The 72,089-nt window shown below is 35.2% G+C and overlaps 1 protein-coding gene across 1 annotated transcript; it reads left to right on the forward strand.

Moving 5' to 3' along the window:
- Nucleotides 1-6,842: 6,842 nt before the first annotated feature.
- On the forward strand, nt 6,843-15,486 carry LOC111893616 (palmitoyl-monogalactosyldiacylglycerol delta-7 desaturase, chloroplastic). Its single transcript, XM_052768045.1, has 5 exons — nt 6,843-7,238; nt 9,574-9,714; nt 9,848-9,988; nt 14,786-14,892; nt 15,010-15,486. Exons 1-5 carry the CDS (start codon nt 6,885-6,887, stop codon nt 15,239-15,241), a joined length of 975 nt encoding a protein of 324 aa, XP_052624005.1. The 5' UTR covers nt 6,843-6,884; the 3' UTR covers nt 15,242-15,486.
- Nucleotides 15,487-72,089: the final 56,603 nt, after the last annotated feature.

The following is a 72,089-nucleotide window of genomic DNA, read 5'->3' on the forward strand; positions in this document are numbered from 1 at the left end:
TCCTAATATTCCTAGTTTGCTAAAACAAATTCTCTGATACCAACTGTGACATCCTTATTTTCAAGGCCAGAAAAAACTGATTTGTTTATGCTTTATTTAAAAATCATAGTACCCTTTTTATAAAAATGTTGCAAAATTTATTCCTAGAAAAATATGATAGATGTGTTATCAAAGCCTTTCTGAAGAAATGTATTTCATTCCTTTTAATATTTTGGGATGTCATCATCAATATAGAAACATAAGCATAAACAGACCTTACATTCATTTACACTAATGATCTACATTTCCTTAATCTCTCAATGTAAAGTAGCTTCGTATCGACACATGTGATACAAATAAACTTGAGTGGGTCGGGTTGGGAAACCTGGTGAGTACATAGGGTTTCAAACCCACAATAATATAATTATGTTTACTCATTAAACAATCAACCCAATTATCTTCTTTATTTCTTAAGGATCTACCATAAGAATCATTTATCATCCACTCATTCATTCCTAAGGAATAGGCACGAAGTACATCGTTTTCCTAATGACACAGCTGTCAATGTGATCTATTAAGTACAACTGCTAATATTATCATTTAGGCGCAACTGCCAGAATTATGACATTCTTTATTAGGCGCAGCTGCCGATATTTTCCTTTAGGCGCAGCTGCCGATATTGACCTTTAGGCGCAGCTGCCATTATGTTGTTCTTTATTAGGAGCAACTGTCAATATTGTCCTTTGAGCACAGCTGCTAGGATGTTTAGAGTACATCATAGATCAAAATATCTACAGGTTGTGGTGTAGCTGCCAACACTCATCTATAGGGTACTAAGTCCATTGCTGCCAATGTTTACCTATAGGGCACTATGTCCATAACTGCCAATGTTCCTCTATATCATCTTTCATCCCTTGTTATTCATCTACCCATGTTTTACCCAACATATTTTGTAGATATAAAATACATATACAGTTTAAATCATTTAAAACATGTATAGGATCATTCATCTAGCATAGATATCAAATGAACAGATAATATGCACACTTAGCATGTATTTATATAAAATACTTTATATCTATGTGTAAGATAAAATTAACTATGCACTCACTTGTTAAGGTGGTGATTCCGAACTCAGACAACGCTTCGCTTCTATTAATTTAGTTTCCTCTGACGAAACCTAGTATCATTGCCACTAGATTTTAGTCTAATATTTATCGTGACTAATTATTAGTCTTACTATTATTATTATATAAGCGTTAAACAATACTTTCCAACCACTATGTACAGACAGGGGCCCGACATGAAACACCGAAGACATGACCATTTTAGCATTTAAGCCATTTTGAAATCCAACAACCCTATGCAACCCTTCAAACCAGATTCCCCTTACCGCGAATAGTTAAAAAGATATTATAACAATACTTATATAAGTCATAATACTAGCCCAAATATTTATTACAAGTTCATAATAACAATACTAATTTTAAATATATGTTATACTTAAAGTAGTGTAAGCATATCTTTCTTACAAGGGCGTTTGGATAGGAGCCGAGATCTGCAGGGGCAGAACTTCGTTGTTGAATCTTTCTAAAAACGATTCTTGCAGCGCTTCAACATTCACCTTACTATACGAAAACTACAGAACGAGCTGTCGAATCATGAGGGACTGAAATTCTCAAGAGATAAGAAGAGAAAGACTATTGAATCAAGAGAATGGTGCAAGAAATATGGGAGCCTAGAGGCTCTTATTTATAGTAATTGAATTTTCAAAAACTATCCTCCATAGTTACTTAATGACCTTGTAGTTATATAAACGACTAAACACCCCTTTATAATACTATTTTAAATAGATTTAACGATATTTGTACTAACTAATGTTGAAAGTACTCAACACTAGTCTTATAACGACCACATCATCGATACCTTTCCAATGGTATATACATATGTATATATACATATATACGTATATATGATTTATACTTTATTTTAATACGTAAATATGCTATTATAATTTGTAACTCGTTTATACGAACTCTATTTTTGTCATTCTTTATAACCACACGTAGCTATCAATGGGATCTACAAATTTCGTTTAGATTCCATCGGCTAATTTTGACTTTATATTTCGTCTATATTTTTAGACCCGAATTTAGGGATGAGAATTTGGCCCGAAAACCCGAACTGAACCGAGAACTGAACCGAACCGAACCGAACTGAACTGAATAAGACCCGAATAAGCAATTCGATTCGGTTTTCGGGTATCTATATAAGGCTTATTTGGTTTTCGGGTTATTCGGTCCGGGTTACCCGAATAAGGGCTTATTCGGTCCAAAGAATCGAACCGAATATGAAGAGTCGTTTTTTTCCCTTGCACAATTTATGTATTCGGTTCTGTGATCATCACAATCGATCCCAAAAAAACCAAATCGAAGATCATTACCCACTTAATACACCAAATCGAATATCCTATTACACCAAATCGAGTCGACTACTTCCATATTGATGATTGCGACAATTTTGTTTGATCGACAGTTGCTGATTGCGAATTGCTCCTTCCAACAATTTGTTTTGATCGACATTGCTCCTTGCAACATTAGTCTTTGATCGGCATTAGTTTTTGATCGACTTCCGTCCTTCAAACTTATGTGAATCATCTCCTCATATTGTTTTCTAGTTTCTACTCCATTCAATTCATGGAAAATTGGGTTCCAAATCAAGAAACACAAGTAAGAATTTGTATCTTAATCTACTACTCAATCTTTCAATGTGTTATTATGTATGTTACTCATTGAAAATTGGATGTGTTAATCTACTACTCAATCTTTAAATGTGTTATTATGTATGTTATCAATTGAAATTTAAATGTGTTATGTTAACAATTAACTTTTTTTTTCTATAAGTCCAAGCAATGGGAACTTTGACCTTGAATAATAGAATTTAATGAAAACAACCATATATATTCTTTTACTTGTTTCATTCCGTATTGATGAAGTTATTCGGTTTATATACTTATAGATAGATATTTTGGTGTTTTGGATGTTTAATTTTTAGTGTTTAATTTGTTTCTTTAAAAGATTTGTTATGAAATCATAAGCTACAAAAGTAATACAAAATATTCGGGTTACTCGGGTTATTCGGGTTATTCGGGTTATTCGACTCCTTAATCATCTTGTACATGTTATTTGAGTTATTTGGGCCGGAACCGAACCGAACCCGTATTGCTTATTTAGTTCGGTTTTCGGTTCATACAATTACCCTTATTCGGTTTTCGGTTTATTCGGGTCGGTTCGGTTCGATTCGGTTCCGGCCCGAATAACATCCCTATACGTATATATGATTTATACTTTATTTTAATACGTAAATATGCTATTATAATTTGTAACTTGTTCATACGAACTCTATTTTTGTCATTCTTTATAACCACACGTAGCTATCACTGGGATCTACAAATTTCGTTTAGATTCCATCGGCTAATTTTGACTTATATTTCGTCTATATTTTTATAAAATTCAATGATTTTGGTAAAATCATAACTCTCTCATACGGACTCCGTTTTTGTCATTCTTTTTCTCAAAATTCATAATTTCATATTTTAAGGACTACTACGATTTTTGGTTTGGTGACATTAGCTAAATGTCAACCATTCTCTTTGTAGCTTTTTACGTCATACATTCCTTGTGCGCGACTGACTTTTATATCTTATAAAAATAATATCTAATTCATACAGATTCGAATTAGGCGAAATTTATATTTTCGGAATTGGGACAACGTTATATATATATATATATATATATATATATATATATATATATATATATATATATATATATATATATATATATATATATATATATATATATATATATATTGGCGCACTTATATCATTATCCATTTTGATCCTTTGTATTTTTTAATATAACCAATCAATCGCTTATAAACAAATTTTACATGTGGTTCTTCATTTTACAAATAATTTTCTATTATAATCCTTTATATTATTTACATATTATATTCAATAAAATAAATGCGCCAAAACACATATAATTATATATTTAGAAACACCGAAGAACCAATCTTTTCACAACTTTTATAGCAAATTTTTCATAAAAAAACTAAAAATATAGATGTTCATAACTTTTTGTCCTCCATCCAATTTGATTAAAGAATTGATCTGTTCAGATTCACACTGTAAATTTGTTTAAATTCACATTGTGAATCTGTATAAATTCACCTTGTGAAATCTATACAGATTTACCCTATGAATTTGTGTAGATTCACACTGTAAATTTGTATAGATTCATACAGTAAAGTTATATAAAATTAATGATTTATAGTACAAATTCATTATGTGAATCTAAGCATATATATATATATATATATATATATATATATATATATATATATATATATATATATATATCAAATTAGATATCAATAGAAAGAAGATAAAAGGTTATAAATTTCTATACTTTTAGAATTTTTTCGATAAATAATAATATCTAAAACTTGAAAAAATAATTGTTTCTTGTTCTATATATATATATATATATATATATATATATATATATATATATATATATATATATATATATATATATATATAGAGAGAGAGAGAGAGAGAGGTTCAGGTTCATTTGAGACCATGCTAATTTTGTGAAAGCGTGAGACCAAATCTAAAAATAATTTTAAAATGCAAAATAAAAGGAAAAATCCAAATTTTTTTATTTTTTGTTATTTTCGGAAATTTATATACCTAAAAAATTTAAAAAATACAGCTTTTTTTTTTTAAATACGTGAAATATTCTAATATAATATTAAATTTTAAATATTGTAATTTGATTTTTAGAATGTTAGAATATTCTACTAGAGTTGTATAGAATATTCTAATATTCTACTAGAATATGTAAAAAAAAAAATTTAATTTTTTTTGTATTTTTTTATTTTCTTTTGGAAAATATGAATTCCGAAAACAATATTTGAAATTTTTTGATTATTTTGTATTTTAAAAATGTTTTTTTATCTACCAAATGAGTAGCTAGGATTGTGTCTAACGGTGTCACAAAATTAGGTCGTCTAACATGAAACTAACCTTTTATATATATATATATATATATATATATATATATATATATATATATATATATATATATATATATATATATTTAGTCATGAAAATAAAATAATTATATAATACTATTAAATAAAACCTACTCATTCTATATAGTATAACCTTTTTTTTTTATATGTGAACCAGATAAATCAAATATGTTGATAAAAATGATATGTTCATATATATTATATGTATAACCTTTTTATTTGCATGTTTTATGCTTTGGCATGTGATTTTTTTAAATAATACTTTAAATTTTATATTCAATTAATACTTATTCACAATTGGCATATTTCAGTTAACAATAATAATTTACAAATATATGATTTTTTTCAACTACTATAAAATTAGGAAGTGGTTCGCGAAGAAAAACGATCCATGGTGCGAAGCAGAAACAGCTACACATTGTACGTTAATAGATATTCATACCTAAATGTTTATACATAAACTTATAAATGTTAATAAATTGATTACGTTCGGTAATGTTCATAACTGAACATTCAAATTTATATATGTTTGTAGATGAATATTGATGAACATTTATAAAAAAAATAATGTTCATATTATTGGATATGTAGGTAGCAGACGGGATTTGTTTGTGGTCGAAGCATGTAGCATCGTTGGAGCATATCTGATGGTTATTTATTCCGGTGTTAGAAATGGTGGTTATTATTGCTTGTGGCCGTGGCAGATTCATTATAGGGCACGCAGTGGCTTGTGCAACCTCTGATTTTTCCGGACACAGTGTAAAATGTTCTGAAAATTTTTAATTTTTTTCTTATTATTGTGCAACCCCTGACTTTCTCGTGACACATCTACTATGAGATCTTGCATCCGCCCTTGGCATGAGCTTATGGTTTTCCGATGAACGAGACAAGGGAGATAAGAGGTAACACGTAAATCTTAAAAAGAAAGAGGTTGGGGTGTGATCTTAACTTTTTTATTAACATAAACAAGATATATGCAATACAAATTCAAAAAGGAAATAAAGAAAAAAAAACAAAATAGTCTTTTTAGGTCGGAAGGAGACTAAGTGCGTAACAAAAACATAGAAACGGACCGCTTGAGTTAAGAAAAAAGTTAGTAATAAACATACAAATTATCTCAAACTATAAGTGTTATTTTTGTAATTTATTCAATAATTTACATTGTTCTAAAACGCTATTAAAAGAACATCCAAATATATAAACATATATACTTAAGGAACCTATCTATAACTAATAAAATTAAACAATGATGGTTGAAAATATAAAAGAAGGATTAATTTATTAAAGAATTAAAACAAAAACATATTAATGACATTGAGTAGACGAATGTAAGGAAATATATGTATTTAAAGAGTTGATTAGTATCTTATGGTGCAATTAAAATCCCCTGTTGCACAACATAAAGAGTTGATTAGTATTTTATGGTGCAATTAAAATCCCCTGTTTGACAATGGATGGAAAAAAAATGAGGAGGTTGGTATAGGGTGTTGGATTGGTGGGACACACTAGATTAAACTTATTATAATAATAGAAAACAATAAAAACAAACGTTAAAATAAAATCAAAATGGATATGGCAAACGTTTTTCAATTGTTAAGGACGATAGTTGTAAGAAAATGATATCACTAGGAACAGCCGAGCTAAAAAAATAAGTAAACGACCAAATATGATGATTAGCAAAAACCATAGGACCATTTGTGTAATTTATTCTATTATAAATATACAACTGATCACACTTAGGTAGTCAACCCAAAAGAGTTTCTGTATCCATAAAAAAATACAAAAAGCTATTTGGCAGGATAGAAATGATGAGAAAGTTATTGGTGCTACTCTCTAACTCCAATGGTGGAAACCAGGATAACTATAAAATACCGTTTTCCAACGTGGTTGTGATAGGAACTAGGAACTACTTTTGGGGTAGAAAATGGCGAAATGTGGACATCCAAGTGGCATCCTGGTTTCTTTTTGTTCATATACTTGCCCTTTTTGCACCATTTACCTTCACATGGGATTCTTTTTTTATTGCATTTATTGGGTATTTGCTAACTGGAATTTTGGGCATCACTCTTTCCTATCATCGACTTCTATCCCACCATAGTCTCAAACTCCCCAAATGGCTTGAGTACACATTTGTTTATTTCGGAGTCCTAGCAGCTCAGGTTTGCCTTTACCTCCGTCGTTATATTAAACTAGATGAATCCTCGTGTATTGTCTAAGAAATGAAACTCTGAAATTAAAATAATGACTTTATATGTTATTTGGAATAAATTGAGGGTGTTTTGTTTTGTAGGATGATTTAAGTAGTAAGTAGAAATGAATCTATAAATTATTTTAATAGGTATCATTTTAACAATTCTATGGTTAATTAAAAAAAAAAATAGCTTATTAGACTAACTTTAAAACATAAGGAAACATGTTTTCATTAATAAGCCCAAAATCTAAAATGTAATAGAAAATAAATATAGTTACAATAATACTATGTTTAGTTATGTGAAACGTATTAAAAAGAACTAAAATATATGAATTTCATAAGGTATCCAGTATTCTTATATTAGAAAATATTATTCGTAAAGTTTTGTATCGAAGCTAATTGAACTCATATTTTAGCTAATATTGTATTGAATAACAAAAACAAAGTAAAACTTCAAAATATAAAATAAAAATAGAAATAGGAATAAAACTAAAAACTAAAATATATATAATGTCAAATATTGAGAAACTAGAACTAAATAATTCATTTATAGACATCATAATGGTTAATATAATAGGATGTGATGTCAAAATTATTTATTCTTTAAATGATAATTATAATTTTAAAAGATGTAAAACAATATGAAACATTGAAGGAAAATAAAAATAATGAAAATTAAACCCTAAATAGTTATAACTTGTTCATCTTCAAACAACTACAGTTGATTAAATAAGCATATAAATTATATTTGATCAACCAAAGAAAACACATTTCTAAAAACATAGGCTATCTATTTAAAAATAGCCAAAGAAAAACATATTTTTAGAAAGAAACACATTTATTTGGCAACTTTAAAATCACTACTACCATAGACTTTTTTTCTTCAAAAATCGTCTTGTACTTGTTATTGTGATTCTTTTTTATGAAAACATGTATTTATTGACCCTAACAATATGTAGACACACAATTCAAAGAACGATATATTTAGAATTATAATTATGCATCTATCAGCAATAACAAACAAAAAAACATAAACAAAAAAATATATCTTATCATCAACAAGTACCATCTCCAAGCCAATTATATTGTTTTTATAGTTATGATTCATCATTTCCCAGGTCCTACATAATCGTAACCGAATAACACAATCATCTTTCGATGTATTAAACTGAGTTATCTTAGTGAATGTCACCTCAAATCCTCAACAGAGAAACTTTTAGCAAAAAAGAAGTTTTTCGGGGTTCTTGTAGTTAAATTATTTATTTTTACATATTTAGTAAAAATGGGTTAATTTCATTGATTGCTTATCTAATTGCATGATTTTTTTTAAAACGACAAATCTACTCTACTCCTAATTCCACCTATGTCTCCAATAAGATTTAAACCCTCAACCTCTAAGAGTAAGGACAACATCCGATACCACTGAGCTAGAAGCTCTTTAGTGACATGACTCTTTTAACTTGAACTAAATATTACAAAAAACTTTAAATATGAAATGGTTTGATAACTTAAATGATTATCACAACATTAAACAAAAAAAAGTGATTGCATTTGTCTTATTCTCTCGGGGTTGATGAAAATTAACAAAAGAAAATATCAAATCAAATTGAAAATATTTAAATTAAGATTTAAATGCCATAGGTGAAAAAGGATTATAATATGACTAGTTAAAAAGAGAAATACATGTTTCTTGAACTAAAAAACATCTCAATTAATGAATTACATACCATGAGTTATAAAAACCTTTGAGCTGTGGCACTTAAAAGTCAAATAAATGTTGCTTTTAGGTAATGGTTTTAGTGGAACAATTATACAATAAACTATTATAAGAATGTCATAATATCAAAATATTGATTTTGTTAATTTGATTGGTTTGAAATTTAATTGGTTGTGTTTTTAATTGTTTTTTATATGTATAAATTTTATTTATACAGGAAATGATTTATAGGGATTTAATGTTATATGATTTTCCATTATGACAGATATATAAAAACAAAATATATATATATATATATATATATATATATATATATATATATATATATATATATATATATATATATATATATATTTTAAATCATATTTTATTCGAAAACATATATACAATAAATTACTATAAGTTGTATCATAATATAAAAATCAGTTATAATATTTCTTGATTTATTATTGCATATATTATTCAAAGGGTATTTAAAAGATCATTCAAGTTTAAAATGCATGTGGTTTGCATATTTTAACTTCTATTATAATAGACATATAGATGTAATTTTTCTTAATTTGATTAAATTATACTTTATATGCAGCGAGATCCAATAAGTTGGGTGAGTGCTCATAGATATCATCACCAATACGTTGATACGAATAAAGATGCACACTCACCCATCAACGGTTTCTGGTTCAGTCATATGGGATGGCTACTTGACAGTGGATACATGGTTGAAAAGGTCTCATAATGATATTCATATATCAAAAATCAAAATTTTAATTATGATTGAACAAATATTGTTGTTATATACTCTTATGTACTGAGTGTTTAAATTGTACTAAAATGATATTAAATTTATTATTTTGATGCAGTATGCAGATCGTAAAAATGCTGAAGATCTTAAAAAGCAAACGTTTTACATCATAATGCAAAAAACGTATATGTTGCATTTATATGGATGTGGGGCTATCTTATATGCTTGTGGTGGATTTCCATACCTTGTCTGGGGCATGGTATGGTAACTTTTTTTTTTTTTTTTCAATTTTATAATTTATGGCATATTATCACTAACATTTATATTTGATTTAAGAATGTTATATATATATATATATATATATATATATATATATATATATATATATATATATATATATATATATATATAGGATGAGGTTCAATAGAAAACCATAATTAACCAAAGAACCAAGGAACCAATCTTTTCTTAAATTTTAGAACTTATTTTTTATCAAAAAAAAAAAACCTAAAAATACTGAAATTCATAATTTTTTATCCTTTTTCCAATGATATCAAATTCGATTATTTTTTTTATTTTTTTATTTTTAAGTCAAATTCACAATGTGAACTTTTGAAAATTCACAACGTGAATCCGGATTCACACAGTGAATCCGAAAAGTATTTTTCACATTCACAATGTTAATATATGAATTTAGATATTTTTATATTTTTTTCCGATAAAGAATAAGCTCTAGAAATTGAAAAAAAAGATTTGGTTTCTTGAATAACCAATAATTATGGTTCTCTATTGAACTTTTGCATATATATATATATATATATATATATATATATATATATATATATATATATATATATATATATATATATATAAACCATGCTAATTTTGTAAAACATTGAGACGCAATTCTAACCACTAATCTTGCAGATAAAAAAATTAAAAAAATTATAAAGTGCAAAACAAAAGGAAAAATTAAAAAAATCTTTTTTTTTTAAATATTATTTTCGTTATTTAGTTTATCCAAAAAGAATTAAAAAAAATCACCGTTTTTTTCGAAATATAAGTGAAATATTCTAATAGAATATTACACTGTAAATAATCAAATCGAATTTTTTGAATGTTAGAATATTTTAATATTTTACTAAAAATTGGAAGATATGCTAAAATATTATAATATTCTACTTGAATTGTTAGATTTATTAGAATATTCTAATATTCTATTAGAATTTTTTTGAATATTTATAGTATAATATTCTAGTAAAATATTATAACATTCTAAAAATTTGATTTGAATAGTTACAGTATACTCCTTTCGTCTCAAAATTATTGTCCATGTTTGACTTTTGAAGTCTTTCCATGTCAACTTTGACCATAAATAACTTTATTTGTATTATATAATTATTAATGAAACTTATAACAATAAATAGATATTTAAAAAATAATCTATTTATTTATCTTGCATAAAAAATATATAACAAAAAATAATTATTTAAGGTCAAAGTTGAACACAATAGACTTAAAATGTCAAACATGGACAATAATTTTGGGACGGAGGGAGTAATAATTTATTAAAATATTTAACATATATTTTGAAAAAAAAAATGGTAACTTTTTTTTTATTTTTTGATAAAATAAATAACAAAAATAATATTAAAAAATTTTTTCGATAAATTTTCATTTATTTTGTATTTTAAAAATATTTTTTTGATATCCTAAATGAATGATTAAGATTGTGTCCCCATATCTCACAAAATATGATTGTCTCAGACCAACCTCAATGGATACACAAAAATAGTGTTTTGGTGTGAAATTGTGTTCCAATACACTACTAAACTTAACACAAAAACGGTGGAATTCAATAGTAACCTCTATATTTGGTGTAACACTATTCATTACACCAAAACATCTTTTGAGTTGTTTAATAAAATTTTGGTTAGTTTTATAAATTTATAACTTTAATAATTATTCTATTCTATATTATAATATGAAAATATGTTTTTAGTATAAATTTTTAGTGTGTGTTTGGAGTAGAAAAAAGTTTTGGTGTTAAAAAGACAACAATTTAGTGATATTTTTAGCGGAATGGTTGGAGATGCTCTCACATATCTCTCTCTCTCTCTCTCTCTCTCTCTCTCTCTTTCTCTCTCTCTCTCTCTCTCTCTCTCTCTCTCTCTATATATATATATATATATATATATATATATATATATATATATATATATATATATATATATGGGGCAATTAAACAATAAAAATAAAAACTGGGTCTTTAAAATGCTCACCATCACGAAGTAATTACTATAAGATTGTTAAGTTTACTAAATTCATATAAAATGCTTCATTCTGAACATTGATATAATGATATTAGATGTTATTGAGTTGATGTCGTTTGAGTTTTCTCAACTAAAAGTGGAGATTTTAAATATCATATAAGAATATAATTTTACATAATTATAAACGAATAAAAGGAAATTCAATATATTAGCTAATATTTATATAAATAAATATTCTTAATGTTAATGTTTATTCTAATACATTAAAGATTATAAAGAAAATTAACTATGAATATGTGAGTGAAATTTTTCTCATTAAATTTTGTTACCAATTTTGGTAAAATAAGGAAAGGTAACTGAATAATAATTAAGAAAACAATAAATAATCTTTATTATAATAAATGAATAGTTTTAATTTTTCTTTTGCCGAGTGTCATTTTAATACAACTCATCATTAATATTATGTCATATGTCATGTAGATATATTAACCAACTCATTCTAAAATTCATTATATATTTTTTAATTATATGTAAATTTGTTATAGTAACTTTAAAAATTTGATATATATCTTAATTAAGAAATTATTTAAAATGATTTATTTAAAACAATTGATTAATAATTATAACTTTTTATTATAAAAGTTTAATTAATTTATAATTGTGGTTCCTACGGGTTATAAACTAGTGTTATATATAATACTAGTTAAAATCTATTTTTTTGTGACAATAATTGAGTATGTATATATATATATATATATATATATATATATATATATATATATATATATATATATATATATATATATATATATATATATATTAGTAATGAGTAATTTAAATAAGCAAAATGATTTAATAGGTAAGATATTTTTTATTTTGTACATATTTTGTCACTGAATTTTTTTTTTGTCAATATTTGACCATATAAGTTTTTTTTTTTTTTTTTTTTTTTTTTTTTTTTTTTTTTTTTTGTATTATATTGTATATGTTTGATACTTATAAATAGCTACTTAAGGTTAAGTCGAAAAAAATAACTTAATAGGATAATACAATTTTCAGTTTGTATAACATTAGTCCTTAATGTTTTTGTATACGTTCAATCATTATGACAAATTTCAATATGTTTTGTTATGAGCATCCTACGTAGGACAATAACTAATGATGTATTGTCATATGTGGCTTGTCCCTCACGTATATCAGTAACATAATTTATTTATTTGTCAAATAGTGTTTATGTCCTAGTTTTCTATAAGAAGATGATGTCTTCGGCTTTGGTTTTATCTATGTCCATGGCAGACATTGAGATTCTTTTTTTTATTACTTCTTCCTAAATTTACACATCCATGACAAAAAATCAACCTCATAAAAAGTTTAAATTTTCACAAAGAATGTCGTTGTCTACAAAAAAGATACATGAAACCGAAGCCGAAAACATCTTTTGCTTTGAGAAAACTAGGACACTAATATTATTTGGTTGATTCGTGAATTGTGGTACTTATATAACTGAATGACGAGCCATATGTGAAAACACTTCATTAATGATTGTCTCACGTAGGATGTCATGAGAAAAACTAAAGAAACAGGTCATAAGGATCGACTATGTAAGAAAACATTAAGGACAATGTGAACGAACAATAAATTAGATAATCTTGCTATGTCATTTTCTCAGCTTAACTTGTAACCAGTTATAAGGACTGAATATGTACAAAAAAAGGAGAATACTCAAATATGGACAAAAAAATTCAATGATTAAATGTGTACGATGAAATGTATATTATCCTATTAAATCATTTTCTTGTTTAAATATTGTTTATTTAACAAGTAGAAGGTCATTTTGATTATATATATATATATATATATATATATATATATATATATATATATATACACACACACACACACACACATACATATATAATGCAGAGTCAGGGTCAAAGTAAAGGGTTATCCCAAACCGATAGTTTGGTCCTCGGTTTTTTTGTTTTCAAAACTTGGTTTCAGGTTTAAACTCAAACCCATTTGGACGTTTAACTTGTTGAGAATTACGAAACTTGTGCTGCTTATATAACCAATGTATAGAAGCTATGTTTCATGTTATGGCTGATGTAGGAAAAATTTTGAATTATAAGAAACAAACTGAAGAGATATAGGATAGAAACTGAAAAACAAAATAAAATCCACGCGTGTCAAGGTCGAGATTCGAAATAGGGGCATCCAAGTTAAAAGTACAATACTTTACCACTTAGATAACTCGGTATTTGTGTTTAATTTTCACAACATCATAATATAATAGGTATAAAATCCCTATAATGCTATATAAAATCCTTTTAAATAGTTGTGAAAATAAAAGAAAAGAATTGTTAGGAAGAAGACTTGAACTTGCAACCTTCCAAATAACACCCTATTGACATGACCACCTAAACCAACTAAAGCTTTTTTGTTATTTTGCTAAACAAATTTATATTAAGGTCTGCAACATAAACAAAACCTTCCTGAAGAACGTATACTACTGAAATTTTTTTGAGGAGCTTCCCGGGAAACCCCGAGATCCAATGTAGATCCATCCATGTGTGTTTGTTCGTGATTCTCTCTCTCTCTCTCTCTCTCTCTCTATATATATATATATATATATATATATATATATATATATATATATATATATATAAACTTTTACAAAAGTATAGATGTAAACCCTTTTAAATAAGTTTGAGGTATTTACATGTAATGAATATAAAACTTCGTATTTAATGATATTATTTATTATTTTTAATCTATCCATCCAGGGTGTTAGAATAGTATGGTTGTACCATGCCACATTTATGTTGAATTCTATTTGTCATATTTGGGGACACCAAGCTTGGAACACTGGCGATCTCTCCAAGAACAATTGGTATGTTTCAAATATATATATATATATATATATATATATATATATATATATATATATATATATGCGTTAAGTAAAATAATAGTTTCTGATAACCTATTGTTTATATATCTCATGAAGGTGGGTGGCATTGCTTGTTTTTGGAGAAGGATGGCATAATAATCATCATGCATTTGAATATTCAGCTCGACATGGATTAGAGTGGTGGCAAATTGATATTACATGGTACGTTATATGGTTTCTTGAAGCCATAGGGATAGCTACCAACGTCAAAGTACCGACTGATGTCCAGAAGCAGAAAAAATCAAATTCCATAAACACTCAAATGATTGATAAGTTTTTCCCTAAATAAATTTTATTAATAATAAAAGAGGTTTATAAATATGTATGTGTGTAAAATATGTAAAAGCTACATAAGGGAGGTCAATCATAATGTCCTAACTCCCATAGTAAGGAAAATGATGTATATGTTATTATGTGTGAGTCTAAGATTTCTATGTTCACCTGTTTACAACAAATGTCATTTATATAGAGACATATGAATGTGTGTATTTGGATTTTTTAGAGACATTATTCCCTAGTTTGAAAGGGTTTACTTTATGCTTCATTAAGTTTACTTGCAATTAAAATTATATGTTGAAATGTCAATGCATCTTCTATTTTATAATTTTGACAAAAAAAACTTATTTTGTTTGTGTGGTTTCTATAGGAGTGTGTATGGATATTTAATAATACTAGAAAACTAATTAGTGTTATACCTTCCGATGTCAGGTATTTTAAACGTGTTGAAATCGCAAACTAACATACTTTCTTTTAAGTGGACGATGCAAAAATAGGAAAGTTAGTTTTTTATTGCATTAAATAACAACATAAGGATTTAAGTTTATATACTTGTAAGTTTTATGGTTCTATATGCACAAGAATGATGATAATTAAAATGCTATTGCCAATAACATATTGTGTGGAAGTAATACAGATTAAACACGAAACTAAAAGCACAAAATACACATTATTTATGTGGTTCGATTAAGACGACCTACGCCCACGGGCTGGAGGGGAGTATTCTTAGTTTACGAGTTCTCAAAAAGAGTACAATTTAATAGAGATTCACCTATTCACTAGAATTCAAGACAAATACAAATGACTAGCAGGCATCCCTAATTATAGACTAAGGATAAGAGCTAGATCCCTAATAGGCCTAGCCCATTAATACATAGGCCCATGAATGGTGTTAGTTAATCATGATATTTCATGTAGTAGCTTTTGGAACCTTCATCCTTGAGATACATCGTATGTGTGTAACATCCCAAAAATACTGAGTAAAATTTTCATTTTTAATTAGGTCAAAACCATTAGTTTTCGTTCATTGATTGTATCAAAAACCATCATTCATTACAATATTCCAAAACATCAGACTACTAATACATCAAGTGCGGAAATCATGCGGGGAGGATGTTGTGTCATCACGTCAGGCCCTTCCTTTTTGAACTGGAAGTACCTGAACCCATAATTATAAATTGTAAACACAAAGCTTAGTGAGCTTCTCAAATTACCACATACATCATACATATAATATAACAAGATGTGGCTGTGTCAGGCCCATATGAATCCTTGGGTTCGTATTAACCCAAAATAACAGCATATAGTTGTGTCGGGTCCGTATCAACCCCGTGTCCATAATGACTCCGAGCCCATATAGCTTAATACATAAATCATGCAAGAACAGAAACATAATCACATGATAACATATAGTCCTAATCATACGATACAATGGGTCAGACTTGGTGCCTTCGACCTACTCAAGGTGGTAGGAAGACTCACCTCACAAACAGACGAAAAGCTGAACTGACCCGCTGCTCCAAAATCCTCATTACCGGTCACTTTTACAAACAACAGTAACCAAAACTAAGGCTACCATTCAAATACATAAAATACCTCTCGGTCAAACCCTAGTAAAAATCCAGGTCAAAGTCAAACGTGTCAATCGGGTTAACTAAGTCAGTACGTGAGGCGTACTCCTCTTGTATGTGGGGCGTACCCTGCAGTTGACCGAGGATCGGGGCGTTGACCTTGTATGCTTAGCATACCCTTCGGTACACCCTACGTACAAGGCTGCTTTCCAACCTCCTAATGAAGTGCTTAATCCCTTAAGCTCCTACGTCCAAACTTCATATCTAGGTCACATAATGTCACGCCCCCAAACCGAAACGGCGGGAACGTTCGGGGGCAGAGGACATCATGTTTTGTATCACAAAACATGTATCATAGTAATCATAGTAACAAACAACCATTGTATTAATATTTAATTGTTTACAAAGTAGTGATTCACAAAAGATTGAATCCATAAGTAAATAACAAAACAAGACATGAAGCTACTATACTTCATCTTCTGACTCCCAGAGCGCGTACATGTCTACTAGTTTCCTGAGAATACAAGTTATTTTGAAAGAGTAGATTAGCATTTAAGTCGGTGAGTTCATAAGTATTTTAGTGATCTAAAGTATGTTGTAAGTTCTTTTTAGAAAAGTTCGCCTATTCCTTCAGAAAATCCTATATCTTCTGATGTGATGAAAGATAAGTAAAAATGACTCTACAATTCCTTCTATTAGTACTAAATGGATACAAGTTATATACAATTTAGAGTGAACAGACAATCGATTGTGTGAATCAGCCCTAAGCCCACAACTAAACAAAAAATAGGGAATGAGGTGGAAGTCACACATCCCATTGTTTGTTAGATCTTCACTGTATATAACCCTGGCGTATTCATTTGGTACTTATGGAGTTAACTGTAATAGTTATTTATATTTGATGAAAACATTCTTTAAGAAAATCATATATTTCCTTTAGTAAAAATAGTAACCACTATAGTTCCTTCTATAATCACTTAATTTATACAAGCTATATATAATCTAATATCGAACGCACAGTTAAATGGGTGAATCTGCCCTAAGCCCACAACCAAACCAGGAACAGGAAGTAAGGTGGAAAGCACACATGTAACTCCCTATCGGATATTAATTATATATAACCCTGGTATATAAACTATGGTATTATAAAACTAAGGTGCAGGCAGTAAAATTCACTATGCTCCCTTCTGGGTACAGACATATTGCAAACACCGAATCTGTTTTCTCGAACCATCGCATCAGAGCAATGACTCCACCATTTCCATTACAGGATTTGGGTTTACAGTTCGTGAAGTCCTTGTATGAACACTCCAGTGGGTGTCCGTAGGTAACTCCGGGGTTGGTTAAGTAGGTACCGCTATCAGATCCGTTGGTACCACTTTCACTGAGATGGGCTAGAGCAACTGTTACTGCGGCATCTATCGCTTCTTGGAGAGCAGCAAGATTGAATTGTGGAGGAGGTAGAGGAGTTTGAGTTGGAGTTATCGGAGTAGTGCGTCTCGCTGATCGACGTGGAGACATCTTGCTAAAAAGAAAACACAAATGAGATGGGAATAAGTCTATAGCAATGGTTATAAGCCGAAAGCTGAATGACAATGTTATCCTAGTTCTGAGTGTATCTGGTTCTGGCATTCATAGGGTTATGGAAACAATTCATAAAGGGAGTCTATATAAAATAAGCTTTATGAATCAGAAGTGGCTATCCTCAAATGAATCTCTATGAATTGAACAACTGATACTGGCTGCATGAAAAGAAATAATTCTAACACATAATGTGAGTAGTGTATCAACTAGCTCACGAAGTCAATTAAGGTAATTATTTATTAGTGAGACGCATAAGACGTTTTAGTTACTCCGGCTGATCCCTTCTTGGAAATTTCTTTTTGTCTCTCCTTGACTCCTCTGCTAACTGCTATGATGGAGTGGTTACATCTATCAGGGTTTGTCGTACGAGAATGGAAGTGTCTAAAGAATCTATGAGATTAAGTGTAACATGATGGGGTGATCCTTACTGGGTCCTCCTATAATTGCGCAATGTATACAAGTTGTATATAATTTAAGATTAAATAGATCTTCAAATAAGCGATCCTACTCCAAAACCACAACCAAACAAGGAACAGGAAGTGAAGCATAGATCACAAATTCTAAGTCTATAAATTCTCAATTATATAAAACCTTGGAAGTATGCACTCCATAATCATAGACCTACCAGAAGGGTCTTTTAAGTTCTCACATATGTTATTTATAGTGCCTAAAATACTCCTATAGTATTTTAATGTAATGAACTTGGTATGTTTTTGTTGGATTAGGTGTCTAAGTTCATAACTATTTCTGGAATGTATTTGACCCGATTAGCATGGTCCATTTGGGTTGAATGACATCATCCATTTGGATAGACTAAAATGAGAGAAATAACACTTATGGTTTATTAATATATTATAAGTTCTATTAATAGTATTATTTAATTCGTATTGATCAAGAATTAATTAAGTGAACAAAAGAAGACTAATTAAACATATAGGTTGATTGTGTAGATCATCCATACTTATATAGTGGGCTAATGCTTCATGGATTATCAAGTTGGGCTAAGACCCATAGGATGCTCCATGGATGCTCTATAGCGTTTATAGAACCCATGGGTCATGGAAATGAAAAGTCATGACAATTACGGTTTACATTGTGTCACCCTAATTGTAACACACTATATAAGCATCATGTTATTCACCAAAATCGACTACTAAGTAAGACAAGTGAGGGCTAGCCGATTTCTAAGTGTTCATCATTTCTCTCTAAGTTATTCCAAGTGTATTTGGGGGTTGTGTGAGAGATTTGAGGCATCATACTTGAGGTGCTAGGCTCACAAGGTTTACAAGGAATCCAATATACTATAAGGTATGTTTTCTTGCTTAGTTTTATGATTAAAAGTTCCCCATGTATGCTAGATAGGATATAAACCTTGGAAAAACAAATTTTGCATGTATCATAGATCCAAGGTTTCTAGGGTTGCATGTACACCATAGGAGTGTTAGAATGCTCAAAATCCTTAAGGTTTAAATTTGTTGTTGTCTTGTAGTAACATAAAATACTCCCATAGTATTTTAACTTTATGTTCAGATCTAGAAATCCCATGAATAGAGTTAGGTAAGTTTAAAGACTATTGCAACACCACATCTATCACACCCCAAAACCAAGAACGGCGGAAACGTTCTGGGGTGGAGGACGTCATGTAACGTATCACAACACAATATAACGGTAAATAAGCAAACAACATCATCCATTGCATTAAGTATATAATTTTAATACAAGTGTGTTCCGTACAGTTATAGACACCAAAAAGTAAATCAAAATAATAAGATGAGTCTTGGATGCGCTCCATCTTCTCAAAAGCTGGCCTCGGTACCTGTCTACTGTCGACCTGAGAATACAAGTTATTTTGAAAGAGTTTATCAGCATTAAGCTGGTGATTTCATAAGTATTTTAGTGTCGGTGTTTGTATCAAAACGTTTGAACATGGTTTTAAGTATGAGTTTGTATACATTGGTGATAAAAGTATGTGAATGTTTGTAAGTGTTTGTAAAAGTTTGAATTTCTTAGAAAAACCTATATTTTCTATTAAAAGTAGCCTTCTACCAAGGCGTAACTGTTTGTATGTTCGTTTATTGTAAAAGTGAGTAATTCCCCAAGTGTAACTATCATTAACAAAATATAGTTTGTAGATTAATGTTTAAGTGAAATAATCACTAAATATATGTAAAGGGTAAATTATTGTAGTACTGTAGTGTTGTATTATAGGAACTACTGTTGTACTAACTACCTTAAACCGGATTTATATTAAGGTATCATGTGATTAATTGTACCATACTATCGACTGGGTAACAACGACAAATGTAGGTCGTAAAAACATATGACGTTTGGCACCCGCAGACCTGCAAGTCTGACTATAGCTAGCAGCAAGGTGTAGGATAGTCAATCCAGTATAGATCTATACGCAAACTCACGCTCTCCCTTCAAGAGACTCTGTCTACAACTCGGGCCATGACATTGAAGGCATGCTCCGATATAGTGGATCACAATTGTTAACGTATTCATGTATATGTAATGTATTGTTACTCGTTCTAGTACTGTTTGTATATGTTCTCTTCCTAGTATAATCGTATATGTTCTTCTTCTAGTATAGTTGTATATGTTCTCATAGTAATGTAATGTATATGTTCTCGTAGTAATAAGTACTGACTCATGAATGAACTGACTCATTGATCTAACAATAGTATAAGTATTAAACTGTGCTACCCCGATGGTAACTTACTAATGATGTAACTAGCATGCATGAATATGGAAGAACTTTTATGACTACATATGTAAGCATGATATATAATTAATATTGAAATGACCTTCCGATAGCTACCCGATATCCCACAAGACCACATCCAAATCAAAGAAAAGGAAATAGGGCGTGCGGCCTTCCTAAGCCTTTTAAACATTGCTTATATAACCATACATATACAGGCATGCAATTTATAATAAGTATAAAAGAGTTTAAGTAATAGTAATTGATAAGTAAAAGAGTTTGTAAAGTAGTTTGAAGTAAAACAGTTTGATAAACAGTTTGAACAGTAATAAAATCATTGGTTTTGTAGTTATTAATCACATGTGATTGATGTAATAACTATAAGTATTCAATTTGTATTCCCCCCATTAAAGCATTTAAAACATTTAAAATTATTTCAAATGTTAGTTAAGGGGTATGAACTCACTTGTGTTGAGTGGATTGGATTGAATTGTCGGATACTGTGCTAGGTGGCAAACGGAGACTTGTACACACGCACCAGCCTACTTATCATATAATGAACATATATATAACTAATTAGCCAAATTATAACTAATAAATTAAGTTGGGACACTCCAGAACATGAAAACACTTTGTATAAGTGTTATAAGTCCTAAGGGTTGCATCTAGGTTGTTGTGGGACAAGACTAATGGGTTTAGGGTTCCAAAAGACCCTATACATGAGTTTACTCTTCAATAAACCCCACACAAGGAGTTTATGGTCGTAAACCCTTGAGTTTACGGCCGTAAGCTCCCAAACTTAATGATATTATGTGTTTTGAAGTGTTACATGATCCCTAGAAGCAATTCTACTTTGTGGTTTAATCCTTGGAAGAGTTTAGGGTATTAAGACACTCCTTTGAGGAGTTTACAGCCCCAAGGCCAATTCTTTTGAGTTTATTGCCGTAAACTCATATGGAAGGGGGTGTTTTTATGCTTTCAAGTCCCAAGCTCATGTAGGATAGTTTCTAGACAATTATCTAAGGCTAATGAAGGCCTTAGGCACACATTGGTACCCTTCGTTGATGTTCACGACCCAAGAACCATAACAATTGGAGATTAGGGCCGTAATCTCTCTTTGGGAGGGGCTTTTGATGTTTTAAAGTCCTCAAATTAACTAGGAATAAATAGGGTCTATTGTCCAAGGCTTTAGGAGTGATTAAGGCACTCTTTGGCCTTTGATTTTGGAGTTCACGGTCCAAGAACTTCTTGGGCTGTGAACACTTAAACCTTGGTGTTCTTGGATGATTTTTAGTCTTAAATACACCTACATACAAGCCTAAGATCGTTACTTAACAAGTGGAAGGGACTAGGCATCATTTAAGCCTTATATAAGAGTTTACTCCGCAAGATGTTCTTGGGCGGTAAACTCTCGAATCTTCCAGTTTTGCTATGTAATCTATGTTATTAAACACATTATAAGCCATATAATACAACTAGAGAGAGGTACTCACAATTTGGGATGAAAAACCGAAGATCCGTGAGAGAGAAAATGCCTTTTCTCTAGTTGGAAATGTAACTATTGAAATAATTTGGTTAAGAATCATATATATAGTCCTGGGATTTTTGGCAGAAAATATTATTATTCCAGAAATGAACTTTAATATCATAAAGTTTTGAAATACTCGAGTTGCACAAACCCATGTGCATCCACTCTCCTTATATCTCCTTAAATGTAAACCATGAAATACTCAAACTTATTCGGAAAAGTCTGAAATTCACTGCAACTGGTCTAGCTTCTATTGACTTGATAATGTTCGTACATAATGGAAATTTCTGGTTGTCACAACATCATTCCCAAACACATGTCGGTCACATCTCAAATGAATATAGTTGATCAGGCTATATTGATCCCTGATATGATTACATAACTGTCCAGGTTTGACCGCAATGTTCAACCTTTAAATACTTATGTTCTATTCTTCTTGTGATACTTGTTCTAGTATTTATATATGTATAAGCATGTATGTATACTTTTTAAAGTATTGTTATATTCTTAAAATATATTATTATTCAGAGCACTATGGCCCCCATTGTATTTATAGTTTTATATCTTTTATAGGTTGATATACTTAGTTCACTATAAACAATGCTCTGATACCAATCTGTCACACGCCCAAACCGGAATGGCGGAAACGTTCGGGGGCGGAGGATGTCATGTTTAGTATCACAAAACATGTATCATAGTAATCATAGTAACAAAAAACCATTGTATTAATATTTAAGTGTTTACAAAGTAGTGATTTACAAATGATTGAAACCATAAGTAAATAACAAAACAAGACATGCAGCTACTATACTTCATCTTCTGACTCCCAGAGCGCGTACCTGTCTACTAGTTTCCTGAGAATACAAGTTATTTTGAAAGAGTAGATCAACATTTAAGCCGGTGAATTCATAAGTATTTTAGTGATGTAAAGTATGTTGTAAGTTCTTTTTAGAAAAGTTTGCTTGTTCCTTCAGAAAATCCTATAGCTTCTGATATGATGAAAGATAAGTAAAAATGACTCTACATTTCCTTCTATGAGTACTAAATGGAAACAAGTTATATACAATTTAGAGTAAACAGACAATCGATTGTGTGAATCTGCCCTAAGCCCACAACCAAACAAGGAACAGGGAATGAGGCGGAAGTCACACATCCCATTGTTTGTTAGATCTTCACTGTATATAACCCTGGCGTATTCATTTGGTACTTACGGAGTTAAGTGTAACCGTTCTTTATATTTAATGAAAACATTCTTTAAGAAAATCATATATTTCCTTTAGTAAAATTAGTAACCACTATAGTTCCTTCTATAATCACTTACTTTATACCAACGACTTCTCAATAACGAATCCAGACTCCAAGCTTACGAAATTAGCTTACAATCCTTCGTTATCAAACATTCAACAATCGACTGTGAGATATCGAATCCAATAACCATAATCTGTTAGCAGCCCTTCGCTTTTCATCGCATCGACATCAAATTCGATACCTGCCCTTCGCTTTTTCTTCACAGGTATCAAAATCCAATGCAATCGAACCATCTATCAACCATCGATCCTCCAATTCTTCCATCAACAAACGAAATCAAAAATCAATTCACCAATCAAGTTCCCAAAACGACTTCACAGTGTTCGTTCAATCGACTTCCAAATTCCTACTCAAGCTATCAATAACGAACCATCAACAATCAATTTCGATTCCAAGTCATCCTCAGTTACGAGTGATGACAAAAGCAAACTCCTCAAACATAAACATCTCATCTGCTTTCAGAATCAAATCTATTCTCAAGGTTCGATTCCCAAATCAATTTCCGAACTGATTCATTGAAATCGGCTTTGACTGGAAGACACGATTTTGACTTTTAGCGTTTTTGACTTCTCGAGTTCATTAGCGAACAAACACAAATCGACATTGCAATTTATTCAATTGTTCACTCAATCAATAAAATCAAATACAAAAATCAAAATTGTTTGGAATATTTATCCGATTCAAGAATTTTACTCAATATGAAGACAAGAACTCAACAACGATGAACACACACAAGAGTGTACAACTCGTTTATGCACATGATGAAGAACATTGAATAATCAAATCGTATATATGATTTGGATGAATCTTTGGGCTCGATTAACAGATATTGGATTAAAATGCATATGAATGGGCCGATTGTGAACAGTATTTCATTGATGTTTGGGCTTATGAATTGATTAACGAACAATAAATAAATTTATATTTCGATTTCGGCTTTTTAATGGAAATTAAACATCAAAATAGATCATGATCAGAAACAACTCGTAATTTTGGACTAGACCAATGAATGAACAGTAACAGAATTGAATTTTTTTTTGTTTGGGCTTGATCTAAACAAAAATTTATTGGATCATCAATGGGGTTGAAACGGATTTGATCCAATGAGGCAAATCGATCAAAATTGAAAAACGAAAAACACGAATCGAGATCCTGGACGTTTTGGAATCTATTTGAGAATTTGAGATACGTTTTTGACGAATCGAGTTCCATTTTCAACAAACGAATCGAATTTAGAAGATCTTGGTTCTTTTGTTGGAATGACAAAATCTCCAAATCGAACATTGTACCATCCACCATGCGAGATGTACAACTCGTTCTTTGTGTTCTTCAATGATCCAAGAATATCTTCAAAAGAACCACCAACACTTTTGGGTTTTGACTTCAAATTCAATGCAACATTTGGAGATTGTTGCTTTGGAACCGAAATTTGTTTAACGAATTTCAGTTTCACAACGTTTGACGGTTTTTGTGAGTAAACCCGCTTGTTTTTGCGATTGATCTTCTTCTTCTTTTTCTTTCTCATCTTTTTGCATTTTGAAGACTTGACTCCATGAACAAACCCACTTTCCACAACATGAACATTTTGAGTTTGAATCAAATCCTTTGGAGTTTGATATTTGTGAATTTCTTGAACCACCGGCTTCCGATAAGGAATCATTCTTTCAAACGAATCACAAGAACACAAAATATCATCGGTTTGAACTCCAATGAAGCAAAAAACCTTTTCGTATTGAAAATCAACTTGAACCTTCTTATCATGAACTTCAAGAACATCAAGAACATCACATTGAACTCTATTGTCAACAACTTCAACAACCTTAAGAGCACGAAGATCATTTGGGTCTTCAATAAGAGAAATATATTTCTTTCTGAACAAATATTTTTCTTCTCCAATCTTATCACTACTACTGATGATACGGACCATGTAATATCAGTCAACCATTTGATCTCACAAAGTGGTTGAAATATCAAGCTTCCATGATCATCCTTCAATCCTCCATTAGAAACCATAGTTTCCCAATATATCTTCTTGTTTAACACCAACCCATAATATTGATCTTTATTGAATTTGTATTTGATACCTTCAACGATCACAATCCAAGAATTGTAAGGCAAATTCACCATGATCACAAAAACTTGAAGATTTCTAGAGAGAGAAAGTGATTTTGAATGAGTTTTCTAGAGAGAGAAAGCAAAAATCACTTGAATTCAAGTGAAGAAAATCGAATTATGAATAGAATCAAAGATGAATTCGATTTCTAGAATCCAAAAACTCTCTAAAACACGAAGATCCAAGATCATAAAATGAATCACTAAATCAAAATCGCCATCAAGGATCAATTCTTGATGAAATCAAGAACACCCGCTCTGATACCAATTGTAGAGGTGTTGATTATGATGGCATGTGCGGAATTAGAAAGATCTAGTGAATCATCATGTAAAATAAAGAACACCAGGAGTAAATAAATCTATGTAAGCTCATAGTAGATCTAGAAAGAATATACAAATGGGTTTGTACAAAGTTTCTCTCTCTAGTCTAACACTCCAAATGGATTCACTTACATAATGGGAGTCACTCACTTCCTATTTATAGGAAAGACTCAACCCATTTACACATACAAGAGGGTAAGCCTAAAACACTACATCCAAAAGTGACTTTACACCCTAACATTCTCCCCCTTAATGTAGAGTCTAGAAATTGTAAAAGTCGAAGTGTCTGTTCTTAGTTTCACATGTTAATTATTTTACTAAGTCTTAATTTGTGCGAAGCGTATTGTTAAGGACTTAGTATATTTTTTGTACACTCATGTTTCCTATAAATAGGGACTGAGGTTAGAAGTAGAGTAACGATTGATTCAACGAGTGATTCATTAGTCATTCACATGTTTCTCTTCTTAGGTTTGTAATCAGTTTCTTCATCAATATAAGATCTGATTAATATTTACTCCTTGTGTTCATACTATTCATTCATATAATCATGATTGCTTTCTAAATCTCGATTACAATTCTCTTCAATTGGTATCAGAGCAGGATTCAAACCGCATTGATCCGATTTTCGTTTTAGAATCATTTGCTTCTTGAGTAGTGACTTTACTCAAAAAAATTTCCGCGCATTTTGGTTCTGAAAATCTCTCTTGATCTTCAGATTTGAATCGATTCTGCATTTGAATTGTTTTGGTCGAGTGATCGATTAGCAGTCGGTGATCAATTCATTTGATCAATTCACAAATTCATCAAGTTTTTCATGTTTTTCTGAAAAATTCTTGTGTTCATCATTGGCGAACTTCAACATGAATACCATGATTTCTTTCTCTCACTTGTTTGGTTCTTCAACCAAAATTCCAATGTTAATCCCTGAGTACTATGATCAGTGGGCTGATAGGATGGAGGATTACTTAAATAGAATTGATGAAGAGCTCTGGAATTGTATCAATGGAATAGTTCTACCTCCTGGAAATGTTCAATCAATTGGAGCATCTGCTTCTTCAAACGATGTTACTGAACAACAGAATCGCCTGAAGAAGAATGAGAAAAGGTGTATGAGGGATCTAAGAGGTGCACTGCCTCATGTGGTTTACAGTTACATTCATAGTTGTAAAATAGCCATGGAGATTTGGATCACTCTGAAAGAGAAGTATCAAGGAAGTGAGAAGACAAATATCAATTCCGTTAAGCAATGTCTTGTTAAGCTTAAGGAATTCAGACAAAAGGATGCTGAAACAATTGAAAACTACTATGATTGTCTTAATGAGCTTGTTTATCGTTGCAGCAGGTATGGAATCACAAGATCTCTCATGGAATTCAATCTGACATTCATCATGGGTCTTCGCAAGGAATGGCGTAGTGTGAGTATGATGATAAAGAACCAACAAAGTTTTGATACATCCACCTTGAATGATCTCTACAACCAACTGAAAACACATGAAAGTGAAGTTACAGAAATGTTTGAAGAATCGAAACAAAGTCTAGGAGGTCCATTGGCTTTAGTTTCGAAGGTTATTGAAATTGATGCTGGTGAGAAGGATGAATCTGACAATGAAGGTTTTTTAATGAATTCTGATGATGAAGCAGTTGCATTTTATTCGAACAGCAGAGTTAAGCAAATTTTCAAAAATCCTTTTAATCCAAAAGGAAAGCAAACTGATGCGAAGAGTGATTTCATAAAAGCTGGAAGTGAGGAGAAGAAGAAATTTGAGAAGGTTGAAGAAAAGAAGAAAGATGCGAAAGCAGAGAAGAAACTAAAAGGCGACTCTGGAATTGATTGTCATTACTGCAATGGTGCAAATCATTTCACAGCTGATTGCATGTTAAGGAAGAAAGAGGAGAAGAAGAGCAAAATCAAAGACGAAGCCTACTAATCAGAGAAGCTTGAGGAGGTGCGTGCGAAGGCAAAAGGATTGTATTTGGTTGCGAAAGGAGAGTCTGAAGGAGAAGAAAGTGGAACTTATCAGATCTGGTCTTCAGGATCTGATGATGAAGAGATGAGGCACCCAACTCATGGTGCAATGTTCGCAAGTTATTAAGAAAACTACGAAGAGAATGTTTCTGGACGATGCTTTGTGTCCAAGTCCACCGATAAATATCCAATGACCACTAAGGTACGTGCTATTCTTGAATCCTTTAATATTCCTTTATCTACTTATGATGCTGAAATAACTTCATTTGATGATACTGTTGCTTATTTTGATTATGTTATTGTGTCTGCTAGTATAGAAGCACAAAATCTAAAATCGCAACTAGTTGAGACAAGAAGACAATTAGAAATAAAACGAAGCAGAGTAGATAAACTTGAATTACAAATGAAAAATGTAAATTGTGATAGTGACAATCTTGATAAAGAAGTTAGGTTGTTACTAGCACAACGAAACATTTATTGTAACTCTGCTAAACGTTTATATGCGAAGTTAACAGCTTTACATCATTCATCTGAGATAAGCAAAGAACAACATAGGAAACTGCTACCTTTTCTTGAATTTGAACGCGAAAAAGTTGATGTTGTTTCTTATGACTGCGAGAATACTATTGCTAAATTTGAAAAAATACCTGATGATAGATTCGCATATGGTATTGTCAAAATTGATGAATTTTTTAATGCGAATGAATTGGTTAATATTGTTAATGAAAGTTTGACAATGAATGAACAAGTGAAAATCTTAAAGAAAACTGAAACTTCAACTCTTGATTCTCAACACAATTATGCTCATGTCGATGACAATTCAGATAATGTGAATGAAATCAGTGAGATCGAAGAGGAAGAAGAGGTTGATTGTTCTCAACTCTCTATCATTAATATAACATCTAAGGTCAAAGCTAAAGAAATTATAGTTGATTCGATACTGAAGGATGAAAATGATAAACCCTCTACTTCGCAAACTTGTGACTTTGACAATGTGGAAGTTGAAAGCTGTAAGTCAGATGACATGGATGAAGAGGAAGAATAAGTGAAAGATTTGCATGAATCACCTCAACGTGTTGTTGTTAATCAAGTGTTTGGTGATAGAAAAGAATTAGACAAAGTTCTTAATGAAAAAGGTGTACATTATTTGGAAACCAACACTGTGGTCTATCCGAATTTTATATGTACTGATAACATGGTTTTTCCAAATCAAATCTTCGTCACAACTGGAAATGTTGAGAAAATCAAGCCTGAATTCAACAAAATGGTTGAAAATGACAACAAAAGGTCAACTACTGAAGGTTTCTTTGCAAATCAAAATACGGTAGAAAACAATTTAACTCAAAACTCTTATGTTTTTCAATGCAAAAAATCATCACAAAAATGGATGGTTAAAAGTGAAAAAGAAAACAAAGTTTTTGAAAAAGATGAAAAACCAAAGATGGAAGTGAAATTGAATTCTCATGAATTTAAGTTGATGGTTGGAAAGTATTCAAATGAAAACAATGTTTCAAAAAGAAAAGCAATCTTTTGGCAAGTTGTGTCTAATGATAAACCTAAAGTTGGGAAAGCACACATTCCAACAACAAAACCATCAAAATTTCAGAGAACGAACAAACAAAAGAATACAAGTTTTCATAAACCAATATATTCCGTTGACAAAATTTCAATGAAAAATAAAGATGAATCTGTTTGAAAATTTGACAACATTAGAAAATTTGAGACTTCGCAATATTTTGTGAATGATCGTAAGTTTCAAAATGTTAGAAAATTAACGAATAATTCACCAACTTTGAATGTCAAAACTCAAAAAAACCCAGAATTTTCACCCAAACAACCAAATTTTCCAAATCCTTCGATCTCAAAAACGACCAAAGTTTCGTATACAAAAGGAAAATCTGATGTATATACGCTCAACAATTGGCTTGAAGGGCAAGGAAAACAATACCAAAATGGAAAGTTTTCAAAACAACAGATAAAGACTGTGTTTGACAAGTTTGTGACTGAGTCTTCTTCTGGTAGTTCATCATCTCATGGTTCGCAAGTTCCAGACAAAAATGGAAACCAGTTGTGAAAGTTGCGAAAGTTGTGAAGGATGAGATGAAAGTCAATGGAAATCCAAAACTATCGAACAACTATATTTCAATAGCTAGATCTGATGAGGTTCATTTAATCGATAGTGTCACAGACAAAGTGAAAATGTGGTTTTTAAATTCAAAAAAATTGTTCAATGCTACTAATGATGGACCCAACAAGTCTTGGGTTCCTAAATTCTTTCATTAAATGCAGGTGATATGTGACGAGCAATATGATGCGAAATGGTATATTGGTAGTGGTTGCTCTCGTCACATGACTGGAAGAAAGGAAAATTTGCGAGATTATAGAAGCTTGGAAAATGCTGGAGTAGTCAAATTTGGAAACAATCACAAGTGTCAAGTGAAAGGTTATGGAAAAGTCACAAATGGACAATTCACAGTTAATCGGGTTGCTTATGTCGAAGGTCTTCAACATAACTTGATTAGTGTTTCGCAACTTGTTGTGGGTATTGGAAATCAGGTTGTGTTCAATGAAGAAGGAAGTATCAGTTCGAAAGTAGAGACAAATGAAGTACTTCTCAAATCTAGAAGATATGGAGACGTGTTTACACTCGACATCAAACCGATTGTGGGCAAACCTGTAGTGTGTCTATTGTCGAAGGCCTCCACTGATGTTAGCTGGCTTTGGCATAGAAGATTGTCTCATTTGAACTTTCGCAATATTAACAAGCTTGTTACTGAGGATTTGGTTTGAGGTTTACCTGTACTAAAATTTGATAATGATACTTTGTGTGCAGCTTGTGAATAAGGAAAACAACATAGAAAAGGTCATCCAATTGTGATAGATTCAAAAATCGTGGAACCATTGGAACTTCTTCACATTGACTTATGTGGACCGTCGACTGTTGCTACAATCGATAAAAAGCGGTACATTTTAGTTATTGTTGATGATTTTTCTCGATTTACATGGGTATTCTTTCTCAGGTTAAAATCTGAAGTTGCTCAGACGATGATTGATTTTATCAAAAAGATTGAGATGAGGCTTAAAAAGAATGTTCGCAGAATTAAAAGTGACAATGGTTCTGAGTTTAAAAATCAAACACTGGATTCATATCTCACAGCCAAAGGCATTTCACATAATTTCTCATCACCATATACTCCACAACAAAATGGTGTTGTTGAAAGAAGAAATAGGTCTCTATGCGAAGCGGCAAGGACCATACTAACATATGCGAACTTACCTCAATATATTTGGGCTGAAGCTATGTCGACTGCATGTTTTTCTCAGAATCGTTCATTCATTCATCAAAGATTCAATATTACTCCATATGAAATACTCAACAATCGAAAACCTAATGTAAAATTTTTCCATATTTTAGGTTGCAGGTGTTTTATAATGAATCTAAAAGATAATTTGACCAAGTTCCAAGCGAAAGCTGATGAAGGCATATTCTTAGGATATTCGCAAAATTCAGTTGCATACAGCGTGTTAAACAAGAGAACAAGAAAAGTTGAAGAAACTTTCAACTTTACCTTCGATGACTACTATCTTAAACAAACGGATAGTAAATTTGAAAATAAATCAATTCTTGTTGATTCAGATACTCAAATTGAAAATTCAGATATCAAAGATTTTCATTATGACTTAATTTTCGGAATTCCTGACAGGGCAATTGATGCAGAAGTTCATGCTCCTGATAATCAAACATCAGAATCCTCAAAACATACTGATGATTCAACAATTACTACGACTTCAATATCTTGCGAAAGTGTTCCTAATGTTCGTATGGAGGGGGAGCATACGACCACAAATATACAGGGAAAGCAAACTTTCGAGAGGGAGAATGAGACTATGAATCATCAAGTTGAGGGGGAGCATTCGCAATTACCTTTAAATGATCAATATGAACATCATTTTGAGGGGGAGCATCAAGATGAACTTCATGTTGAAGGGGAGCATGATGAAACAGAGACAATTAATCTTGATGAAAATTATGAATTTCATGAATTAAATGATAATTTTTCTTTTGCAGGATCTGAAAATGAAGATATGTACGAAGATGCACCATTGGAATTCAATCCTGATTTTCCACCACTTTAGAAATGGACAAGGAATCATCCCAAAGAACAGGTGATTGGGAATTCACAAGATGGTGTGTTGACAAGAGCTCAAATTCGTGCGAAAAATGAGGTACTGAATGCGAACCAAGAATTACGTATGTTTAATGTTTTTATTTCGAAAATAGAGCCAAAGACAATAAAGAATGCTATGGAACACTTATATTGGGTTGTTGCTATGCAATCTGAACTGGCTGAGTTTGAACGAAACAAGGTTTGGAGATTAATTCCTAAACCTTCTGATGTTTCGATTGTCAGATTAAAATGGAATTTCAAAAATAAAATCGACAAAGATGGCAATATTATTCGAAATAAAGCTAGACTAGTTGTTAAAGGCTATTCGCAACAAGAAGGAATAGACTATGAAGAAAAATTTTCTCCTGTCGCAAGACTCGAAGCAGTTCGCATATTTTTAGGTTATGCAGCTCACAAAGACTTCGATGTTTTTCAAATGGACGTTAAGTGTGCATTCTTAAATGGAGAACTAGAAGAAACAGTTTATGTTGAACAACCACCAGGATTTATAAATGAGGAACATCCTGATCATGTTTACATACTAGACAAAGCAGTTTATGGGTTAAAACAAGCACCAAGAGCATGGTACGCAACACTTACAATTTTTTTGAAACAATCTAAATTTAAACAACAATCAGTTGACCCTACATTATTTCGCAAGAAAGTTGGGAATGATCTTATGCTTGTTCAATTTTTTGTTGATGATATTATTTTTGGCTCAACCGACCCAACATTGTTTACTGAATTTGAAAATCTCATGAAGAATCAATTTGAAATGAGCATGATGGGAAAAATTAATAATTTGCTTGGTTTAAATATAAGACAAAACAGGGATGGAATTTTAATCAACCAAGAAAAATATACAAAGAATCTGCTCGAAAAGTTTGGAATGACAAACAGCATGAAGCTTAGAGTACCATTGACAGTGGGAACAAGGCTAACTCCTTCGTTAGATACTCCTGATGTTGATTTAACACTTTATCGAAGCATGATTGGGTCTTTATTGTACTTAACTGCAAGCATACCTGATTTTATGTTTTCAGCATGTAATTGTGCTAGGTATCAAGCTAATCCCAGAGAACCTCACTTAACTGTAGTGAAAAATATTTTTCGCTATCTTAAGGGGACAATTTTGTTAGGACTTTGGTATCCTTCGAAATCGGGATTCTTCATTCAAGCTTTTTCAGATTCTGATCTAGGAGGATGTACTTTGGATAGAAAAAGTACAAGTGGTGGATGTCAACTATTGGATGGAAAATTGGTGAGTTGGCAGTCGAAGAAGCAAACTTGTGTTGCTATATCAACTGCTGAAGCTGAATATATTTCAGCTGCAGCTTGCACTTCGCAAATCATTTGGATTCTGAGTCAACTTCAAGATTATGCTATAAATATGAAAAAGATTCCCTTGTATTGTGATTCTCAAAGTGCAATTCGCATTTGTCATAATCCAGTACAACACTCAAAGATAAAACATATTGCTCTTCGATATCACTTTATCAAAGATCATGTGGAAGATGGGAATATCGAAGTACATTTTGTTAAAACCACTGAACAACTTGCTGATATTTTTACTAAACCTCTTGATAAAAAATCATTTATGAGAATTTTTAGCAGGTTTAGGGATGATCGATGTGAATTCAGTGCCAAAATCAATCACTCAAGAATGAAAGGTCCATTCAACAGCTCTGAATCAGAATCATTCAGAAGTTACTATGCGTTAAGCGGTTTCGCATTGCTTCGCATTCGCACATTTGGTAACTGAGGTTCAATTTAATTTTGTTCTTTTCTGCTTTGCGAAAAACACGAAAAACAAAAAGATTTTCTTTTATTTTGTCTTTCATTTTCGAAAAATATAAAACTCAAAAATATTTTCTTAAGATTGTTAAAATTAGATTTCATTTTTGTTCTTTTATATTTGAAAAATACAAAATCACAAAAAAAAAAAAAATTTAAATAACTTTGTTCTATAAGTTTTGTGTGTTTTCAGTATTTGTCAAGAGAAAAATGCGAAGAGGTCATGCTTATGTTTCTGTGGGTAGGTATCATTTCTTTCAACTATGTACTAGTTAGGATGTCCCTAGAAGCCTACTGCAGCATGTTGACCCAAGCCTCATATGACTCTATGTGTAAGAAACGAAAGCCTTAATGAAATTATCTTATGAAAATTTCTTCCCAACCAGGCTTATATTCGTATTAGTCAAAAGAGCTACCTTAGTCTTCTCAAATGAGTAAAGAGTTTTCTGTTTGGTCCACAAATAACAGAGGTACATTCGATCTTATAACCCATCTTTTTCATCACAATATTTCTTAACACGATACACACACAAAGACACATGTCCATGTGGTCACTTGATCAAACCAATCGTGATTTAGACATGTCATCATTCTGTGTTAATGATCTTGTTTCATGAGTCTGTTAAATAAGTGAAACCCACAAACTTAGCAAATTAAGGAATTGACAGGGAACTATGTTCCAGATTTTTACAAAACACTTGTTTCTGTATCTGATATTTCATATACTCCAAATTATATTCATTCTTATGAGTGATCCTGATCAATTTTTTAAAGCCCACAGAGTTTGTTTCCCAACAGGGTCCAACACTTAAATTTTTTTTGAATATAATTTCCGTGTGAGTATATATCTGAAATCCTTGTCACTTTTCAAAAATAATCCAAAGCAATCTTGTCCTTGAACACAATGTTCAAACAAGTAATTTCGGTTACAATTACTCACCTTATGTTTAGGATGATATGTAACGAAATTCGCACACCACCATATTAAGTGTATAAAAGAAGCCCTTCGATACTTCTCTATAAGTATTCGATTGTATGTCATGGGAAAATGTGAAAGCAGTTGATTAGCTCTCTTGGTAATTAATGAAGTAACCTTTGCCCGGGGTTTTACTACTTTGTGTTAATAAATTTTGACATCACAGAATTCCAAAAATTTTTTTAACTTGCTTCTTATCTCATTTCTTTGAATCACATGCACTCACGAAATACTTGAGGTTCTAAGTAATACTAACTTAGGCTGAAGATTTCGCAAGACTGGTAAATGACTTCGTTTAAAATCCCATAAACGAAAGAGCCCAAACTCAATACCGAAGAGTCTTCTTTCACATAGCTGTACTCATGAACAGTTTCCAGTAACCGTTGGCCCTAGTTTCAAGGCACTTTATGGGGTATGATCATTACAACGACTATTGATTGCACATTTCCAGGAACACGTAGCCTACTCTATTTTTGGAAACGGGTCATCTTTGGGATTAACATATAAAAGGGATAATCTTTTCTGAGAATCATTACGCGATTCAAAATTCTCAGATGAACAAAAAGCCCTAATCTTTCTTTAAAGAAATTTCTCAGATTAACAATGCCTACTACTCAATCAAACACAGAAGAAGTTATTTCACAGTCCCTCATGAAGATTCAAAGCACAAATTTCCAATTGATCCCAATGTCTCATCTTACCCAGAAGAATTGAAGATGTTGATCGTTGCACTGAAAAGATCATCATTGTTAACTGCTATTTTCAGTTCATTCCCAGTTCATATGACTTTGTTGTCAATGGCGGCATCAACTGCGTCATACAACTATGCAACAAATGTGATAACCTTCAACCTGGTGAATAACAAGAGGGTTCGTCTTATCAAGAAAATGTTCATCGACTTCTTGAACATTCCTCATAACCCACCGTTCTTTAAGCCAACCAACTCACAAATTATCTTTATGTTCAATGAGATGGGATATCAACCCACTCTTGAAAAGATAAGTGATTTCAGGAAATCAAGCTTACCATGTATTTGGAACTTCTTGTTTGGAATCTTTCTACGATGCTTGATCGGAAGGAGTGTCGGTCTAGATAGGGGAAGAATGGAGGTTTATGCAATGGTTATGGGACTTTACTACGATCTAAGTGTTGATTATGGAACTCAGCTTTGGAAGGAATTCAACAAAACCTTAGAAAACACCAGTGTTGATAAGGGGATTTCTTGTGCAAGGTACTGGAGTTTGATATTGGAAAAGGTATATGCGAAAGAAGGAATTCAAGTTCCTGAAGGAGGAGATGTCGCAAAATTTTCTTTGTACCAATTTCCCAAAGTTGTTAATGATGATGCGAATATCTTCACAAGTGTTGCAAGAATTCCTGATGCAATGCTTCGCAAAGTATCCTCTACTCACAAGGTGTTGGTTCGATACATGAAGACTTTTGATCCTAATGTGAGAACTGGAAGGCTACTTGAAGTCAGTGGTGATTCATCCAAGAAGAAGAAGAAGACTAAAAAGGAGGAAAAACACGAATCTCCAAAAGTATCAAAGGCTGAAGAGGTTGAGAAAGTTGAGTCTTCTACCAAATCTGCGAAGGAGATCATACCGACTAAGTCAGGGGTCTTAAAAAAAGTTTCACAAGTTGTCACATAAGAAGACTGCCTCTCCTACTATTCGCAAAACTGAAGTGAGTAGTAAGGGGGCTATGTTTAGAGAAATTTCGGCTCCTATTTCTCCTATGTCAAAAAAAAAGAGCTCAAGATGTTGCGAAGCATATCACTAAGAAGTTGTACAAGAAAAGGAAGATGATTATTCGCAATGAGTCATCAGATGATGAAGTGGTTCCTGAGACTCCACCTGTTTCAACTTAACCAATGGTAAACATATCTCTTCCCATTACTTCACAAATTTCCACTACAACAACCATTCCACTCATAGTCGTCACTACCAAATCAGTTCATGAGGAGGTACCTACTTCTGATATGGTTGTTAACGTATTTGATATGGGGGCACCTATCACGAGTGTCGAAACTACAATTCCAATCATTTTATCTACTTTATTACCCATCTCATCTGAGAATTTATCTACTTCATTACCACCATTCATTCTCCCGAATACAAATATAACCACATCATCAATCTTTGATCATCCTTTACAAAATCCCTTCACTACATTGTTTCCATCACAATCCCCTGAAACACCACAACCTATATCTTCACAAGCTCAGTCTGATGAAGAAACCGAAGGAGGAGGTTTTGGAGAAACATTTGAAGCTTTACACTTTGATTCAGAGGAGGAGGAAATCCTTGATCATATGCTTATGTCAGGTAAGCAATTTAAAATCCTGAATCAAAAGTTGAATGCAATCCTTCAATCACAAGTTGATTCTGGTACAAAGTCTTCTGTATCGGGTTTGGAGGTTGAAACAATGATCAAAGCTGCAGAGAAAAGAATAGCTGCGAAAGTTGATGACTTTGATAAGAATAATGAGCTTCGCATTCAAGCTCAAGGGAAATCTTTTGATGGTGTTGTAAAAGATCTGAAAATTGCTACAAAAGAATGACATGTCCTTTTTTGTACAAGATGTGAAGAAGGTCAGGGAAGAAGTCAACTTCAAGGTTGAGGAGTTAAAGAGTGGTGATGTTGTTGCTGAAGCACTTACCAAGATCTTAATTCACAAAACATGGAAGTGCAAAAACGCGTTGATGTTGTTGCTGAAGCACTTACCAAGATTGTTACTGATTCTCAATCACCTGCTCCAATTATCGAAGCCAAGCACCAAGAAGATAAGGAGCAGTTCGCAAAACTAATTCAGTTAGTGACTGAATTAAAAAGTTTTGTTTCGAAGCATTCTCAACAATAAATTCTTACTTTAGAATTCTTAATGCTTAAAGTCAATACTTTGGCGCAAGCTATTCAGAAGGCATTGGCCCCAATCACAAATTTTACTTCCGTTTTACCGAAGAATTCCCCACCTGCTTTCACAGGGGTGCAAGGGGGAGAAAGAAAAGAAAGTAAAGGGGATGATGCAAAAACTGTTGGAAAGCTACATTTGACTTAGCTTAAAACAACTTTGCATGTACTCACGAAACCAATTCCTTCAACAATAGTAACAACAAAGCCATTTTCAAAGCCAATTTCTAAGGGAATTATAATTGGTTCAACAGAAGGAGGGAGTTCGAGTGTGAAACCTCAAACAGTGTGACAACCCGATATTTCGAGGCAATGTAATGTAAAACCAATCAAATCTAGGTCAAAATATAACTTTCCTAAAATCTTATTTGGGTTAATTAAAGTAGTGGGAATCGTATCAAGATTTTCGTACATATAAAGAACCCTAAAATCTGACTTCGGATGAGGAAGTTATGAATTTTTGAAGAAATTCTTTAAACACGTCATTTTTATAAATAAATAAATAATAAAAATAATTTCGGAATTTGCCAACGGAATCTAAACGAAATTTGTAGATCTTGGTCTCACCTTCGCGTGGTTATAAAGAAGGTCAAAAACGGAGTTCGTATGAAGGAGATATGAATTTTAGAAGTTTATTTAAAATAAATATAAATTTAATTAAAAACACCCGGTATTATCCGAAGGGGAGTCATCGGATAGGACCGGAGTACGCCATGCGTACCTTCGTATGCCCCACGTACTCAGATCAAGGGCCTCGGATTGTCCACGTCCCCCTATGCGAAGCTTTCGACCCGCCCGTCCGACCCGCCGCCCCGTCCGACCCGCCGCCCCGTCCGACCCGCCGCCCCGTCCGACCCGCCGTCCATCCGAAGTGCGTAAGCGATGACGTCTCGTACGTGCTGCATACCCTCGTACGCCCAGCGTACCGAGGTGGTTCAGCACCCCTATAAAAGGGATGCGAGGCTTTCCGAAAATTTTGCTCACTTCTCTCTTTTCTCTCACGATCTTGCCTCGATTTCCGTGCCCGTTCGAACCCGAAGCTCTGGTCTTTTTGCTCAAGTCCCGAGGGTCGATTTTACTCCCAAGATTCCCGAGAATCCCGAGAAAAATCCGTTTTCCGAGACGAAACTCTGCCCGGTTTTCCATCTCGCTTTCTTCAATCAATCATGTGAGTTCATACACCTTAATTTACCTTTTAAATGTTCTGTAAATTCGTTTTTATGCTTTTAAGGGGGGGGGTACAAGTTAAATACTTATCGTTATTGCTTCAATCACATGTGATTGCATTAATCACATGTGATTAATAACTAGGGAAACCAATGATTTATCACTGTTCAAACTGTCTATCAAACTGTTTTTCTTCAAAATGTTTTACAAACCCATTTACTTTTCAAACTTATATTACAACTGTGATTCAAACAAATGTTCCTTATACTTAAACTGTTTTAATCAAATTTATGCCTTCAAATTGTTTTATAGATTGACATCAAGTCGATCTTTCTTTTAAATAATACTTATGTTTCAAATGTCTTATAAAAACTTATTTATGCTTTTATAATATAAATTGCATGCCCATATATGTATAGATGTATAAATAATGTTTAAAGGGCTTAGGAAGGCCATCCACCCTATTTCCTTTTTCTCGATTTGGATGTGGTCTGGTGGGATTTCGGGTGACCATCCGAAGGTCGTTTCCATATTAATTATATATCCAATATACATATATAGACATAAAAGTACTTCCATATTCATACGTACTAGCCACATCATTAGTGAGTTACCATCGGGGTAACACAGGATCATACTATTACATCTGTTAGATCAATGAGTCAGTTCATTCATGAGTCTATACATTACATTACTATGAGAACATATACAACTATACGAGAACGAGGAACATTACCCTCACATTAATACGTTAACAATTGTGATCCACTGTATCGGAGCATGCCTTAAATGTCATGGCCCGAGTTGTAGCTAGAATTCTCTTGGAGGGAGAGCGTTGAGTTTGCGGATAGATCTATACTGGATTGATTATCCTACACCTTGCTGCTAGCTACAGCCGGACCTGCAGGTCTGCGGGTGCCAAACGTCATTCCGTTATTACGACCGTTCTTATTGTCGTTGTTATCAGTCGATAGTATGGTGCAATTATCACATTATACCTTAGTATAAATCCGGTTTAAGGTAATTAGTACAGCAATAGTCACTATAAAACTAAGCTACAGTACTACAATGATTTACCCATTACATATTTTTAGTGATAACCTCACTTGAACTTTAATGTACAAACTATATTTTGTTAAAAGATAGTTGCACTTGGGAAATTACACACTTTTACAACAAACAAACATACAAAACAGTTAAAGCCTTGGTAGAAGGCTACTTTATTAGAAAATATAGGTTTTTCCGAGAGATTCAAACTTTTACAAACACTTACATACATTTCACGAACTTATACTTGAGACATGTTCAAACGTTTTTTTGATAACAGACACCGACATTAAAGTACTTATGAACTCACCAGCTTAATGCTGATAAACTCTTTCAAAATAACTTGTATTCTCAGGTCATCAGTAGACAGGTACCGATGCCAGCTTTTGAGATGATGGAGCGCACTCAAGACTCATCATATTATTATTTTGATTTACGTTATATTTTTGGTGTCTAAAACTGTACAGAACACGCTTGTATTAAAATTATATATTTAATGCAATGGATGATGTTGTTTGCTTATTTACATTTACTGTGTTGTGATTACTTTACATGACGTCCTCCGCCCCAGAACGTTTCCGCCGTTCTTGGTTTTGGGGTGTGACAGATTGGTATCAGAGCATTGTTTATAGTGAATCGAGTATATCAACCCATAAAAGATATACTAAACTATAACCCATTAGGGATTAAACTCTGACCAAGAGTCTATACTTTAAATATTAAAATATTTAATTAAGTATACTAGTCTGCATTCATACTAAAATCAGTGTCACAATGACAAGAACAAAAGTATTACGATTGTTAAATATCACAAGTGAGGTCGGGGATGTATGGTCAGTCCTGGGAATGGCATAGCCTGATCAACTATGCTGGTCCTAGGAGTGATTAGCACATGCCCTAAAATGGTTGTGATAGGTTAACAAGTCTAAAAACTTACCAACAATACCACAAGAAGATCAGTAAAACTTAAACTTAAAATACTATAGGTGTATTTTGTACTACTAGTTACACGTATACTATATTCTTATACCTCTCTTCTCGCGTAGATCTAATGGCTAGATTCCATCACGGAGACCCGTACTTTCCAAATGAAGGCAATGCCGGGTGGATGGATGAAGAGCCCGATGATGAGCATCCAATCCCTTTGGATGATCACCTCGCAGAAGGCTTTTCTGATGGATCCTACTCCGAGCCTGAAGTCAACAACCCTCGACCAGCTTTTCCGGGTCCTTCTCCCTTTTGGGCAAACAACTTTGAATCACTGGAGTGATGAACAGGGTCAACCCTTACCATACTTTGGGGACCGAAGCTTTTGCAACGTCAGCAATGGTGGCTCTGCTGACCGAGCTCTGCCTGTCATTATCCACAGAATAGCTCGTGAAGTCGAGCAAGGTCGAGCAGCCATCAACCGGGTCATAGAGTTTGATGCCAACTTAGGTGTCAACACAGTCCGCATCCGTCGTCTTGAAGAAGACATGGAACGGACCCGGAGGACAAATAAAACCCTGCAGTAGCAGTTGGCTGGCTCACGAGCTGAAATCTTGGAACTTCGAGCTCGTCAGAGGACTCAGGATCGACACCTTCAAGAGGTGTTTCGTCAAGTGTCCGACCGCAGTACTCGCCTAGGATTTTCCCATCGCCGTTGGTTGATGTCTAGTACATCTCTGTCTTTTGATTAAAGAATAGCCTTTAACATCTGTGCTCTAAGTAGCACTTGTCTGTAAAATATTTTTAACTTTCCGTACTCAAATTTGAAATCTAAGAACTGTCAAACTTTTCTATATGGTATGATGTAAGACCTACTGTTAGGTCGATTTTCCCTGAACTTATTACATCAGTAATACCAGTATTTTTGAGATCTATCTATCTGTGGGAAAAATTTATACACTTGTGCTTCCTACTAATATTTCTTATTGTGGTTTCAAACACTCTTTCAACTATTGGACTATGGTTAGTTAGTCCATGTGTCACTCTCACGTTGCTTACAAATTGATTCTTACCATTTTTCTTATCTTTATAAACTTATAGCTGAAAGATGCCTCCTCGGAAATCTCCCAGGAATAATCCTGCACCACCACCTCCTCCGCCTCCGGTCATCGATACTGTAGCCCTGAATGCTGCCGTAGCTGCAGCAGTGGCAACTGCCATGGCTAAGTATCACTCTTCTGATGCCAGCAGAGGTGGAACCCCTGTGGAATCAACCTCGGTTGAAACCCCTGTGCGCTCGAGAGAGTGCTCATATAAGGATTTCACAAATTGCAAACCGAAGCCTTTTTAAGGCACCGGCGGAGTCATTGCCCTCTCGCAATGGCTCGAGAAGACTGAATCAGTCTTCGAAATCTGTTCATGCCCTGCGACGAGTAAAGTCAAGTACGCCGCATGCACCTTTGAAGAAAAGGCCCTGACATGGTGGAACGGCCATGTTAAGGCACTAACTCTCGTCGTAGCCAACGACATAGGCTGGGAAACAATGAAAGACCTCATGTCTGAGGAATACTGCCCGAGGGGCAAAATCCAGAAACTGGAGCAGGAACTTTGGAACCTGACGATGAAGGGAACCAACGTGGTCGCTTATACTGCCCGATTCAGCGAGCTGGTGGCCCTCTGCCCCAATATGGTTCCCACAGAGGGGAAGAAGATCGAGAGGTACATATGGGGGCTGGTGCCTCCGTATCAAGGGAATGTTCTAGCATCAAACCCCGCTACCTTCGACAGTGCCAAACGATTGGCACAACGACTCATTGACCATGGAGTCAAAACCCCTGCAATCCCAACCACCCTAGCCATCCCGGAACCCTCCAAACCTGCTGATACTAAGCGGAAATTCTGGGATGAAAAGAAAAAGCAACAGGCTGCCAAAAAGCAGCAAATTGTGGCAATACATGTCGCAATAATCCCTGCTGCTGCTACTAACGCTCCGGTGAGTCGGTATGCTGGAAGTTCGCCCAAGTGCAACAAATGCAACTACCACCACAACGGCCCTTGCCGTGAAATGCAGTGCTCTAACTGCAACAGGAAAGGACACACCGTCCGATTCTGTAAGTTCCCGGCACAACCTATCAACCAAGTCCCTGGCTCTGGCGCGAGCCCAACCTGCTATGGATGTGGCGAAGCAGGCCACTTTAAGAGGGATTGCCCCAAAGCGAGGAATGCTGGAGGAGCAGGGAGGGTACTAGCTATAGGCCACGGGGAAGCAGTTGCTGACCCGACAGTGGTGACTGGTACGTTCCTCCTCGATAACTCCTATGCATGCATTCTGTTCGATAGTGGAGCGGAGCGAAGCTTCGTAAACCATAAATTTGCTAGCATGCTTAATCAACCACCGCACTCACTCAAAGAACTATTCATAGTAGAAATGGCTAATGGAAAAACTGAAAGTACGAGTAGCATATATACTTAGGTTGTACTCTAACTCTAGATAACCATTCATTTCCAATCGACCTCATGCCAGTCTCAATAAAAAGTTTCGACGTTATCATTGGCATGGATTGGTTAAGCCTTCATTGCGCCGACATCATGTGCTACGAGAAAGCAGTCCGTCTAAACCTCCCGTCTAACGAAACTCTTTTAGTCTATGGCAACAAACCCAGAGAAAGTCTTCGCATCATATCTGCGTAAGGAATACCATGCATTCCTTGCTCACGTCGTCGACACGAGCCTCGAAACGAAAGAACTAAAGAACATCCCTGTAGTGAGCGACTTCCCCGACATTTTCCCAGAAGAACTACCCGGGTTACCTCCGCAACGACATGTCGAGTTCAGAATCGACTTAGTCCCGGGAGCTACCCCAGTAGCCAAGTCGCCCTACCGCTTAGCACCAGCTGAGATGCAGGAACTCTCTGGTCAACTTAACGAATTTCTCAACAAGGGCTTTATAAGACCGAGTTTCTCACCTTGGGGAGCACCGGTCTTGTTCGTTAAGAAGAAAGACGGATCATTCTGTATGTGTATTGACTACAGAGAACTCAACAAACTGACGGTCAAGAATCGTTACCCTCTGCCTCGCATAGATGATCTATTCGACCAACTGCAAGGGGCAAACTATTTTTCTAACATTGATCTGAGATCCAGATATCACCAGTTGCGAGTGCTAGAGGAGGATGTGCCGAAGACAGCCTTCCGAACTCGTTACGGACATTACGAGTTCGTGGTGATGCCATTCGGATTGACCAATGCGCCCGCAGTCTTCATGGATCTAATGAATGGAGTATGCCGACCTTACTTGGATCAGTTCGTCATCGTTTTCATTGACGACATCCTGATCTACTCCCGAAGTAAGAAAGAGCATGGCGATCACCTGCGACAAGTTCTAGAGAAATTACGAAAAGAGAAGCTTTATGCGAAGTTCTCGAAATGTGAATTTTGGATCCGGAGAGTTGAATTCTTAGGACACGTAGTAAGCGAAGAGGGAATCCACGTGGACCCATCCAAAATTAAAGCCATTGAGAACTGGTCAGCACCGAAGACGCCTACAGAAATTCGTCAATTTCTAGGTCTCGCTGGGTACTACCGCAGATTTATTCAGAACTTCTCTCGAATAGCGAAACCCCTTACAACCCTAACCCAGAAAGGCGTGGCCTTTGACTGGGAAGAGAAACAAGAAAGAGCGTTCCAAACGCTCAAACGAGCCTTGTGCACCGCGCCAATACTATCCCTTCCCGAAGGAATAGAAGACTTCGTAGTCTATTGCGATGCATCGAATCAAGGGATCGGATGTGTCCTGATGCAGCGAGGTAGGGTCATCGCCTATGCCTCGAGACAGTTGAAGACACACGAGGTTAACTACACGGCCCACGATCTTGAACTAGGAGCAGTAGTGTTTGCTCTGAAGATCTGGAGACACTACTTGTATGGAACGAAGAGCACTATCTTTACCGACCACAAGAGTTTACAACACATTTTCAATCAAAAGGAGCTCAACATGAGACAACGACGGTGGGTCGAGCTACTCAGTGATTACGAATGCAATATTCGTTATCATCCGGGTAAAGCCAACGTAGTAGCAGACGCCCTAAGTCGGAAGGAATATTCTGGTCGCAAAGTCAAGTCATTATCGATAACCATCCATTCACACCTGACTAAGCAAATTTAGGCGGCTCAACTTGAGGCCATGAAACCTGAAAATGTGTCAAGTGAATCCCTTAGAGGAATGGACAAGAATTTAGAAGCCAAGGGTGACGGAGCTTTATATTTCATGAACCGGATCTGGACACCGAAACACGGGGGTTTCCGAGACTTGGTCATGACCGAGGCGCACAACACTCGGTATTCCGTCCACCCAGGTTCAGATAAGATGTATCTAGATCTTAAAAAGCTATACTGGTGGCCTAATATGAAAGCAGAGATTGCTACCTTCGTAAGTAAATGCCTTACTTGCGCAAAGGTTAAGGTCGAGTACCAGAAGCCCTCTGGTTTATTGCAACAACCAGAGATCCCGGAATGGAAGTGGGAGCGGATCACTATGGATTTCATAACCAAGTTGCCCAAGACAACGGGTGGACTTGACACCATATGGGACATCATTGATAGATTGACCAAGTCTGCACACTTCCTGCCTATCAAAGAAACCGACAAGATGGAGAAACTTACGAGAACATACATTAGGGAAATCGTACGGCTACATGGTGTACCTATTTCCATTATATCCGATAGATATAGTAGGTTCACCTCAAGATTTTAGCAATCACTACAACATTCCCTAGGAACGAGGCTGGACATGAGCACAGCCTACCATCCTCAGACCGACGTACAGAGTGAGAGGACCATCCAAACACTGGAAGATATGTTGCGAGCCTGCGTGATTGACTTTGGGAAGGCATGGGATGCTCATTTACCCCTTGTCGAGTTTTCCTATAATAACAGTTATCACACGAGCATCAAGGCTGCTCCATTTGAAGCTCTCTACGGCCGAAAGTGCAGATCCCCTCTGTGCTGGGCTGAGGTGGGTGATACCCAATTATCCGGGGGGCAAGCTTCTGACAGTAATCTCACCGGTCTGGAGATCATTCGGGAAACGACAGAGAAAATCATTCAGATCCGTGAACGATTGAAAGCCTCTAGAGACCGACAGAAGAGCTACGCTGATAAACGAAGGAAACTTTGGAATTTTAGATGGGAGACCGAGTCCTTCTCAAAGTCTCACCCTGGAAGGGCTTGATACGCTTCGGCAAGCGTGGGAAGCTTAATCCGAGGTACATAGGGCCTTTCGAGATTCTTGCAAGAGTCGGACCCGTAGCTTACAAACTCGAACTACCAGACGCACTTCGTAACGTGCATTCTACATTCCACGTATCTAACTTGAAAAAGTGTCTATCCGACGAGACTCTTGTAATCCCACTCGACGAGATCGAGATCAACGAGAGCCTCAACTTCGTGGAAGAACCTGTAGAGATCATGGACTGTGAGGTCAAGCAGACAAAGCAAAGCCGTATCCCTATCGTGAAGGTTCGCTGGAATGCCAAGCGAGGACCGGAATTCACTTGGGAACGTGAGGACCAGATGAAACTGAAATACCCTCACCTTTTTGCTTAGTTATTTGTAATTTCTTACTTGCTTAAATTCTAATTTTGGGACGAAATTCCGTCTAACGGGGGGATGATGTGACAACCCGATATTTCGAGGCAATGTAATGTAAAACCAATCAAATCTAGGTCAAAATATAACTTTCCTAAAATCTTATTTGGGTTAATTAAAGTAGTGGGAATCGTATCAAGGTTTTCGTACATATAAAGAACCCTAAAATCTGACTTCGGATGAGGAAGTTATGAATTTTTGAAGAAATTCTTTAAACACGTCATTTTAATAAATAAATAATAAAAATAATTTCGGAATTTGCCAACGAAATCTAAACGAAATTTGTAGATCTTGGTCTCACCTTCACATGGATATAAAGAACGTCAAAAACGGAGTTCGTATGAAGGAGATATGAATTTTAGAAGTTTATTTAAAATAAATATAAATTTAATTAAAAACTCCCGATATTATCCAAAGGGGAGTCATCGGATAGGACCGGAGTACGCCCTGCGTACCTTCGTACGCCCTGCGTACCTTCGTACGCCCCGCGTACTCAGATCAAGGGCCTCGGATCGTCCACGTCCCCCTATGCGAAGCTTCCGACCCGCCCGTCCGACCCGCCGTCCCATCCGAAGTGCGTAAGCGATGACGTCTCGTACGCGCTGCGTACCCTCGTACGCCCAGCGTACCGAGGCGGTTCAGCACCCCTATAAAAGGGATGCGAGGCTTTCCGGAAATTTTGCTCACTTCTCTCTTTTCTCTCACGATCTTGCCTCGATTTCCGTGCCTGTTCGAACCCGAAGCTCTGGTCTTTTTGCTCAAGTCCCGAGGGTCGATTTTACTCCCGAGATTCCCGAGAATCCCAAGAAAAATCCGTTTTCGGAGACGAAACTCTGTCTGGTTTTCCATCTCGCTTTCTTCAATCAATCATGTGAGTTCATACCCCTTAATTTACCTTTTAAATGTTCTGTAAATTCGTTTTTATGCTTTCAAGGGGGGGGGGGGGGGGAGTACAAGTTAAATACTTATAGTTATTGCTTCAATCACATGTGATTGCATTAATCACATGTGATTAATAACTAGGGAAACCAGTGATTTTATCACTGTTCAAACTGTCTATCAAACTGTTTTTCTTCAAAATGTTCTACAAACCCATTTACTTTTCAAACTTATTTTACAACTGTGATTCAAACAAATGTTCCTTATACTTAAACTGTTTTAATCAAACTTATGCCTTCAAATTGTTTTATAGATTGACATCAAGTCGATCTTTCTTTTAAATAATACTTATGTTTCAAATGTCTTATAAAAACTTATTTATGCTTTTATAATATAAATTGCATGCCCATATATGTATAGATGTATAAATAATGTTTAAAGGGCTTAGGAAGGCCATCCACCCTATTTCCTTTTTCTCGATTTGGATGTGGTCTGGTGGGATTTCGGGTGACCATCCGAAGGTCGTTTCCATATTAATTATATATCCAATATACATATATAGACATAAAAGTACTTCCATATTCATACGTACTAGCCACATCATTAGTGAGTTACCATCGGGGTAACACAGGATCATACTATTACATCTGTTAGATCAATGAGTCAGTTCATTCATGAGTCTATACATTACATTACTATGAGAACATATACAACTATACGAGAACGAGGATCATTACCCTCACATTAATACGTTAACAATTGTGATCCACTGTATCGGAGCATGCCTTAAATGTCATGGCCCGAGTTATAGCCAAAATTCTCTTGGAGGGAGAGCGTTGAGTTTGCGTATAGATCTATACTGGATTGACTATCCTACACCTTGCTACTAGCTACAGCCGGACCTGCAGGTCTGCGGGTGCCAAACGTCATTCCGTTATTACGACCGTTCTTATTGTCGTTGTTATCAGTCGATAGTATGGTGCAATTATCACATTATACCTTAATATAAAACCGGTTTAAGGTAATTAGTACAGCAGTAGTCACTATAAAACTAAGCTACAGTACTACAATGATTTACCCATTACATATTTTTAGTGATAACCTCACTTGAACTTTAATGTACAAACTATATTTTGTTAAAAGATAGTTGCACTTGGGAAATTACACACTTTTACAACAAACGAACATACAAAACAGTTAAAGCCTTGGTAGAAGGCTACTTTATTAGAAAATATAGGTTTTTCTGAGAGATTCAAACTTTTACAAACACTTACATACATTTCACGAACTTATACTTGAGACATGTTCAAACGTTTTTTTGATAACAGACACCGACATTAAAGTACTTATGAACTCACCAACTTAATCATGATAAACTCTTTCAAAATAACTTTTATTCTCAGGTCATCAGTAGACAGGTACCGATGCCAGCTTTTGAGATGATGGAGCGCACTCAAGACTCATCATATTATTATTTTGATTTACGTTATATTTTTGGTGTCTAAAACTGTACAGAACACGCTTGTATTAAAATTATATATTTAATGCAATGGATGATGTTGTTTGCTTATTTACATTTACTGTATTGTGATTACTTTACATGATGTCCTCCGCCCCAGAACGTTTCCGCCATTCTTGGTTTTGGGGTGTGACAAACAGTGGATACTGAAAAAGGTAAAGAGGTGGCTTATGAAAAGTCGAAAGAAGAAAAGAAAGCAGAGGCTGAAGATGAAATGGAAAAACAAAGATAGATTCAGAGCATTCTATGGCAAAGAGCAAATGATCCACCAACTTTGAACAAGGGTGATCATGTGAAGTTATACTCATTCGAAACCCTCGAATCCAAAGTCTTGGGAAATCACTTGTACAATTTTGATAAAAAGCCTAGAAGAAGTTATGATGTTGCGAATTCAGACAGATGCCAACTTGACTTCTCGATAAACGAAATGATGATTTTCATAGCGCAGTACAAGATCAGTGAAAAGTTTGAAAATGCTGATGAATACACCTACATGAAAATCAGATTTCATGCTGTACTTGCGAAGGATCAAGAGGAAATTTGGTCTCTGATGAAGATAAAGAAAGTGCTAAATATCAAGAAGGATGAAATGTTCGAAAATATTCTTCAAAATTTTCGATACTTCGTTGCCTGAGCAGATAACAAGTCTTTCGATTTTACCATTGCTGACTTTCCCATAATGAATCTAAATGATCTCATTGAAGTGGCTCTTATCCTGAAAGACATGGAAGAAAACAAGATCAAAGGATATGATACTGATGTGTTCAGATTTGGTTTCGCACATATCAAGATATTCATAGATAACTACTATGATTGCTTGGCGTTAACTGATGAAGAACTCGCATCAGGCCCTGGAAGAAAAGTCACAGTTCCTTGGGAATCAACATTGCCTCAAATAGAATTGAAGAAGTATGCAGATGGGGAAATATGCCTTAAACCTTTTGGCATGGTTTTTGCAGGCAAAGACACGAAGGGGAAGCCTAAAAGATTTTTGTTTCAAGTCTCAGAGATTGAAAGATACACCATTTCGCAATATACGAATTTCATTGTTCGTATGAATAATTGCACAAAGAATAATGAAGGAGACAGGAAGGAGCTTAAAAAGATCATCACTTGGTATTCAGAAATCTGAAGAACAATGCACTCAGCTGTTCAGAATCTCACAAACTAAATAATTTTGATTGTTTACAAAGGGGGAGAATGTAGAGTCTAGAAATTATAAGAGTCGAAGTGTCTGTTCTTATTTCCGCATGTTAATTATTTTACTAAGTCTTCATTTATGCGAAGCGTATTGTTAAGGACTTAGTATACTTTTTGTACACTCATCTTTCCTATAAATAGGGACTGAGGTTAGCAGTAGAGTAATGGTTGATTAAACGAGTGATTCATTAGTCATTCGCATGTTTCTCTACTTAGGTTTGTAATAAGTTTCTTCATCAATATAAGATCTGATTAATATTTAGTCCTTGTGTTCATACTTTTCATTCATATAATAATGATTTCTTTCTAAATCTCGATTACAATTCTCTTCACCATATAGCTCAGCACATAAATCATACAGGCACACAAATAGAATCAAATGATAACATATAGTTCTACCCATATGATACAGTGGGTCGGCCTTGGTGTATTTAGCCCACTTAAGGTCGTAGGAGGACTCACCTCACAAACAGACAAAAAACTGAACTCACCCGATGCTCCAAAATCCTCACTACCAGTTACCTTTACGAACAACAGTAACCAAAACTCAAACTACCATTGAAATACTGTCACACCCCAAAACCATGAACGGCGGAAACGTTCTGTGGCGGAGGACGTCATGTACAGTATCACAACAATGAAAAGTAGTAAACAAGCAACAACATCATCCATTGCATTAATAATATACTTTTAATACAAGTGTGTTCTGTCAAATTATAATAGACACTAAAGTATAATCAAAATGAAAGATGAGTCTTGAACGAGCTCCATCTTCTCTAAACCTTATATCGGTACCTGTCTATCGTTGACCTGAGGATACAAGTTATTTTGAAAGAGAGTATCAACTTTAAAGCTGGTGAGATCATAAGTATTAATGTGTCTTAATTTGTAAAACTTGTAATGAAAGACATGAAAATGTTTGTAGAACAACTTCAAATGTTTGAAAAACCCTATAAATCCCTATGATTCTGACTATTATAAAAGGGACTCTTCTACCAAGACCCAACTGCTCTGAATGTAGCGTTCTACCAAGACCTAACTGCGCTGAATGTAGCCTTCTACCAACACCCGACTATGCTACTATTATTATCATTATAAGAAATTGTATCATTTGGTACTAGGATACTCAAATATAATTCACCTCATCGATTATGTGAATGAGTCACAAGATAAAGGTAATAATATAAATAACCTATGTATTACCCTTTAGTACTAGGGTAACTAACAGTGTTAACTGAAGACATCTGTAGATGTACATTTACCCCTATTGCTAACAGATGGGTATAGGAATAGTTAGTCCCTTAAAGTATACCTGTAATGGTATCAACCGTTGACATCTGTGGATGTGCTTTTACCTCTGTAGCTAACAGAGATTCTAGGAATGGTTATTCCCGCAACGTATCCTTTGGTACTAGGATATTAAATCCAATCTATCTCGTCGATTATGTGATTGCATCACAAGGTAAAGATAAGAATGAGGATTTTTTTAACATAATCTATACATATAAAATGTAATAATAACTCATCATATATTATCTATGTAAACGTACTCATGTAAATGTAATCATGTAAATGTACTCATGTAAATGTAATCATGTAAATGTACTCATGTAAATGTAATCATGTATATGTACTCATGTAAATGTATATTAATGTACTGTAATATTCTGCGTGTGCTGGTTGTAACGTGTGTTCTCTCTCTATCTAGCAAATATTGACTCATGAATGAACTGACTCATTGTATGATATCGTGTTCTAGTAATAGTTCTAGTGTCTTCCTGAACTACCCCTATGCTAGCTTACTAGTAATGTAACTGGTACATATGAAGATGGATGTATACCCTTGCTACCCAAGGGTATTGAATGAACTGGAAGAACCTTTATGACTATATATGTACACATGATATATAACTAATATTTAAACGACCTTTGGACGAGTACCCGATATCCCACCAGACCACATCTCAAGCGCGAAAAGGAAATAGGGCGGACAGGCCTTCCTAAGCCTTTTAAACATTATTTATATAACTGTACATACGTAGACATGCAATTGATAATATGAAAGCATAAAATAAGTTTTGTAAAACCTTTGAACATGATTACTATCTAAGAAAAGGTCAACATGATGTCAGCCTATAAAACGGGTTGAAAGCATGTGTTTGATAAAGCAGTTTAAGTATAAAGAAACATTTGTTTGAAACACAATTGTAAATGAGTTTGAAATGAAGCATACAGTGTAAAATGAATAGTTTAATAAGGAGTTTTAAACATATAAAACGTTTATGAAAATCATGTGAAGAAAACTGTTTGGTAAAACAGTGAATGAGTAGTAAATCATTTGAATGCTGCCTACTAATCACATGTGATTGATATAATAACTAGCATGATTCTACTTGTATCCCCCCACAAAACATTTAAAAACATTTAAAACATTGATTAAGGGGTATGAACTCACCTGTAGTGAGTGGTACGGATGAATTGAAGATGTAGGACTGCTAGGTGTCAAGTGAAATCTTGAACACACTCTATGATCCTAGTTAACATATAATATCACATATATGTAACAAATTAGTCTATACACAACTAATAAACAAAGTCAATACACCCTAGGACATGCTAAACACCTTTAACAAGTGTTATTAGCCTCTAGGATTGCATCTAAGTGTTGTAGGGAAAAGCTATTGTGTGTAGGGTCAAGCAAAACTCCTTAATGGAGTTCACGGCCCTAATGTCACTAAGAAATGAGTTTACAGTCATAAACTCATGTGTTTACGGCCATAAGCTCATACTTATATGACTATTTGATGTTTGAGGCTCTATAAGACCCTAAGAAGCAATTTTACTTAATGGCAAGGTCTTTCGAAGAGTTTAGGGCATCCTTTAACTCCTTTGAGGAGTTCACGGCCCTGGGACTAAACCCCTTGGAGATTACAGCCGTAACCTCCCATGGAAGGGTGTTTTTGGTGATTTCAAGTCCCTAATTCAACTAAGAACTAATCTAGGCTAGTGTCCAAGGCTTTAGGAGAGTTTAAAGCACACTTTGGCCCTTTTGGTTGGAGTTCACGACCCTGGAACTTCTTGGGCTGTGAACACCTTACTCTTGGTGTTCTAAGGGTGTTTTCTAGTCCTAAACACATTAGGGTACAAGTCTAAACTAGTTTCATAGCAAGGGGAAGGGGCTAAGGCACTCTTTGCACCTTAAAGAATGGTTTACGGTCCAAGAACATCTTGGGCCGTAAACTCTTAAATCTAGATGTTTCCTTGTGATTTCTAGTGTTTTAAGCACATAAGAAGCTCTATAATACCACTAGATAGAAGTACTCACTTTCCGGGACGAAATTCCGAAGATCCTTGAGAGAGAATTTGGCTTTTCTCTAGTTGGAAATGTAACTAATGAATAAATATGGCTCAGAATCCTATATATACTCCTGGGATTTTTGGCAGAAAATATTTTATTCACGCAATGAACTCTAATATCATAGAGTTTTGAAATAACAAAGTTGCACAAAACCCTAGTGCATCCTCTCTCCTGATATCTTCTTGAGAGTAAATCCTGAAATACTCAAACATATACTAAAATTTACTGCAACTGTTCTAACTTAGATTGACTTGATATTGTTGTACCGAATGGAAATTTCGGGTTGTCACAAATACCTAAAATACCCCTAGATCAAACCGTACTAAAAATCCATGTTAAAGTCAACCGAGTCAGCTAGGTTGACTCAGTCAATACGCGGGGAGCACTCCTCGTGTATGCGAGGTGAACCTCGCAATTGAACGAGGATCGGGGCGTTGACCTCGTACGCTCAGTGTACCCTTCGGTGTGCCCTACATACGAGGCTGCTTGCCAACCTCCTAATTAAGTACTTAATCCCTTAAGCACCTAAGCCCAATCTTTAGATCTAGGTCACATAAGATGTTATAAACCATAAAGTTGCCAAATTTATGGTCTATCATGGCCATTAAGTCCTGAACACCTAAAACCCTAGTCTCTTAACCCATTAAAACCATCTTGCACTTTCTTCGACAGAAACTAGTCACCAAGAACCCAACTTTATGACTCAAATCCCCTTAAAACCTCTGAAAGGACAACTCAAATTCCTTGGAGTACCTTCTACTTATAAGGACTAAGTTTGGGACTGAAAAGCAAACAACTTCAGAAAAAACTAGAACCAATAGATTTCTTCATCAAGTTTGAAACCTTTTACATCCACAAGTTGCATAATGGGGACTTAATGCTGGATCCAAAATCGTGAGGCAAACACCACCACTTCAATTTTATTGCTTCTACTATAAAAGCTCCAAATGGCACCAAAAATGTTCAACAATATTCACAATACACAAACATTATTTAAGTTTTTTAAATGGGGAGGGAGGCTGAAGGTAAGAAGTTGCATGAGGCCATAAATGTGTTTACATGGGAGCCAAACACTAAAATTTAGGGTTTTCACATTGGATTTGTACACCCTACGCACGCACAACATTCTAAGGCATTCCAAAGTACGCTTAGTGTACAAGGGTGTATGCCCCGTGTACTCTAACGACTCCAAAATTATGAAATTGCCATTGGGGACTAAATTGGAATTAGAGCATAAATCTAGGGTAAAAATGAATACCTAAAAAAATAGATGTTACAATGAGCATCAACAACACAGATGATGGAGCATCAGGGTCCATAGTGGAGCATCATGATGCACATGTGGCACATCATGAACAATAGTGGCACATCAACCATCATTGTGGTGCATTATTCTATATTCCTTGAGCATCTTCAGCTTTTGAGCATACCTGGACAAATATGGCGCTCCCTTGAACCTATATGATACATCATGCATAAGGATGTCACATCTTGTGCCGGGAATTGTGCATCCTCTACAACGATGACACGTCCACAAAAAATGGTACATTAGGCTTTCGAAGTGGAGCATCCTCTTCAAAGTGACATATCCTTTTCAAAGTAGCATAGTCTTCTTTCAAAGAGGCTCACATTCGTATAGCTTAGCGCATTATATACCTAAAGTGTGCTTCCATTCTCTGTGGCACATCATCACCATGGAGCATCACAAGATGCTTCATTCGATTCTCAGGAGCTCCATTCTTTTGTCAGGTGTTGTGTTCCTTTCTTATGTGCTCCATTCCTTTCCCTGATGATTTGTTCCTTTCGAAAATGATATATTCTCTTCTCATATGCTCCACTTCACTCCAAGTGTTCTATTGAATTTGAAGTTCTCCATTGAACCCAAATGCTCCACTAGAATCCCCCAAATGCTCAAGTCATATTTAACAATCTCCACCTTGACATGAGTATCCTCTAAACTCCACCATAAACCAAGAACCTCCTCTCCCATCCTGCCATCCATCCTGGAATGGACTTAACTCCTTTGAACATCAACCAAGTCCAAGTAAAGCTTAAACTTCTTTGTGGGCATTAACTTTGATAACATATATGTTGGGTTCACCTTGGTATCATTCTTTAGTATAGAGAACTTGGTTGTTTCCAGAATGTCACAAATGAAATTTAGCATGACATCAATGTAGTTCTTCTTCTCGTGATACATAGTATTCTTTACAAGGTACGTCACACTCTAACTGTCACAGTAGAAGACACACTTCTCTATATTCCGACCAAGACTCTGAATAGTGAAGGAGCTTGTATGATAAAAAATCATATTAAAGTGATATTGCTAATTAACATATGATACTAATGTGTCACCATAACAAAAACTAGAAATCGATTTTAATAAATATTCAATAAACTCTTATAATTAATTGGAAATTATTTATATCTAGGAAGTAATAATTTTCATTAGCAAGTAACATTACATAACTCATAAGGTATGAATTATTAAGTCATGCACAACATTTTGGACTATAAGGACTTTTAGTCTTTTACAAAAAAGTTAAGGTTTATATTTTATAAAAGAGTTTATAAAATGTACAAACCTTGTATTCTTTTTTAACTAAAACAATGGCTTGCTCCTTATGGGACAAGTGATGGTCATTTGATTTGTTTAAAGAAAAGTAATGCATGTCTTCAAGCATAGGGAACACTAGACTGTAGGTTCATGGGTTGTCTTAAAGGTTATAGACCCTTTGTGTAAACATTACACTTTAGGAAGCTTGCACTCTTCCTTCCCTCTACACTTGGTCAAAACTTTAACATGCATGTGTGCGTATTCTCTCTCACTTTTGATCATCTATTTAAGAACACTAACTTATTTTTCTTTCTTTAGTTCATATTTTGATATGAACAAAATCTTAAGAGTTATATAAGAATTTTATACAAAAGAGGTAGAATTCTACTTCAATTTGAGTTATTATTGTTGACTCTAAAGTTCATCGTTCCCCATCAACTCCCAAGCCTCCCAAGAGGACCCAAAGAACAACAAAGGCTGTTATTTCTTCATCCTTTCTTTGGTTGGTGTTTAATCTTTCTACAACTTGCAAGAAAATCATGGGTGTGTTATAAACTTGTTTTATGCTGTTGAAAATATTAAAGTATTCCATCGCTAAATCTTGTGTTTATGAAACTTATTTTGAAATAAACCCATGAACTTGTATACAGAGCCAACTTGCAAGTTTGGTTAGATTTTTTAGATTTTCGAAAATCTTTGGTTTTGGAGAATATGGATAACTTGTTTTTGCATAATAATAAGTTCATACATATTTTCCTTGACAACTTTTAATTGTTATTTTTTGTGAGAAAAACTTACATCATTTTTGGTTACATAAAGTTGTCTTAGAAAACTTACATGCATTTTTTTTCATTGGTGTTGTTTTTGGTTGATTTATTAAAATGGTTTGTTATATTCTTTTATTCATAAAGTATGTAATAAAAGTTGCCAATTTTTATTCTTGTTATTATTTATGAAATATATTTGTTTTAGACTAGATTTATGAGAGACCCCAAACTTTCATACTAAAAACATTGTTACTCCAAAACATGCTACTTGCATATTCATAAATAATATTTGACATTGATAATTTGGTTACATAAGACTGGATACAAACCGACTATTAAAAAGTGTTAAATATTACATAACTTTCCAGGATACTATAATTTATGCATACATGGGTACTAAATACAAAAGTAATAGTTTTAAACTATTCAAAATCTCCTTTAAGTATATGACTATACTGGATCCTTATTACGTGCAATAGTTAAACATTGAGAGGGATAAGCGGTAACGCGTAGTGAGTTCAATAATAGATACAATATAACGTTCTGCCATACATATAATTCAATTTGGTAGTGTCACACCCCAAAACCACGAACGGCGGAAACGTTCAGGGGTGGAGGACATCATGTACAGTATCACAACAGTGTAATATAATAAACAAGCAACAACATCATCCATTGCATTATAAGTAAAGTTTAATACATGTGTGTTCTTTCATTGTAATAAGACACCAAAAATATACAATCAAAATAAAAGACGAGACTTGTCTGCTCCGTCTTCTCAAAACCTGGCCTCCGTACCTGTCTACTGATGACCTGAGAATACAAGTTATTTTGAAAGCGAGTATCAACTTTAAAGATGGTGAATTCATAAGTATATAAGTGTCATTTCCTTGTTTTTGAAAATCTGTTATGAAGGCCATGTAAAACGTTAAATGAAAATGTTGATGTACGTATGAAAAACCCTAGAAAATCCCTTATTTTCTATCAGTTTGAGATGTAGTCTTCTACCAAGACCCAAATGTTTTGTTTGTAAAATGATAGTTTCTCCTTTGTATTGACTAGTACTAAAAGTGCTTAGTCTAACTCATTGTTTATGTGAATGTATCACAAAATAAAGTAAACAGGAAAATGTACTACTGTAAGTGTTGTCACTGGGTACTAGGACTAACACAACATCGCATTAAGCGAAATATGTAACCTAATGAACATCCGAAGATTGTCCAAAAAAAGTATTAATGTAAGTGTCATCGCTGGGTACTAGGAGTAACACAATCATTGCAATAAACGAAAGGTATAACCTAATGAACATCCGAAGATTGTCCAATTGTCCTCTGTAGCAGCAGCAGGTGGGTGGAAGGATTAGTACCAATCGATCTACCTAATGTAAGTAGTAACCATAGACCTCCTTAGATGGTCATCGACCACTGGTGCTAATCAGTGGGGTTTGGAATGGTAAGTCCCGCCTAGCTATCCCATTGAACCGAGATAGGAAAGACAATTTACACAGTAAGTACTCATAAATCATCCTCGTAGTCCTAAGTACAAGTATCCAGGTAAGTGAATACAGGATAATGCACCTATGTAAAAGTGTTCCTGTACGGTATTCATGTATGTGTGTCCATGTAACAGGTAAGTATATGTAAACATATTCATGTATCAGGTAAACATCTGTAAGTACTCATGTATCAGGTAATGTACTAGTATAGACTCATGAATGAACTGACTCTTGTGTGATTCCTTGTAATAGAAGTAATGTTTGATATCTTCAAATTATCCCTATCATAATTTACTGTAATATAACTGGTTGATCATGTAGGTTTATACACTCTTACTACTCAAGGGTGTGGGAAACTAAATGAAAGATGTAAACTATAACATCAATACATATATAAGAATATAAATGTATATGCATAGTTTAGTTCAAGAATGTAAAATGGTTTTGTAAGACATCTTATGGGTTTTGAACAATAATTAACAATGATTTGATGTCATTTTAATAAACATTTCAAAGGTAAAACATTTGGTAACGATGTGTTTTTAAGATGTAAAACCATTTCATACATCACATTTTGTAGCATGTGAAATCTGTTAAATGTCAAACACAGTTATAAAATACATATCAATGATTAAATAACATGTTTGTTTCTACTTGTATTCCCCCCCATTAAAGCATTTAAAATCATTTAAAACATTGATTAGGGGTATGAACTCACCTGTAGTTGGTGATTGGGATGAACTGAACGGTATAGGATGGCTAGGTGTCAAGCGAGGACTTGTACACGCACTACGATCCTAATGAACATATAATCACACATATATGCACTCAATTAGACTCAAATCACTAATTGATAATGTTAAGACATCCTAGAAATAATAAACACTTTACATATGTGTTTTAAGCCTTAAGGATTGCATCTAAGCTATTGTGGGACAAGGTATTTGTGTTTAGGGTTCCTAAGGACCCTACATGTGAGTTTACTCCTCATAAACCATCACACATGGAGTTTACGGTTGTAAACTCTTGATTTTACGGCCGTAAACTCCCAAACTTGGGGGTTTGGTGTGTTTTGAAGTCCCAAATGATTCCTAGAATTATTCTAACTTGGTGGTTAAATCCTTTGAAGAGTTTAAGGTCCAGAAATACTCCAATTAGGAGTTTACGGCCCTGAGGCCATTCCCCTTAGAGTTTACGGTCGTAAACTCTAAGTGTGGTGTGTTTTTGATGCTTTCAAGTCCTTTGCATTTGTGGTATAGGTTCTAGACTTTTATTCCAAGCATATGAAGGCATTAGGCACACTTTGGTGCCTTTTTAGGAGTTTACGGCCCAAGAACCATGTCTTGGCCGTAAACTCAATTTGGTATGTGATTTTGATGTGGTTCAAGCCCTTGATTAAATGGGAACAAGTCTAGGTAAATGTCTAAGGCTTTAGGAGCCTTAAAAGTACCATTTTGAGTTTGAAATTGGAGTTTACGGCCTATGATATTCTTGGGTCGTAAACACCCAAAATTGGGTGGATTTTGGTTGTTTTCTTGTCCTTAATACACCTATAATTGAGTCTAAGGCAGTTGTATAACACAAGGGTCGGTTTTGGCTTTGTTTCGGGAGTTTACCGCCCAAGAACACCTTGGGGAGTAAACTCCTAGATCTAATGATTTAGCCATCCAAATCATGTTATAAGCACATAATAAGCATTCTAACACTACTAGAAAGAGTTACTCACGTTTTGGTATAAAAACACGAAGATCCGTGAGAGAGCAAATGGGTTTTCTCTAGTTGGAAATGTGAATAATGAATGAATTTGGTTCAGAAATCTATTTATAATCCTGAAATATTTTTGGCAGAAAATATTTTTATTCCTGAATTGATCTCTAATATAATAGTGTGTTGGAATAACAGTGTTGCACAAAACCCTAGTGCAGCCACTCTCCTGATATTTCCTGAAGTGTAAACCCTGAATTACTCAAACTTACGCAGAAAGTCTGAAAGTTAACTGTGACTGCTATAACTTAACTTCTATTGAAGTGATATACTTTGTACAGTATGGAAATTTTGGGTTGTCACATCATCCCCCCGTTAGAAGGAATTTCGTCCCGAAATTAGAATTTAAGCAAGTAGGAAATTACAAATAACTAAGCAAAAAGGTGAGGGTATTTCAGTTTCATCTGATCCTTACGTTCCCAAGTGAATTCCAGTCCACGCTTTACGTTCCAGTGCACCTTCACTATCGGGATACGGCTCTGCTTTGTTTGCTTGACCTCTCGGTCCATGATCTCTACTGGTTCCTCCACGAAGTTGAGGCTCTCGTTGATCTCAATCTCGTCAAGTGGAATAACAAGAGTCTCGTCGGATAGACGCTTTTTCAAGTTTGACACGTGGAAGGTAGGATGTACGTTACTGAGTTCGTGCGGTAGATTTAGTTTGTAAGCCACAGGGCCGATTCTTGCGAGAATCTCGAAAGGCCCTATGTATCTTGGATTGAGCTTCCCACGCTTTCCAAAGCGTATTAAGACCTTCCAGGGTGAGACGATCAGTAGGACTCGGTCACCCACCTGGAACTCCAATGGTTTCCTACGCTTGTCAACATAGCTTTTCTGTTGGTCTCTAGAGGCTTTTAATCGTTCATGAATTTGAACGATCTTCTCTGTCATTTCCCGAATGATCTCCAGACCCATGAGAGTGCTTTCAGGAACTCGTCCCTTAGCTAACTGGGTATCACCCACTTCAGCCCAGCGCAGAGGGGATCTGCACTTTCGGCCATAGAGGGCCTCGAATGGAGCTGCCTTTATGCTCGTATGATAACTGTTGTTGTAGGAAAATTCAACAAGGGGTAAATGAGTATCCCAAGCTTTTCCAAAGTCAATCACACAGGCACGCAACATATCTTCTAAGGTTTGGATAGTTCTCTCACTTTGCCCGTCGGTCTGTGGATGGTAGGCTGTACTCATATCCAGCGTAGTTCCTAGGGAACTTTGTAATGACTGTCAGAACCTCGAAGTGAATCTACTATCTCGGTCCGATATGATAGATAAAGGAACACCGTGTAGCCTTACAATCTCCCTAATGTAAGTTCTGGTAAGTTTCTCCACGTTGTCTGTTTCTTTGATCGGTAGGAAGTGTGCAGACTTGGTCAGTCTATCGACGATGACCCATATGGAATCAAGTCCACCCGTCGTCTTGGGCAACTTAGTTATGATGTCCATAGTGATCCGTTCCCACTTACATTCTGGTATCTCCGGTTGTTGTAGAAGACCGGAGGGTTTCTGGTATTCGACCTTGACCTTTGCGCAAGTAAAGCATTTACTCACGAAGGTAGCAATATCTACTTTCATGTTAGGCCACCAGTATAACTTTTTAAGATCCAGATACATTATATCTGAACTCGGGTGGACGGAATAACGAGTGTTGTGAGCTTCGGTCATGACCAAGTCTCTGAAGCCACCGTGTTTCGGTGTCCAGATCCGATCCATGAGGTATAAGGCTCCGCCACCCTTGACTTCCAAGTTCTTATCCATCCCTCTAAGGGATTCACCAGCCATGTTTTCAGGTTTCAAAGCGTCGAGCTGAGCCTCCTTTATTTGGGTGCACAAGTATGAATGGATAGTTAGAGTCAAAGATTTGACTCTACGACCAGTATATTCTTTCCGACTTAGGGCGTCAGCTACTACATTGGTTTTACCCGGATGATAACGAATTTCACATTCGTAATCACTATGTAGCTCGACCCACCGTCGTCTCATGTTGAGCTCTTTCTGGTCGAAAATGTGTTGTAGACTCTTATGGTCTGTAAAGATCGTGCTTTTTGTACCGTATAGGTAACGTCGCCAGATCTTCAGAGCAAATACAACTGCTCCTAGTTCGAGATCGTGGGTTGTGTAGTTAACCTCATGTTTCTTCAGCTGTCTCGAGGCATAGGCGATGACTTTACCTCGCTGCATCAGAACACATCCGAGTCCTTGATTGGATGCATCGCAATAGACAATGAAGTCTTCTATCCCTTCGGGAAGGGACAGTATCGGAGAGGTGCACAAGGCTCGTTTGAGCGTTTGGAACGCTCTTTCCTGTTTCTCTTCCCAATCAAAGGTCACGCCTTTCTGGGTCAAGGTTGTAAGAGGTTTCACTACGCTGGAGAAGTTCTGAATGAACCTGCGATAGTAGCCAGCTAGACCTAGAAATTGACGAATTTCAGTAGGTGTCTTTGGTGCTGACCAGTTCTCGATGGCTTTAATTTTGGAAGGGTCCACGTGTATACCTTCTTCGCTAACTACATGGCCCAAGAATTCGACTCGCCGAATCCAAAATTCAAACTTTGAGAACTTCGCGTAGAGCTTCTCCGATCGCAATGTTTCCAAGATTTTACGGAGATGTTGACTATGCTCCTCCTTACTTCGAGAGTAGATGAGTATGTCATCAATGAAGACGATGACGAACTGATCCAAGTAAGGATGACACACCCTATTCATCAGATCCAAGAATACTGCGGGCGCGTTAGTTAATCCAAATGGCATTACTACAAACTCGTAGTGCCCATAACGAGTTCGGAAGGCTGTCTTGGGAACATCCTCCTCTAATACTCGTAGTTGGTGATATCCGGATCGCAGATCTATCTTTGAAAAGTAGTTGGCTCCTTGAAGTTGATCAAATAAATCGTCAATGTGGGGCAAGGGATAACGATTTTTAATGGTAAGTTTGTTGAGTTCTCTATAGTCGATGCACATGCGAAACGATCCATCTTTCTTCTTGACGAACAAGACCGGTGCTCCCCATGGTGAGAAGCTTGATCGAATGAATCCCTTCTTGAGAAGTTCGTTAAGTTGACTGGAAAGTTCCTACATTTCAGCCGGTGCCAGACGATAAGGAGATTTGGCTACGGGGGTAGCCCCTGTCACTAAGTTGATTCTGAACTGGACTTGGCGTTGTGGTGGTAAACCGGCAAGTTCTTCTGGGAATATGTCGGGAAAGTCGCGTACTTCTGGGATTTCCTGGATGTCTTTCTGTTCTTGGCTGGTATCGACGACATGTGCAAGAAATGCATGGTACTCCTTCCGCAAGCACTTCTGGGCTTGAATGCACGAAATGATGCGAAGGCTCGTACTAGGTTTATCGCCGTAGATAACTAAGGTTTCGTTGTTAGGAAGGTTAAGACGAACTGCTTTTTCGAAGCACATAATGTCGGCACGAAGAAGAGTCAACCAATCCATACCGATGATAACGTCGAAACATTTAATTGGGACTGGCATGAGATCTATGTTGAAAGTATGGCCATCTAAAGTTAAGGTACAACCTACGTATATGCAGTTTTTACTCTCTGTTTTCCCGTTAGCCATTTCTACCGTGAATGAACTATCTAATGCACATGGTTTTTCTTTAAGCAGGTGTGCAAATTTTTGACTTACAAAACTTTTCTCGGCTCCACTATCGAAAAGTATGCAAGCATATGAGTTATCGAGGAGGAACGTACCAGTAACTATCGTAGGATCAGCTACTGCTTCCTCGTGGCCTAGGGCCATAACTCTTCCTACCCCTCCAGCCATTCCTGCTTTAGGGCAGTTCATCTTGTAGTGGCCCACTTCGCCACAACCGTAGCAAGTTTGGCCCATACCAGCGTTAGGAGCCTAGGCGGCTTGAGCTATTGGAGTCTGGCAGAAACGGGCTGTGTGCCCCTTCCGGTTGCAGTTGGTGCATTGCATCTCCCTGCAAGGCCCGCAGTGGTGGAAGTTGCACTTGGTACACTTCGGGAGAGACCCAACATAAATTTTTGCTGGTAAGGGGTTCGCAGGGACAACAGGAGTCACTGTGGCAGCATTGATCGCCACTAGTTGTTGTTTATTGGAGGATCCTTACAGAGCCCCTCTTTTCCTCTTATTCCACCCCTTCTTGTGGTAGTCGGGGTTGGACTTTTGTGGTACAGGTGTAGGGACTGTTGTGTTCTGAGGTTTCCGGTGATCGATGAGAGATTGTGCCAGTTCCTTGGCGCTATCAAAGGTAATAGGCCTGGAAGCGATCACACTTGACTGGATCTGGAGCGACAGTCCCCAGATATATCTCTCGATCTTTTTGCTCTGGAGAGCAACCATATCAGGGCATAAGTTTGCCAAATCACAGAACCTATTTGTGTAGGTAGTGATGTCGGATCCAACCATTTGTAGACCCCATAATTCTTGCTCGAGTTTTTGTATTTCACCTCGAGGACAGTATTCTTTCATCAGCATGTCTTTCAACTTTTCCCAGCTGATGGAATACGCCACCACCAAAGTTAAATAGTTAACATGGCTGTTCCACCATGTTAGTGCTCGGTCAGAGAAGGTACAAGCTGCAAACTTGACCTTGTTGCCCTCCTGGAAAGCACATATTTCAAAGACAGATTCCATCTTTTCAATCCATTGTCTCAACACCATTACACCCCTAGTTCCATTGAAGTTGTGAGGTTTGGAGTTAGTGATGTCCTTGTAGGTGCATTCCCGAGGGTGTCCATGGCTTTCGCCGTGGTTCGAGGGTGGTGCACCTGTTCTTGATCCACTAGGGGCAGGAGCGTTGATTGCTGACACAGCAGCTGCAACTGCTGCTGTGAAAGCTGCCTGGAACATGTTGGCATCGAAAGGATTTGGTGGTTGAAGAGATTCAGGTGGTGGTGGAGGTGGTGGTATTGGTGCTTCGTTGTTTGGGTTTCGCCTTGGATTCCTGCGTGGTGGCATCTTTAACTATACGTTTAAAAGATGACGAAATGGATAAGATAAATGATTAATGAATGTGTCTCATGGACTAAATCCCCATAGCCCAACAACAGAAAGAATAGTATCACTAAATGAAGAAGATAGCATTTGGATATTAATTTCCATAAGATTAGATATCCGTCAATAATACTGGAATTACAGATGTAACAAGTTCGGGAAAATGGCCTAGAAGTAGGCCTTACATCAACCAGGATGGAAAATTTTGACAGAATTAAGACTAGATCAAGACCTAACAGGTCTAAGATTTATACAGATAGGAAATTAGACCAAAGTTTTACATAAACTAGGTTATATCCAAAAGATGAGTCGACGAGATTCTATCGGCGACGAGAACTGCTAGCATGAGTCCTCGATCCCGACAGTGGACGTTCAATGTCCCTTATACGCCTGTCCGACCTTGCTTACTGAGCTCGAAGTTCTCTAACTTCAGCTTGGGTTTCAGCAAGTTCCCTCCATAGATTTGCATTGCGGACCAGAGTCCTTTCATGAGCAACCTCTAGTTGGCGAATGTGGACAGTGTTAACACCAGAGTTGGCGTCAACTTCCAAGACTTGATTGATAGTCGCCTGAGCTATTATCGAGTTCCGAGAAATCCTACACACCATGATTGGTAGGACTCTATCAGCAGAACCTCCTTCAGTGAGGTTGTAGAAACTTCGGTCTCCATTGTAGGGAATGGGCTGGCCCTGTTCATGACTCCATGTAATCAAGTTAGTGGCCCACAGAGGTGTGGGTCCTTGAAACATAGGGCGGGGGTTTAGGTTTGGGTTTTGAGCATTTGGGGGTAGGTTATTGACTTCTGGCTCCGAGTCAGAACTATCAGAAAAACCCTCAGCATGGTGATCATCCAAAGGAATTGGGTGATCATCTTCTGGTTCAGCCTCCAGCCAACCAGCATTGCCTTGGTTTGGGAAGTATGGATCGCCATGGTGAAATCCAGCCATCTTAATCTACACGAGAAAAGGGATATAAGAAATAGCTAAAATAGACGAACTAACTAAGATAATTACAGTAAGACCAAATACCCCTATGGTATTTCTTTATGGTTGTGTTGGTAAGTTTTTAGACTTGTTGCCATATCACAACCATTCTTGGGCATATGCTAATCACTCCTCGGACCAGCATAGTTGATCGGGCTATGCCATTCCCAAGACTGACTATATATCCCTAGGCTTACTTGTGATATTCAACAATCTTAATACTTTTGTTCTTGTTATTGTGACACTGATTTTAGTATGAATGCAGGCACGTATACTTACTTAAATATTTTATTATTTAAAAGTAGAACTCTGGGACAGAGTGTTTTAATCCCATGTATTTATAGTTAGTATATCTTTTATGGGTGGATATACTATATTCACTATAAACAATGCTCTGATACCAATCTGTCACACCTCAAAACCACGAACGGCGGAAACGTTTAGGGGTGGAGGATGTCATGTACAGTATCACAACAGTGTAATATAATAAACAAGCAACAACATCATCCATCGCATTATAAGTAAAGTTTAATACATGTGTGTTCTTTCATTGTAATAAGACACCAAAAATATACAATAAAAATAAAAGACGAGACTTGTCAGCTCCGTCTTCTCAAAACCTGGCCTCCGTACCTGTCTACTGATGACCTGAGAATACAAGTTATTTTGAAAGCGAGTATCAGCTTTAAAGCTGGTGAATTCATAAGTATATAAGTGTCATTGCCTTGTTTGTGAAAATCTGTTATGAAGGCCATGTAAAACGTTAAATGAAAATGTTGATGTACGTATGAAAAACCCTAGAAAATCCCTTATTTTCTATCAGTTTGAGATGAAGTCTTCTACCAAGACCCGAATGTTTTGTTTGTAAAATGATAGTTTTTCCTTTGTATTGACTAGTACTAAAAGTGCTTAGTCTAACTCATCGTTTATGTGAATGTATCACAAAATAAAGTAAACAGGAAAATGTACTACGGTAAGTGTTGTCACTGGGTACTAGGACTAACACAACATCGCATTAAGCGAAATATGTAACCTAATGAACATCCGAAGATTGTCCAAAACAAGTATTAATGTAAGTGTCATCGCTGGGTGCTAGGAGTAACACAATCATCGCAATAAGCGAAAGGTATAACCTAATGAACATCCGAAGATTGTCCAATTGTCCTCTGTAGCAGCAGCAGGTGGGTGGAAGGGTTAGTCCCAATCGATCTACCTAATATAAGTAGTAACCTTAGATCTCCGTAGATGGTCATCGACCACTGGTGCTAATCAGTGGGCTTCGGAATGGTAAGTCCCGCCTATCTATCCCATTGAACCGAGATACGAAAGACAATTTACACAATAAGTACTAATAAATCATCCTCGTAGTCCTAAGTACAAGTATCCAGGTAAGTGAATACAGGATAATGCACCTACATAAAAGTGTTCCTATATGGTATTCATGTGTGTGTGTCCATGTAACAGGTAAGTATATGTAAACATATTCATGTATCAGGTAAACATCTGAAAGTACTCATGTATCAGGTAATGTACTAGTATAGACTCATGAATGAACTGACTCTTGTGTGATTCCTTGTAATAGAAGTGATGTTTGATATCTTCAAATTATCCCTATGATAATTTACTATAATATAACTGGTTGATCATGTAGGTTTATACACTCTTACTACTCAAGGGTGTGGGAAACTAAATGAAAGATGTAAACTATAACATCAATACATATATAAGAATATAAGTGTATATGCATAGTTTAGTTCAAGAATGTAAAATGGTTTTGTAAGACATCTTATGGGTTTTGAACAATAATTAACAATGATTTGATGTCATTTTAATAAACATTTCAAAGGTAAAACATTTGGTAACAATGTGTTTTTAAGATGTAAAACCATTTCATGCATCACATTTTGTAGCATGTGAAATCTGTTAAATGACAAACACAGTTATAAAATACATATCAATGATTAAATAATATGTTTGTTTCTACTTGTATTCCCCCCCCCCCCCTCATTAAAGCATTTAAATCATTTAAAACATTGATTAGGGGTTTGAACTCACCTGTAGTTGGTGATTGGGATGAACTGAACGGTATAGGATGGTTAGGTGTCAAGCGAGGACTTGTACACGCACTACGATCCTAATGAACATATAATCACACATATATGCACTCAATTAGACTCAAATCACTAATTGATAATGTTAAGACATCCTAGACATAATAAACACTTTACATAAGTGTTTTAAGGCTTAAGGATTGCATCTAAACTATTGTGGGACAAGGTATTTGTGTTTAGGGTTCCTAAGGACCCTACATGTGAGTTTACTCCTCATAAACCATCACACATGGAGTTTACGGTTGTAAACTCTTGATTTTACGGCCGTAAACTCCCAAACTTGGGGGTTTGGTGTGTTTTGAAGTCCCAAATGATTCCTAGAATTATTCTAACTTGGTGGTTAAATCCTTGGAAGAGTTTAAGGTCTAGAAATACTCCAATTAGGAGTTTACGGCCCTGAGGCCATTCACCTTAGAGTTTACGACCGTAAACTCTAAGTATGGTGTGTCTTTGATGCTTTCAAGTCCTTTGCATTTGTGGTATAGGTTCTAGACTTTTATTTCAAGCATATGAAGGCATTAGGCACACTTTGGTGCCCTTTTTTTGGAGTTTATGGCCCAAGAACCATGTCTTGGCCGTAAACTCACTTTGGTAAGTGATTTTGATGTGGTTCAAGCCCTTGATTAAATGGGAACAAGTCTAGGTAATTGTCTAAGGCTTTAGGAGCCTTAAAAGTACCATTTTGAGTTTGAAATTGGAGTTTACGGCCTATGATATTCTTGGGCTGTAACTCCCAAACTTGGGTGGATTTTGGTTGTTTTCTTGTCCTTAATACACCTACAATTGAGTCTAAGGCAGTTGTATAACACAAGGGTCGGTTTTGGCTTTGTTTCAGGAGTTTACCGCCCAAGAACACCTTGGGGAGTAAACTCCTAGATCTAATGATTTAGCCATCTAAATCATGTTATAAGCACATAATAAGCATTCTAACACTACTAGAAAGAGTTACTCACGTTTTGGTATAAAAACCCGAAGATCCGTGAGAGAGAAAATGGCTTTTCTCTAGTTGGAAATGTGAATAATGAATGAATTTGGTTCAGAAATCTATTTATAGTCCTGAAATATTTTTGGCAGAAAATATTTTTATTCCTGAATTGATCTCTAATATAATAGTGTGTTGGAATAATAGTGTTGTACAAAACCCTAGTGCACCCAATCTCCTAATATTTCCTGAAGTGTAAACCCTGAATTACTCAAACTTACGCAGAAAGTCTGAAAGTTAACTGTGACTGCTATAACTTCTATTGAAGTGATATAGTTTGTACATAATGGAAATTTCGGGTTGTCACAGGTAGAAGCAAAGAGGAACAAGGAACAACAAAGGCATATATTGTCACACCCCAAAACCGAGAACGGCGAAAACGTTCTGGGGCGGAGGACGTCATGTAATATCAACAACAATGTAAAGTAGTAAACAAGCAACAACATCATCCATTGCATTAATAAAATAATTATTATACAATTGTATTCTTTCAAATTTTGATAAACACTAAAGCGTAAATCAAAATGAAAGACAAGTCTTGAACAAGCTCCATCTTCCTTTCTCCTTGCATCGGTACCTGTCCATGATGACCTGAGGATACAAGTAATTTTGAAAGCGAGTATCAACTTTGAAGCTGGTGAGATCATAAGAATTTAGTGTCTTAATTTGTATGTAAGGATTTGTAAGTCTATGTATTGTAAGAATTTGAAAGTGTATATGAATTGTAAGTATTTGAAAAAGTTTGAATCTCTCAGAAAAACCTATATTTTCTATTAAAGTAGCCTTCTACCAAGGCTTAACTGTTTTGTATGCTCGTTTGATGTAAAAGTGTGTAATTTCCCAAGTGTAACTATCTTTTAACAAAATATAGTTTGTACATTAAAGTTTAAATGAGGTTATCACTAAAAATGTAATGGATAAATCATTGTAGTACTGTAATTTTGTATTATAGGAACTACTGCTGTACTAACTACCTTAAACCGGATTTGTATTAAGGTATAATGTGATAATTGCACCATACTATCGACTGATAACAACGACATAAAGAACGGTCGTAATAACGGAATGACGTTTGGCACCCGTAGACCTGCAGGTCCGGCTGTAGCTAGCAGCAAGGTGTAGGATTGTCAAACCAGTATAGATCTATACGCAAACTCAACGCTCTCCCTCCAAGAGAATTCTGGCTACAACTCAGGCCATGACATTTAAGGCATGCTCCGATACAGTGGATCACAATTGTTAACGTATTAATGTAAGGGTAATGATTCTCGTTCTAGTATAGTTGTATATGTTCTCTTCCTAGTATAGTTGTACATGTAATGTTCTAGAAAGTATTGACTCATGAATGAACTGACTCATTGTATGATATCGCGTTCTAGTAACGGTTCTAGTATCTTCCTAAACTACCCATATGGTAGTTTACTAGCAGTCTAACTGGTACGTATGGTCATGGATGTATACCCTTACTAACTAAGGGCATGGGATGAATTGGAAAGACCATTTATGACTATATATGTACACATGATATATAACTAATATTTAAACGACTTTCGGACGAATACCCAATATCCCACCAGACCACATCTCAAGGCGCGAAAAGGAAATAGGGTGGATAGCCTTCCTAAGTCTTTTAAACATTTCTTATATAACTATACATATAGAGGCATGCAATTTATAATATAAAAGCATAAATAAATTTTGTAAGACATTTGAAACATAAATATTATTTTAAGAAAAGATCGACTTGATGTCGATCTATAAAACAATTTGAAGGCATAAGTATGATAAAACAGTTTTGAGTATAAGGAAACATTTGATTGAAACACAGTTGTAAATAAGTTTGAAAGGTAATGTACCGAGTAAAATGTACAGTGTAATAAGTAGTTTAAAACATATAAAATGTTTATAAAAATCATCTGAAGGAAACTGTTTGGTAAAACGGCTAATGAGTAGCCAAATCTTTTGAATGCTGTATATTAATCACATGTGATTGATGTAATAACTAGCGTAATTCTACTTATTAATCGCATGTGATTGATATAATACTAGCATGATTCTACTTGTATTCCCCCCCATAAAACATTTAAAAGTAGTTTAAAACATTAGTTAAGGGGTATGAACTCACATGATTGAAGTGGCTGATTTGAAATAGTCTAGAGAAGAATCGAGCAGAACTTCGACAGGAAGAGTTGAAAACGCGGGAAAATCTCGGGATTCTCGGGAATCTTGGGAATCTCGAGAACACAAAACCTTCCTTCGGGACTTGAAGGTGAAAACCGGGGCTTTGGGAGGGTCTCGGGGGCTTAAACGCAGAGTTTCGGCGCGAGAAAGAAGGGAACTGAGCAATGGAACTCGGAGCCCTTGAAATCTATTTATAGGGGCATTTTTGGGGTGTGCCACGTCGTGGAAAGTGATGGCCACGTCGTGGGGGCCTGACAGCCTCAGATTTTGGTCAAACCTATCATCTTCCATTGATTGGACACCCTCAATCACTTGCCGGGTCGCGGCAAGCTTGTGCCACGTCGTGGGGGCCTGACAGCCTC

Source organism: Lactuca sativa, chromosome 1, assembly GCF_002870075.4.
Source record: "Lactuca sativa cultivar Salinas chromosome 1, Lsat_Salinas_v11, whole genome shotgun sequence".
Taxonomy (NCBI): domain Eukaryota; kingdom Viridiplantae; phylum Streptophyta; class Magnoliopsida; order Asterales; family Asteraceae; genus Lactuca; species Lactuca sativa.

Excerpts from the sequence above, each read along its gene's own strand:
- LOC111893616 (XM_052768045.1), top strand. The coding sequence starts at position 6,885 with ATGATGAGAAAGTTATTGGTGCTACTCTCTAACTCCAATGGTGGAAAC. Across the intron at positions 7,239-9,573 it reads TCGGAGTCCTAGCAGCTCAG|CGAGATCCAATAAGTTGGGT; the intron begins GTTTGCCTTTAC and ends CTTTATATGCAG. Across the intron at positions 9,715-9,847 it reads GTGGATACATGGTTGAAAAG|TATGCAGATCGTAAAAATGC; the intron begins GTCTCATAATGA and ends ATTTTGATGCAG.